We start from the raw sequence: 59,870 nt of genomic DNA on the forward strand, positions 1-59,870 counted from the left end.
GAGGAGAGGAGAGGAGAGGAGAGGAGAGGAGAGGAGAGGAGAGGAGAGGAGAGAGAGAAGAGAAGAGAAGAGACGAGAAGAGGAGGGGAGGGGAGGGGAGAGGAGGAGAAGGAAGGCAGGAAGGGAAGGTCTAGATAAAAGGGAAGAGGTGATAACAAGATCTTTTTTTTTTTTTAACATTTCATTAAAAACAGCAGAAGGAACTCTAGAGCCATGAATCTTAAAAAGTGATTCTACTCCAGTCAGGGCCCTGGCGTTGGCCCTTTGAGCCGCAGCTTTTTTTCTTATTAATTAATTAATTAATTAATTAAATATTTTATTGGGGAATTGGGGGTGGTGAACAGCATTGGGGAATCGAGGAAGGAGAACAGACAAGTTGCTGTCCTTTTGTTCTTCAGTCTAGTTGTGGAGGAAGTCGCTTCACTGGCCCATGTTGGTATTATTGTGCTCTTCCCGGGTGACGCAGTCGCTTGCTGGCCATTGGATGGCTGCTCATGGTGGCTCACGGCAGCTCACAAAAGCTCATGCCTGCTGCTGGCCAGACCCACTGCAGCCTACTCAGTTGCTGGCGACTCATGGCAGCCCAGCTCCAGGTTGAGCTGTTGTTCACCATCTTAGCTGTAGAGGGCGCAGCATCACTAGCCCTCATATGTGGGATCCGAACCTGGGCCCTGCTGCTCAGAGCTGGTGTCCCAAGCCAACTCTTAACCAACACTCCTGCCGCAGCCTTTTTGAGCCATGCTATTGTTTGGGCCTGCTCCTAACCCTTTGGACTGTACTTCCTCTTCTAATAATGGCCCTTGAGCCACTGCTTTCTGCTGGGGCCTGCTTCTACCTCTTAGAAGCGTACTTTTTCTTCTAATAAACTACTTTTTCACTACTTAAAAAAAAGTGATTCTGACCCACCTCTCCTCTTGAAAGTTCAGCAATTTCATTTTATACAAAAATGAGCATCAGAAAAAGAGTGTAGTTAAAATCTCATACAAAGTTATTATAAGAAAAAATGAGAATAATGAGCAATGTTCCTACAGGTAATGAAGGCACTCCAGAAATATATGCCTAAAGAATCATGCTCCAAAACATAAAAACTGTATCCTAATAATAAAAAATGAGTCAACAGAAATTAACACAGCAATAAAAGATACAAAAGAATAACAGATTAAAATGAGAGACCTAAGAAAAAGTGTGCTAGAACTGAGGAAAGAATCAGAAATAAAAGAAAAAAACTCATTAAAGAAGACTAAACTAGAAGGAACACAACAGCAAATAATCACAACAAATAATGCCTAAGAGAATCAGAAGATAAAACAGTGGGAGATTTTTAAACAAATAAAAAAATGAAAGCGATAAATAAGATTCAAGAGAAAGTGACTATGCAGAAAGCAGGCAAAAAGATCTAACATATGTATAATAGAAGTCACTGAAGAACGAATCCAAGCTAGAGAATCAGTCAGAAGCTAAGCACTATAATTAAACAAACAAACAAACAAAACCAAAAAACTTTCCTGAAATAAATAACTTGAAACAATATTGAGTTCAGACCCAGAACACCCATGAGACAGACATATTCTACGACATAGTCTATGGATGCTTTTGGGAATCCAGGCAAAAAACACAAAGGCACTTAATAGGAACATCAGGTTGGCATCAGACTTACCTGCATCAACACTTCTGGCCAGAAGCAACAGAAGCATATTTACATTGTGAGGGAGGACAGTATGAGCCAAGAACGGTGTATCTAGCTAAACTGACTTTCAAGTATAAAGGTCATAAACAAACTGTTGTACAACTCAGCTTCAAAGGCCTGACCATCACTTCTGCCACTTCTGCTTGTGACTGAAGCAGTCCTAAGTCCTCAGAGTCAAGGGGAGGGACATAGACCACACCTCTCAATGGGATGAATGTCCAAGAATTGTGGCTATGTTTTGCAACTGCCACCAAGAATAAACCATATTTTTCTGATGGTTACATGGAGGGAGGCCCTCAATAAGGGTAATGATCGCAATCAGTTGAAACACATAAAATATCTTTGAATCCATGAGTTCATAATTTTTTAAATTCTTACTTGATCGCCCCTGGAAGACCAATTTAATTTACAAAACTGTTAGAGCAACCAAGGCAAGCATCTATCCTGCCTTCCCTTTACAAACCGTACCACCAAGGAGCCAAATAGTAGGGGAGGGGAAGTTTCTCTCCATAGAAACATTTTAGCAAATAAATGAAGCAGGAATGATAGATTTAGGATATCACCAGTTTACAACTAATAAATTAGCATCAGCAGCTGCTAACACCAGAGAGATGGTAGGACTTGGTGCCTCCCGCTAAGCCAGGGGTCAGCAAACTGTGGCCCACAAGCATGTGGCTCTGAAGTAAAATTGAAAATGAGAATAAAACTATCACAGTTTCATTTATAAAAATTTTCAAGGATATTATTCACATAATGATGATTTTGTAAAAATATATTTATGGCTCTCGAATAATTTTTAAATTGTTGTGAGGGACAGGATTGGCCCTTCCAGGGGTCGGCAAACTTTTGAGATAGAATGTACCCAAAGCGCTGCATGTGGCTCACGAGCCGCAGTTTGTTGACCCCTGCACTAGGGGAACACAGGACTCTCTATCAAGTATTCTTGCCAAAGAAAAAAACAAAAAAACCTCTAACCACTAGATCAAGTGTCTAGACCCAGCTCACAATTTACAGGAAATACAGAAACTGTGGGAAATTCCCACAGGCCTAACAATGTGGAGGGGCAACCTTGAGATGAATGATATGTGGGAAGATAAATTAGCCAGTGTCATGTGGGGACCTTATTCAGATCCTGATGAAAACCATTTTTGTTCATTTTTACATTTCTGAGACTATTCTATATTTGAACAGAGACTGGATATTTGCTGATATTAATGAATTGTTGTTACATGTGAAATATTAAATAATAGTATTGTCATTGTTTTTTAACTCCTAATATTTCAGTAATACACACTGGGATATTTGTGGATGAAATTATATAATGTCTAGGATGAATGAGATGAATGTCTCGATAATTTGGGAGGGAAAGTAAGTGCGGGTAGAGATGACATAAGGCTGGATGCATTGATCACTGTTGAAACTGGGTGCTGGGTACCTGAAGGCTCATCACTTGCTCTAATTTTGTATATGTTTGAACCTTTCATAATAAAAATCTTATGTATAAAATATTTTGCCCCCAAAAAATTAATAAAGAGAAAAAAGGCTGAAAGGATATAAATCAAATTGCTAGCTGTACACCTTAAACTTAAACAATGTTACATGTCAAGCGTATCTCAATAGAAATAAATTTTTTAAAATGTTAGCCATAAATAATTCTGGTAGATGGGATTATAGGTAAGTTTTCTTTTTAAATTGCTCAATATCTCCTAAAATTTCTACAATGAACACACAGCACATTAAAAATCTAGGAAAGAGAGATTAAGCCAAAACAACCTTCCCTTCCCACGGGAGCTTGTTTCTCTCAGGTTCTACAGGTGGACAGGTAATGGCAAAACCAGGCCAGGAAGTTATTTGTCTGCAAAAACCATGGCCCTCACAAGCAAGTGTCATTTGCTTGTCCCAACTTCTCTTCTGGGAATCGTGCCCAAAGAAGTCATATAACACCTGACACGCCAACCAAGCTGCCTGCTCAAGGATGCCCACACCAGGGTTACTGGAGTGAACACGTGGAGTCAGAGACTATATCCAATAATAAGGAATTATCTCGGTGAAGAATGGCACATTATGACAATTGAATGCTAAGCAGCCATCAAAATAGTGATTATTGGACAGAACACCTCAGACTTAATATGTGTGAACCAAGGATGTACATCTGTGTGTCTGGCATGATTCCAGTTTTGCAAACATGTGGAAAGTGAATGGAACCCAGTTATCATCCTCATGGGACACCCATTAATATTTTGAATATTTTAAATTAATATTTTAAATTAATATTTTAAATTAATGTCATGACCCCTTATGGGGCAAATTTGACTTTCTCAAAGCCCCTCCGGATATCCTCAGGAGGCTGATGGTCCCTGAAACCCCACTTGCTCCAGTGCCCTGTGCCTCTCACATTCTCACTTTGGCTTTGTCTTTTGCAACCATTCCCACTGCCTACCTGGCAAGACTCCCGTGGACATGCAGCTCCTTTTCTTTGATCTGCAACCCTCTCCAGGCTGCTGTGTGTGTCACACTTTAACTGCAAAGTGGAGAAGGTCGGGTTTCATAGCAAGGGTCTCCTCATACAGGCTGCTCCTCCCTGGCCACTTTTTGTCTCTTCCGCCCCAACTCCTTTCTCCAGGATGCTCTGGAGTACCACATGTCTCCAGAAAACTTCACAGCATCCTATAGCTCCCCTGTGCCATTCCAGCCTCCCTGGCTGGAGGCTTCTTACACCCCCACAAAATCCTCAGCATATTTTCTTAAATAAAGACCGTTCTCTCTGAAAGAAGAGTTTTGTTCCACTTTTAAAGTAATATTTTGTCTTTATTTTGGGTGGGAATTGATAGATTTCCCCCATTTCCACCCCACCTCACCTACAATCATAGAGCTCCTCATGTTTAGGCAGGCACCTGACTGCCTGTGTAAACACTACATTTTCATCCTCCCTTGCAGCTATGGATGACCATGTGACTAAAGCATGTTCACAAAGGGATGTGAACCAGTGATGGATTGCTTCTGGGTTATGCCCTTCAAGAGAAGGGATGTGATGCCACTTCATCTTTTCCCCCATCCTGCCACCCAGAACATGGGCTTGGCACTCGGGAACCATCTTGGGTCTTATGGATAAAGGCATCAAACACCTTAGAAATGACAGTGCAACAAGATGAAGGAAACCCAGGCACTGGCACCATGCGGCCACCATTTTTACTATAGACCACTGAGCCTAAAACTGTTAAGAGAGAGAAAAACAATCATCTGTCTGGTTTAAACAGTCACCAATTTGTTTTTTTGTTGTTGTTTTTAATAAGCAGCCAAACCTAAGATCCTAACCAATAAACTTGCTCTATTAAAATGCACCCATGATGCCCAGTGCCAGCAAGTTGTCTTACATCAGGTTCTCCCAGAAGCATAGCCTGAGGCAAAGATTGAAGTATGAGTGCTTCATGAAGGAAGTTCCCCTGGCAGAAACCTGTAAGGAAGCAACAGAAACGGGAGAGAGCAAGAGAAGCCAAGTAAGCATACATTTTGGTCCTGGCTGAGGCCAGATCAAGGGAGCTCCAGTGTGTAGATTACACCTCTGAATCTGTGCTATCTTAAGGCATGGAGCCAGGCTTTCGTGCTGTAGTGGATTGGCTGGCGGTGCCCAGGGATATGGGTATCATCTCCCAAGCATTCCAACTCTGTTGTACGGGGTGAAGCAGGCCTGAGGGTGGTTCTCTAAAATAGGTTTAAGATGTGAACTGTCAGCTGAGAACACAGAAGAGAAGGATTAGGTATGAGGTTCCCATAAAGAGATCTTTGGACACTGAACCTGGGGGGTAGGGAGCGGGGGCTCCCAGGCCCTTTGTGATTCCCACCAGCCTCAGCTGCCCTCCGCACACTGTAGCCCCAGACAAGATAACGACAGCCCCAAGACATCCTCTTTGGACCCTAAGCCAGGAGTGCTGGCAGATGCTGTGATAACTGGGATTGGGTTGCTGAGTAAACCATGTTGGTATTTGCCCTGAGAAGGTAATAGGTACCAGCACATGTAGCTGAGAATGTGGGGAATCAGAGAGATGCAGTGACTTGCCCAAGGCCACACAGATAAAGTGGAAGGACTGAGGTGGGTGGACGAGGGGAGGAACAATGTTACAGAAAAGCTTAAAATTGTGAGAGAACCTGGGGGAAGTAGACCTTAGACTCTGTGGGGAGCCAGGAGAGTTTATGAGGGCGGGGTGGCCCTAATGGGTCAGGGAGGATCCCAGAACGATGTCAGGTGTCATTTACCAAGCACTTCTATGAACTATTGGGTTTTTGGAAAAGTCATGATGATTTTTGCAACAAAAAACATAGAAAAAATACGTCATGACTTTTCCGACAACCCAATAAAAGCCTGACCTCTGTTATCTCCTGCACTCTGCACCATAATTCTTAGAGGCACCATCTCCTTAGGTTCTTCCAGTAACAGACACGGAGAGAAAGATTTGAGTGCAAGGAAATCCTGGGAAATAACCTCAGAGAAATGAGATGGAGCTGGAATGAGCCAATAAGGGTGTATTCTCAACAGGGTTCCCCCTGGGGGTGCCTGGAGCTCTATCCAGCTGGTAAAGCCAGGAGACAGACCTGAGCTGGCCCAGAGAAAGCTTGTGGGCAGAGCTGCGGTGACTGGCAGGGGCAGGCATGGCAGACCAGCTACAGGTAGGTATGTACTTTCATTCTCCCGCACAGAGGCAAGGAACTGCCCGAGGCATGTGGCTGGGAGGCATGGCCACGCAGGCCTATTTGACCCTGGACACAAGATCTTTTCAACTGTTTCCAGCTCTTTCTCCCTTTTAGTTCTAAAAATAGCACTTGCCAATGTTTTGAGACCTGTGGGCTTGCTTTATTTCAACAACCTCAAGAGGTGAATGATGCAGGGCTTTTAATTCAGACATTGGCATTTTATTTACTCAGCTCGATTAATCCACCCTGGGGGAAGATGGTCACTGTCTTCAAACATCTGAGAGGGGAAGAGCAACCAAGTGGCCAGATCCCACCCTGGATGGAGAAAACCCTAGGGGCTGGACACTCCCTCACTCACCAGCCCTTAAAGCCAAGCTACCTGGGTTCAGATCCCAGGCCTGCCCTGCACAGCTGTGTAATTTGGACATATTGCCTAGCATCTCTGTGCCTGGTTTTCATCATCTGTAAAATGGGAAAGGCAACAGAATCTGCCTCCTAGGGCTGTTGTGAAAATTCAATGTAATAACCTGTACAAAGTGTGCAGAACTGTGCCTGGTGCTTAATAAGCGTTGGAGCAACCTCTGCTTCAAGGGGGCAGTCTGGTGCAAGAAGCAGACTGGACAGAGACATGGCTACGCAGGGTGACTGGGGCTGCAGAGAATGAAGGAAGGTTGTGGGAACCCTGAGAAAGGAGGGATTGATACAGGAAATGCACAAAGGTACAGCCAGCAGAAGTGAGTTTTGAGGGATGAGCTGGAGTTCACAGGCAGAACAGGAGAGGTATAGTGAGTATGTATGTTGGGGTGAGGTGGCTGTACAACATCCAAGTGCCTTCTTATTTGGGAGAGAGCCTCCTGTGTAGAATCCCTTGTGGACAGTGTCCCGTTTCCCACTACAGATGCTGAACAAACCAGACTTTTGTTTGGTCAATAGACCACTCCTGCCTGGGACTCTGAAGCCTAAGATCTGGGCCAAGGGCCACAGCGGAGTTCTGACCAGGTCAGCCTGGATGCCCAGGCCCCTCTAGCCTCCTTAGCCCCTGGGAGTTCTCCTGCCCACTATGTAAGCCTTGAGATTGAGCCAAGAAACCCCCCTTTTACTTAGGGTGGACAGTCACTTCTGTTGCTTGCAACCAAAAATTCTGGAGGGAATTTCTGGCAGAAAGACCAGGAAGCGCCAAAGATTGTAAATAATAATATAAAAGGAGCTACTTCAAAATGGAGGTGGAGCTGCCATGCCAGAGGAACTGCCTTGCATGTCTTATGCTTCAAACCTTGGAATGTTAAAAACAGGGCAAAATAACCTTTGGACTGGGCCTAAACAACCTTGTTTCACAAAAAACTGTTTGCAAAGATAACAAGACATTAGTTATTATGACTCCTGGACTGATGACTATCAGACCGAAAATTTAAAACATTGTTTAGAATTAACATCACTATGTTATGTTATGTGATTTGCCCCAATAGAAATGCTTTCCCTCTATTGATGTAATTGTTCCCCTTCCCTCTCTCATAAATACCCATTGCCTTTTCTCCTAATTGGAACACTGTTTGGGCTTCTGCCTGAATCAGTGCCTTCCGAATAGCATTCTTTGATTTCAAGTAAATGCGTGTTGCCTGTCACTTTGAAAGGCCCTTTTATTTTATTTTTTAGGTTAGCGATATCTTTTTTTATTAGTTTCAGGTGTACAAAACAATGTAATAGTAACAATGTAATGTAATAGTAACATTTACACCCCTCACAAAGTGATAACCCCTGCCTCCAATCTACTATCCTTCTGACATCGTGTATATCTGTTAGCAACTGGTCCAGTGGTCCTGGCCACAGTCTTCCCCCTTCCCCAAGCTTGTCTCATTGAGAGTCACTGAGATCAATCAAGGAGGCAGGCTGGGATGTAGGGTGGCTCTCCACACCATTTCACAACTAACCAAACTGAGCCCTGAAAGAACTAGTGACTTGCTTCACTCATAGACAGAGGGAACCAAGTGGGCTTCAACAGAGGGTCAGATACCCTGTTCTGCCCTTGCTCCAGTCAGGGGCCCTGGGACCCCCAGATGGGCAGGTGTGTCCCCGCCTGTTACAGAAGCCTGTGAAATTTCACAGTTCCAGGGCAGGCACTGAGACCAAGGTTTAAAAGTCAAGCCTATCTCTGCCCCAGATGTGCACCCTAGGGTGAACACGGGGAATGAGGTTTTGGTTTAAAGACAACTGTCTGTAAAGAAGGGGAATGACTTTGGAGCCTGAGAAACACAGTGCCTAATGCTCATCCATCACTCTCTGGTACTGGGCGGCCCAACGTGGGTGGGGGTGGGGGAGTAGTGGAGGACAGGAACCAGAGGGACATGTTTATTAACTGAGCACCTACTGTGTGCCAAACTTATGATAGGCCTTTGTGCCCTCCAGGGTTTTATTGAAACCACCTGTAGTCCTGCAAGTTCAGTTAGTACCCCTGATGTGCAGATGAGGAAACTGAGTCTCAGAGAGGTGGCGTGACATCCTCAAGGGGTAACAGAGTTAAATCAAGGCTGTCTGACTCAAGAGCTGGGGTGAGGGGTGAATAAGCCTTCATGTAGGTTGGGGGCATGAAGCGGGGCTTTGAAGCAGAAAGGCAATCTGGCAGAGCAAGAACATTCCAGAAAGGTGATCCTGTTATTGCTGTCCTTAATGTAAATCAGATCACAGCTACCCCCTGCTTAAAACCCTCCAGTGACGTCCCTTTGGCCCTGAAAATAAAGTCTACATACAGTCTTTGCCATGGCCTGCAGGGCCTCGAGTGGTTTGCCCCCCAACCCAATTCTCTTCAGTGGCACCAATTCCCCTCCTGCCTCAGGGCCTTTGCACAGACTGTTCCTGGCATGCTGTCCCCACTCCTCACCTACTTAATTTCTATTCTTCCAGCTGCTGCCCTCCCCCCTTACATGAAGTTTTCTGAAGCTATAGGCTGTCACCCATGACTAGCACCCAGTAAGGATCCCACTCTCATGTGACCCCTTTTCTTTCACAGCACTGAGTACAATTTATCATTTTCTTAGCCATCCATTTTCAAGAGGCAAAAGTTAGTTCTTGGGGGAGTGAAAAAAACTTAGATGGTACAATTATTTGCGGCATTACATGACAAAATCTTATTCCTTAGTATTATAACTGTCATTAAGAAGAAATTAAATGTAAATAATTGTAATTAAGTTTAATTAATTTAAATAATTTAATTAATTCAGTAATTTAATTCAATGGTTCTCCTTAGGGAGTGATAATGAAAAAAAGTAGATGCTTCTTAAAGCACCTGTGAATTTGCTTCTGCTGTGTCTGCTGCCCTCATATCTGCCAGGGCGGGCCCAGGTCTACCTTAGTACTGCTGAAGCGCCAGTTCTAAAATGCTGCCTGGCACACAGTAGGCGCTCCCATGTGCCAAGCCTTGTAGAGAAAAATCTAGACAAGGTTCTGCTGTACAGAATCCATGCTGGGTCTCCTTTCCCTGGATCCCTGGGCATCGGAGAACCATGGAAGGTTTGGGAGCTGGGGAGGGAAGCAATTCCTGGGTTGGGGCATCCCCAACCAGAGATCGCAGTTGCTGCTGCCTCCCAAGCCTCTTCCCACCTGAGACTCACCACAAGACCCGTCCAGGACAGGTATGAGCAATCTACAGCTTCTGCAAGGCTGGAGGGGGTGGATGCAGCTACAACCAGGCTTAGCAGGTGGCTCACTGGGGTGGGCAGAGTCTGGGCAGGGATATGGGGAGTGTGGCAGGACTCCTGGGTTTCTGGGCTCACCTGGCTCTGCCTCACTGGCTGGGGTGCCTTGGGCAGGGCCCTGGCTGAGCCTTTGCGACTTTCAGGAGAACCCGACTTCCCTGGGCATGAGGATAGACAAGCTACAATAAATGTAACACAGCTGATGTTTATGTAAACCCTCCCACCTGTTTCCAAAAGGATTCACAACGGCTTTCACAAGAGGCAAAGAAATGAACATTTAGAACATTCCAGGAGTGCAGGTGGGGGCTGCAGTTATGTTTACTCAGCAACAGTCCTGGGAGGGCTCTCCAGGAGCAAGGCAAACCCCTCAATGTACTCACTAGGGACTGTGAGCTCAGTGCACTCAGGGAAGGGAAGGGAAGTGACCAGCTCAAGGCCACACAGCTAGCATCACCAAAGCTAGGAGCTGAATTACTACGTGCTCAGTGTCTCCCAGATGTGGGGTAGCTTTGCTCTGTGTCTGAGGGCAAGGCTGCCTGTGTGGCTGCAGATTTCAGCACAGCAGTCCCAGGAACTGAAATTAAGGTTTACTCCCTGGCTCTCTTTTTTAAGCCTGTCCAGTAATTCTGGCCCAGGGAAGGGGGAAGGGGCCAGCAAGTGGCTCCACCAGCTTTATCTCCGGCTGTGTGAGTAGGGGCAGTGACTGAATAAGCAGGGCTGGTGTCATCTCCCCTCCCAGCAGAGACTTAACAGCATCTGGCTAAGCCTCCATCTAATGCACAGATCCCTTCCCAGACACACCCCCACTAGGGGCTGCAGCCTCTGCTTGCACACCTCCCCTGATGGGGAGCTCATTTCCATTGAGAAGTGATTCCTAGAGGAATCAGAGATTCTTTTTGTCCTGGTTCTACTCCCCGAGGCCTGTGACGTGAGGGCTTCATGTGTAAACTCTGCAGCCCCTGGGGGCAGGGTATGTCTGGGAAGGGATCTGTGCATTAGATGGAGGCTTAGCCAGATGCTAAGTCTCTGCTGGAGATGACACCAGCCCTGCTTGTTCAGTCACTGCCCCTACTCACACAGCCGGAGATAAAGTTGGTGGAGCCACTTGCTGGCCCCTTCCCCCTGCCCTGGGCCAAATTACTGGACTGGCTTAAAAAAGGGAGCCAGGGAGTAAACCTTAATCTGGCCCAAACCTTGGCACAGTTGGCAGGCCCAGCTCCCTGGGCCCCACTGCCCTGGTTCTGGACTTGGTCTTGGGCTGGAGGGCACCTTCCCTTGTGCTTGCCATTTCCTCTGTATGGCACCCTCTGTGTCAGGCTCTGAGCAAAACAGACTTCTCCCGGCCCTAGAAGAGCTCCCAGCGTAGTGGGGGAGGTGGACAGTGGGCAAGAATGTAAATAAATTGCTAACCTAAAAATAAAAGGGCCTCTCAAAGTGAGAGGCAACAAGCATTTACTGAAATCAATAAGAATAGCTATTCGGGAAGCACTGATTCAGGCAGAAACCCAACTAACGTTCTGATTAGGAGAAAAGGCAGTGGGTATATATGAGAAAGGGAAGGGGAACAATTACATCACTAGGAATAAGGCATTTCTATTGAAGCAGATAACATAACATAGTGATGCTAATTCTAAAGCGTTTTTAATTTTCATTCCGGTAGTCATCAGTTCTGTAGTTATATCTGCTTTCTTGTTATCTTTGCAAACAGTTTTTTGAGAAACAAGGCTGCTTAGGTCCAGTCCAGAGGTTATTTTGCCCTGTTTTTAACCTTCCAAGGTCCGAGGCATAACACTTGCAAGGCAGTTCCTCTGGTATGGCAGCTCCGCCTCCATTTTGAAGTGGCTCCATTTATTTTATTGTTTACAAAATAAATATGAAGAAAATACAGCACAGTGAGCGGATAAAGTGATGGGGTGGTCAGGCAGGCCTCTGTGAGGAGGTGGCATCTGAGCACAGACGTCTAAGCCAACCAGCAGAGCACCCCAGGGGAGACATTCTGGGCAGAGAGGACAGCAAGTGTAAAGGCCCTGAGGCAGGCCTGGGCTTGATGTGTTTAAGCAGGAGAGGCTGAAGCTCAGGGAGCAACTCGCAGAGGGCTGGGAGGGGCAGTCCAGTTGGGCCAGCTGGTGTGGGTGCTGTGGGCCATTGGGAGGCTTGGACTGGGGAAGGTAGGAACAACAGCACAATTCTGAGGAGCGGAGAGGCTGAGTTGATGTTTAACAAGGAGGCTGCCTTAACCTGGCCTCCAGAAGGGAATTCACCAAATTCTCCCTCAGGGGCTGCCTCTCCACTCAAGACCAGGCCTGAATGTTGCATTTTTTATGTTGCCGATGAGGAGGTTCTCACAACTGTAATTGAAACAGAAAGTCCACGTGCCTCTGCTCCTCTGTTTGTTAGTCCAGGAAACACTCCTTAGCCCTGGTCTGGGACATGTGGCTGCCCAACTCCTGCTGCCGGGAGGGCAATGGAGACATCTGGCCTTGGCAAAGGGCTGGGTCCAGACCCTGTGCCTATGATCTCTACCTCACAGCCTGGGGGCAGGGAAGAGGGCCCTGCTACTTGGATAAGGCATGTGGTGGGGAGCCTTCACTGAGGTCAGGGGTTGTATAAACTGTCAAGGGCCTGAGGACTGGACAGGTACTGTGTAAATGTCAAAGCAATCTGCACACTGCTTCCCCCACTTGGATGACTGGACAACCTTTGTAAAAGCTGTAAGGGTCTATTAAATAGTAACTAAACCTGTAAATGCTAGTGTTTGACCTAATGTGGAGAAGAATCTACAAACTCTAAGGTGCTTTCTAATCTGGCCATTGCTTGGCAAACATATACTATTTGGTAAACTATAACATGCTTTGTAATTCTGTAGAGGGCTTTGCAAACTGCAGTCCTTTGTAAACTGTAGAGTATTTGACAGCTATAGAGGGCTGTGCAGCCATGAGAATCTGTGCATGAGAATTCCCGCCCTGTCATCGTACATAAGCCCAGAGCTCCCAACCGGGCCTATGTATGGATGTGTGGTGGGTAGGGGGGGGGGCGCGAGGGGAACCCGCAAACAGGCGGGCCAGTGGGCTTATAGTGCAAGGGCAGAGAACTGAGCTGAGCGGGTCAGAGCCCCAGGGCAGGCCCCTGGTTCACCCGGAGACCCTGCCTCCTCTTGGACCGAAGGGGCAGAGTTGGCAGAGGGAGCACTCGAAGGCCACGGCCTGGGGACAGAGGGTCAAAATCGGGGTTCTGCCGCCTCCTGAGGCACGCCTGGGGCCGCGCCCCTGGGACTCAGGTTCAGCCTGTCCTGAGCGCGCGAGCCCGTGGACGGCCGAGCGCGCGCGCGCACCCCCCCCCCCCCCCCACACACACACACGGCTTCGGGATCCATTTATTCGTGTTTTCATTCACCAAATGTTGACTGAGCGCTCGCTAGGTGTCGGCACTGGGGACACAATAGTGGCAGGTCAAATCTGCCCAGATAAAGCAGATAGACTAGCTAGAGTAGCTGAACCAGAGGTGGGGGGTGGGGAGGGTGGCCTCCCTAAGAAAGTGCCACCCGTGGGAGACCAGGGAATAGTGGCGAAGGGAGCTCCACGCAGAGGGTACAGTTGGTGCAAAGGTCCGGAGGTGAGAACAAGCCTTCATCATGGAGGGAGGAAGGGACCGGCACAAAAGCTCCTTGAAATTGTTAAAGGCTGTGTTTGGGAAGGGTTAATAGGCAGAGGCCTGTCCCAGACTGAGGGCTATTTGGAGACCGGCTGAGCTAAGGATGGGAGGAGTGGTGGACTGAGGTAGAGAGATGGACCCCAAGGAGATCGGTTCCTTCTCCTGGGAACATGCCCCAATTTCCCCTGGAATGCCCTGCTCTCTCAGACCTTGAGATGTGGGTGGGCTGACTCCCCTCCCTACCCCGTGTTTGAACCTCTGGCTTGTGATTGGCTTGGGGATGGGCATGTGACCCCTTCCCACCAAGTAAGCAGCCCTGGGACTTCATCTGAACCCCTGGACCCCTTTGCTGAGCTGGTGGGAGCCACTGGGTCCTGACTTGTCCCCATGAGGAGAGTATGAAACTGAGACAGAGAAAACAGAGCTAAGGTGGACACAAGTTCTACACGTATTAATCACACTCCTGGATCCAACTGTGCCTGAAGCATATAGTTTCGCTCAAATGAGCACATAAATTCCCTTCTGCTGAAGTAGGATGGAGGACCGTTTCTGCCCCAGCCCAACCTTCAAAGATCACAGACCCAGACTGGACCCTGCCAAGGAGACCTTGCTTGAGCTGCCCCCACTCTTCTGAGAGCCCTCTCCAGGGGACCACTACCAGCCCCCAAGCCATGATTTCTCCATCTTACAAGATATGGGGATTTGGGCAAGTTATTTCAAGTCTCTGGGCCTGTAGTTCCATCTGGAAAAAGGATAACATAATAACCTGAGATAGTAACAGAACACCCTCGATGAGGTGATAATATCCAGGCCCAGCACTGCTCGTCACTCTGTGCCTCTGACAAAGCACTCTTCAAGAGGGGAAAAAGGCACCCCACCAGTGATTGGACCTGTGTCCAGCACAGGGCCTGGTGCCTCATCACAGTCCTCTGGGAGGCTCGGTGTCCTCATATGTGAAAGTGCAGGGCTCTGGCACGTCAGCAAGACCCTGCTCCCCGATCACACCGCCCTAGCCCTGTCCCAGGGGGAATGGGTCCTTCCAGGGCCACAGATCTTCACCGAAGAGTGGGGCTCGCCGCTGTGACACACAGTCTCACACAACCTTTTGACCCACTTTAGCTTTTAAAATCAAAACAGCAATCAGGTAACTGCCCCTAAGTCATCAGGGATAGGATCCAGGACAGGCAGTCCTTTCTTCAAAAAAATATATTTTCTTTTTTTAAACAACACCAAAAGCAAATCCATAGCCCCTATCAAGCTGGTGCCCAAGGAGAGCACCTCTCTGAGGAGAGACCTTGGGCCCATCCTCCTAGACCCCAGCCTGAGCAGAGAGGGTAGGTCTCAGGTGGCTGGTCCCCTAGGGCGTGGCAGAAAAGTTACCAGCTCCAAACCATGCAAGAAAAACCAGCCAAACCCACAAAGCAAAAGAAAAAAAATAAAGAGGATAATTTTTTTTTTTTAAAGTGAGACACCACCCCTAGAGGTGGCAGGCAGAGGCTAGGGGTCTTTGGTGCCCCTTAGAGGTCGTTTGCCTGGGTGAAGGTCTGGAGTGGCTCTGGCATCTCCCTCGTAGTAGGCTCAGGGGGATTCGTGTGGCTCATCCCTGTGTCCTCCCTATTGATGTCAGGACAGAGGTGTAGCCACTTTGGATCAAAATGTGCAAAGTCCATTCAGTCGAGAGATAAAAAAATATACAACTTTGGTGGCATCCACGGCTGGGCCAAGGCAGTGGTCTGTGCACAGGCACCAGCTGCCTTCTCTGCGAGGGGCAGCAGCATCTGGCAGGGGCATCCAGGTCCCTCCAAGTCCTGGGCCTCTGGGACTGGAGACTTAGGGTCCTTGGAGTAGCATGACAGAGGCACTGGTGGGCCCCAAGTGGGCCTGGCAGGGGACCCCGACAGTCTGGTTCTTTGGCAGTTGGGAGCAGCCCCCTCAATTCCTCCTGGAATGCCCAAGGCCAGGGTGGCAGTAGCTTATGGGTGTGGGCAAGCACTGCCCTAGCAGAGGGGTGCTAGAGGGCCAGAGTGGGATCCAAGGCCCTGCCCCCTATGAGTCCTCTCCCAGGATCTCCTTCACAAAAGCAGTGATATCTGTCTTCTTCGTTTTGTGCAAGGTGAAGAAAGGGTGCTCCTGGTGGGGAACAGGAGAAGGAGTAAGGTGGCGGTGCCTCCACCTCCCCAAACCAGCCCCACCCAGCCCCTGTGTGCTCCTTCTGCCTGGCAAACTCTTAGTCATCCCTCTAGGACTTCTGCCCCCTTGTTAGAGACAGTGTTGATGGCTTCCTCCTTGGACCTCCTGTATCTATCCTCCAGCCACACTAAACTCACTTTTCGCCACACATTGCAGGCCTCTGCCCACGATGGGCATTCCACTTGAAACACCCTTTCCATCAGTGGGTAAATCTTTAGTCATCCTTCCAAGCCCAGTTCAAATGTCACCTCCTCTGTGAAGTCTTCCCTGATGATTTTGAATAAAATGGTCCACCAGCCTACCCCACCCCAATCCCTCTGCGCTGTCATAGCACTGCCTGTAGGCCCCTCCATAGGGCCTGGCATGGAGGAGGGTGGGGGCCAGCGTAGGCATGAGCAAATGAATGACCGAGTACCTGAATGAATTAATGCAGGAGCAAGCCAGAGGAGCTGCCCACCTCTGTGTTCGCGAATGCAGCCCTCTCCCCAGAGAGCTGCCCAGTGCTGCCCCCACCCACACTCACCATCAGCTCCAGGTAGCTCATGCGCTCCGCAGGGTTCTTCCTCAGGCTAGGAGTGAACAGAGCACGCTGGGGTCAGGCTGGTATGGAGGAGGCAAGTCCAGCCCCTCCAGGCCGACCAAGCCAGCTGGGCTTAACCCTAACAGGCCAGTAAGGAGAAATGTGTGCTCCAGGGGATCAAAGAAAGAAGGGGCGGGACTGTTTTCGGGAGTTCCCAAGGGCGGAGTGGGATCTGCGGGTGTGAACTATAGACTTGGACCAAGTTCTTTGCCTCTTGGGGTGATAGTCTTCTTGTCTCTACAGCAATCTAGGAAATTTCCAATAACCCTAATACTAAAATGACACAGAAATGCTATCATTAACAATTGTATGCTTGGTGTCCTCAATCAGGAGGGAAAATTCCTATCACAAGTCCTGGGATAGGGAAGGCCCCAATTAAAAGGGGTCAAGGTGACCGATGACTTTGCAAGGCTCATTTGTTTTCAGTCTCTTTTATTTTCTAGTAAAAGAAAGGCTACAAATTTTCCTCTGAGTATCTCTTTACCCACAACCCATAGATGTTGACATGTTATGTTCTGTCTTTCCCTTCTGAATAACTTATAATTTTATCAAATCTCTTTCATAATCCAAGAGTGAGTCAGTAGAATTTACTTTGAATTTCCATGTAGCTTTTTCCTCTTTAGTTATGCACTTCTTGTTTTACTTAATTATGGCAGGGAATGTGGCCTGTATGACTTTGCCTTTTTCCTTTTCCTTTGTAATCTCAAACACAATTTTTATAAGGCTCCCACAAGCATTCTTTAATTCGGTACAAAGGTCTAAACATCAATAAAAGCAACTTTCTTTATGCTATTCAAATCCTATAAGCTTTTTGTTTTCTTTTTCGGTCTACCTGGTCTGTCCATGTCTAGGACTGTATTAAAATCTCCTTGAGGAACGCAATTTGTCCTATTTTCCTTGTACTCTATTTCTGCCTTATATATTTTGATGCTATGTTGTTTGCGGGGAGTGTTATTTGCTAAAGGAGAAAGGGACTGAGCCCAGGGAGGAGCTGCGATCTGGCCAGGGCAGGGCTGGAGACTCACCACTGTGCAGTGAAGTCCACAAACTCGGGAGAGAAACGGTCAGCTGGGAGCTGGGGGGATGGCTCCTCTACCACCTGCTTCAGCTGCTGGAATGGGGTCCCCCAGGACTCATAAGGAAACCGTAGAATGGCCATCTCAATCTGCAGTGGGGAAAGTGGCACTGGGTCAGATACACCCAAAAGCACAGCATTTTCAGAAGCCACCTGTCCTGGCCCAGCACTTGGAGCTGGGCCGAGAGGCAGGTCGAGGGGTTGACATGTGACATCAGACCAAAGATGAAAGCTAGGGGGACACAATAGTTGGCTGTTCTGACCCAGCCAACAGACTGCAACTGATACAGCAGATCCTATCCTGGGTTGAGACTGGTTTTACCATCCTTGGGTTTTCAAACAATCTGAATTCCGAAAATTTTATATAAAAACCTAGATTCCAGCTGATTTGGAAAAAATCGGAGGAGCTGGCAGCCCTGGGCCACCTTCCCACAGGCACCAGTCAGAGTCAGCAAAGGAACTCAGCCAGGTAACAGCTTCACTGTTCACTCGCTACAGGACACTCTGCTCCCTAACGTCACCATGATATCTTAGCCTCTGCTGCCATTGATTTGGGTGGCTGTTATTACAGAGAAGGCAAACAGGAAATAAAATGATGTCTTCCCCAAGGCTGTAGAAGGAATGTCAGACCACGATGCTCACATGTAATGGGCTCCTTCACTCTGCAACAGCATGCTCCAGGCCCCATCAGGAATTGAAGTTTGCAGTCCTTCCTCCTCCACAGCGTCACTGCCCACCCACCAGCATACAGTAAGGCCCATCTCCAACACCTCCTCTCCAAGAAGCCTTCCCCTCTCCGCCCCCATCACTGTCTCTCCCTGACCCTCTGGACATGTGGCCACCATGGTCTCATCGATCCTGCTGGACCTGGACCTCCCTGCAGGCAACATTGGAGCCAGCCAGCCTCTGCATCCATGCCAGGCACCTAGCCCTGTGCCTTGACTGCAATAAGCTGAAAGTCATTTATGGAAAAAAATGGCTAGCTTATGACCAACTCAGAGTTCCGATTTTGACTGCCGAATTGAAAAAAATCAGGACAGCCCAGGCCCGTCTGAAACAGCACAGAAGCTTCTGACAGGGCATAATGAACAGAAGACACCTCAGCTAAAACAAATGCTTCATGTTGGCAACTGGCACCCCAACAGATCACTAATTATTGTGCTAAAAAAAGCCTTTGCATTAGGGTAATGGCCCCTTTCAGCCAAGACATAAACACACTACACAGATGGAGGACACGCACTGGGTGTGGGTGTGATCCTGTGTGTGTCTTTTCACAGGACAAATTCAGTCTGCTCTTTCCTAGAATTTTCACTGATTCTAACAAGCACAAGTGAGGACCCTGTATGGGGCTGCCAGAGAAGGACCCAGAGGCCTACTAGAGTTTATAATTAGGAAACTGGAAACATGGCCAAACCCTCGACGTGGCAATCCCTTTCCTAGTAATTTTTTCTAAAGAGCTCAAAAAATGGAAAACAAAACAAAAACAGCCTCGCGGCACAGAGTTGCACGAGGTGGTGTTATTTGCAATAGTAAATATTGAGAACTAGTCTCAACACCCAGCACCAGGGACCAGCCTGCTCCAGGGCAGCTGAGTCTCCATGGGGACTGTGAGGTATGTCCTCTGACACCCCATACAAGAGTTCACATGATCAGCACTCAGTCGACAGTCATTATGGCCAACAGCCTTCTCAAATATTATTCTGTGTCTATTCTGGTAAATGTCCTTTATGTTCTGTGGCTGTGCTCAAGTGACTGCAGAGAGCTACCCAGTGTGGGTTCAGCAAGGATGGGAGGGAGACTACCCACAGGGGTGAGCCTGGCACACAATGCTTCATGAGTTGCTCCCCCAGGATAACCAGGGATTTTAAATGCAAAGGAAAAAAAGAAACACGTGAAATGTCCCGAATTAGGAGACTGGCTGTGCAGATAGTGGCAGATAGTTGTAAAGTCTTTGGAAGAGAGGCCTATCAAGGTTTATAACAATCCAGAGAAATATGAATGATGTGAGGCTAAGTGATAACAGCTAAATAAAAATTGTATATATACATATACATACATACATACATACATTTATTTATTTATTTATTTATTTATTTATTTATTTATTTATTTATTTATTTATTTTACAGAGGCGAAACACCTAGAAGGAGATGCACAGTGGTGGCAAATGACATGTGGAGAAGGGGCTGTGTATCTGGAGTGGAACAACCATGGTGATTTTTGTCCCTTTTACTTCTCCTCTGTATTTTTATATTATGTTTCTATTACTTTGTAACTTGGGCAGGGGAGGGAACCAAGCCTGTTGTACTATGGCAGCTGGTCTCCTACATGGCCACCACAGCTTCTCCTCCTTATGTGCACGTGCCAGTGCCCCTCCAGAGGGGGAGTCTATTTCCCCCTGAACTTGCTTTGACCTGTACAGAGGCAGAGTGACGCTGTGCCAGTCCCAGGCCTAGCACTTAATGGCATTTCCCTTGTGGTGGAAGCCAGTCACCATGAAAGACTTCACAACCCTTACCGCCTGCTATGAGGGTGCCCAGTGAGCAGCCAGCTTTAAGGAAGCCGGGTGCAAGCCCCAGTTTGTAAAGCCTTCTTGAACCTTCCAGCCCAGCCCAGCCCCGACTTCAGCTGTGACCCAAGACCTGACCCTGGCCAGAGCCAGGTGGAGTAGAAGACCCACCCAGCTGAGTCCAGCCCAGACTGCAGAAACAGGAGATATAAAATTGTTGGTTTAAGTCACTAGGTTCTGAAGTGGTTTGTTCTGCACCATTTGCTATCTGAAATATACACCTAGCACACACTTTTCCAAATTGCACCAGAGACATCAGGTCACTGGGATGTGGTGGGTCCCCAGTAATGATGTATGGACAGGTGGAAGGGAGGGAGGGTCAGAAGAGGGAGGAGAGCAGAGATGAGTTATATGTGAAGTGCTCATGAGTAGGGTCTCTAACATCCAGCCAGCTGTCTGTTGCCTGTAAATATACCAAGAGTTTGGTCTTCTTATTTCTTAACTGAGGAGTTGGAAAACTTCTATCTGCAGGTATAGCATCCACCTTTACACTGTGAATATTCCTTTATGCTTCAAAAAGAAAAAAGTTGAATTGGAAAATGATGTGTCAGTAGTATTAAGGAAAATTGAAGGTATCACCCAGTTCCATGTCGCTGACAAAATGATTTTGATCCTTTCTCAGTCACTGTGAACAGACACAGCTAAAGTTAGTCACATACAGTGACAACAAGGATTACGATGATAATGACTGCAACATCAGTAAAATCCAAAACGCCTCTGTTGACCCTGCACTCTCACCCTGACACTTCTCTAACCTCCCCTTGGGGTCTGGCCCCCAGGTTCACACTAGGCGTGCCCCCACCTTGGGCCTCTGCCTCAGACCCCTGCGGGTCTCTCTCCTCCCACACCCAGAGGACTGTGCTGCTCTGCTCCTGCCACCCCACAGTCATTCCCCACCCCACTTTACTTTTCTCCATACCCTTTTGCTCCATATATTTTACTGATTGATTTTGATTATTGACTGCACCCCGTCCCCAACACTGGGAAGCCAGAGGACTAGGGCAGGGAGGGTACTGACACCACAGAAACGTCAGGGACAAATCCACACCCCGTTAGTTCCAATGGTTGGGCTGGGGGCGGTAGAGGCAACAACCACTCAGGCCAGTGAGTCAACTGGACTCATGTATGCTGGGGCCCCCATGACGGTAACCTTTTCTCATGCACCCAGGTCTCATATCCAACTAAGTACTCCCTTGTGGGGGAATTAGCATCCTAGTCCTCCTCCTGTCCCTCCAGCCCATGTTCCACATCATGCCAAAGTGGGTTTCCTAAAAATAACTAACTAAACCTCTACCCACACCTGAGCAGGGGCCAGGGTGCTACTGGGCAATTCTTGAAAAACAAGAGTCATATGGGTCCAGCCCTACCCCTGAACCTCAGATGCAGCCACTCCAGCTCAGTGGAAGGCTGGACGCCTGCCCCCACAGGCCCAGGACTGAGACCCACCCACCCTATCCTACCATGCCCATGGAAATGCACCAGGACCCCACGGGCAACATACTTCTTGCTGTGAGGAAGGTGTTTTAAGATTTTTACCATTTTGCTTTTAAAGTTATTTTTGTACCACTTAATTTGGGATTGGCTGGGAAGTGGGAGTTGAGTCCTGGCCGTGAGGTCCCTTAAGCACCATGAGCTCAGGGGAAAGTCCAACAGACAGGTAATCACAACTGTCGAGAACTTTCATGAAGGGCACCCCTCACCACTAGAGAAGGGCTTACTGTTACCTGCAGACAGTTCCTTCAATATACCGTAATTGTGGATGGCACATTTTCTTCTCAGATTGTGAAACCAACACTTTCTTCCAGGGCCTAAACTATTTGATGGGCCCCCCAAAAGCTCACTGACTGGATACCCCACCCGACTAGCCAGGTGGCACCATGCCCCAGGCAGTACCATGGTGATGCCAAGGCTCCAGACGTCGGACTTAACATTGTAGCCCTTCTGGTTCAGCTCCGGGTTGATTCTCTCAGGCTGTAAGAGACCAGGGAGGCATGAACACCCACCCTATGGGGAGGGGCCAGAACAGGGGGCACCCAAGCCCCCTCAGCTAGGTCTTACCTCCCCGACCTGAAACTGCGGGGTCAGTGCTCATTCTATCCCACATTCCCATGGGACAGATGAGGAAACTGAGACAGTGAGGGCCAGGGTCTCAGGGTAAAGGCCTAAACCTTGCCTTGAAGGTACCCCCAGGGGGCTGGGAGGAGCACCTATAGGACACTAGAGGAGGGGCAGGACCTGCACAGAATCCATGAGTCATCTCCGTGTGGGTGTCCATGAAATTGACCCAAATGAGCACTTCAGGATACAGTTAATAACAGGGGTAAGAGGGGCTACTTGGGCAGGCCGGGCGGAAGGGTAGCCACTCAGTGACAGGAAATGCAGGGTTGGGGGAGACCCCATCCCTGATGGACAGAGGACATGGCCTGATAGTATCTCCCAGGCACGTCCTCTCCTGACCCTCAGCCATGGCCCAGGAATTGGGGTGGCAGGGACCACTCACGGCCATGTAGGGCTTGCAGCCGGCGTCCATTGTCTTGGCAACAGAATCCACCAAGTAGCCACTGATCCCAAAGTCACACATCTTCACATGGCCCTCCTTGTTGATGAGGACATTTGATGGCTTCACATCTGCCAGGGACAGAACACACCTTTTCAGCTCTGGGAGCCCTGGCTGGAGGGCAGTAGGTTCCTTCTATACCCCAAGTGCCCAGGGAGCAGATGAGGAACTGAGGCTCCAAGAGGTGGCCGTGCAGTGAGGACATGCCCTAGACACAGGTAGGGGAGGAAATGGGGGTTCCACTGCTTCACTAGGATGGGGTCTTGGCGCCCATCATCAGCACTTTGGACACGAGCCCTGAGGGACCTCACGGACAGGACTCGACTCACACTTCCCAGTACAACCTCTAGCTCTGGGGTCCTCCCTGGCTGGGGAGGGGGGTCATCACTGAAAGGGTGAGGCCCGAAAACCACCCAAGTGTACACGCCGAGAAGTCAGCAGGTTCAGCCAGGAAGCACAGGGCAGCAGCTTAAACACAGGAGGTGGGTCTGCATGAGAACATGGAGCCCGCCCCACGACTCAAGGTCCATACAGAGCAGGCTGCAGGGTACGTAGTAGGGAATCTTCCAGTAAATCACACACAACACAATGCCATGTGCTTTCCAGGGGGACGTACATAAGGACAAAAATGCACAGAAAAAGGGATGACACGTTTGGTTCCATGCTGAAATGCCAACAGTGGAGAGCTGGGGGCTGGGATGGCCACTGAGTGGCCAACAGGGGGCTTAATCTAATTAACTTTGAGAAAAGGCAATACGTTGGGGTAGGAGAGCTACTAATAATGAAAAAGGAGAAACTAGGACATACACAGCATGGGTGGATCAGAAACACTAGGCCAAGTGAAAGAGGCTAGAGAGAAGGAACATGCATGTGAGTCTATTTATATGAAGTTCAAGAACAAGAAAAACCAATCTACCGTGGGAAAAATCATATGAGGAGTGTGACGGGATGTGGGGGGCAGGGACCAGCCAGGAAGGGCCAAGAGAACTTCCTGGGGTCGGGTTGGGGGGTGGAAATGTACTTGCCAGGGGTGGGAGCTATGTGGGTGCAAACTCTGAACAGATTCACCGAATAGTAACTACAGATCTGTGCGTTTCACAATATGTAAATGATACATCCAAACAAAATGAGTCAGCCTTCCCAGGGCAAAGGTCCATCCAGTCCATACTCCAAGTACCAGCAAACCTAGGGGGAGGTGGCTGTGGTGTAGGACTGGTTCTGGGGTGCAGGCCAAGGAAGGTGGCTTGGCAAAGTGAAGAGTGGCCTAAACTGGGAAGCAGGCTCAACTCCTGACCCTAGCAGGCAAATCCCTACCTATCACCTCTCTGAGCCTCAGCTGGCTCATCTTGAAAAAGGGGAGAGGTCCATCTGCCTCACAGGACAGAGTGAGACTATGAGTGTGAGTAGCCCGCGGGCCTCTCCCTGATGGTCGGATCGGGCACTGACCTCTGTGGATCACGGACAGCTTGCTGTGCAGGTGCTCCAGCGCCCTCACGATCTGGCATGCAGGATGGGGAGGAGCGGAGAAAACAGGATTGATGTCACTTCCAGTTGCATCGACAATGACAGAGCAATAAGACCCCCTTCCCCACAAACCCCCCCCCTTGCCGGCCATGTCCATCTGTCTCCCTCTTCCACTTACACACCCAGCCCCACATTAACCCAGGCTCCTGCCCAAATCCCAACATTTGCCCCGGTGGCCTGGCAACCTTGGTGGTGACACACCTGGCTTCCTGCTTTTCTCCCGCCCACCCGAGTGAGCCAGGGTCTTGGGCCCAAGCCTTCACCATGGAAATGATGTGCCGGAGACCCCCGCAGAGTCCCAGGCCTGTGACCCCCAAGGTGCCATCACCATCCCCCACCAGGCTCTTGGGTAAAACCCAGCCCATCTGCAGACTCCTGGCTCCTCTCCCCTTGTCAGCATAGCCCATGGACTACATGCTTGAGCTATTCCCCTCAGGAAAACATGGTGGGGGAGCCTGGGCAATTACCCCAAAGATTCTGACTCAATACCCATGCATGGGTACGTTTTAAATGGTCCCAGATGCAGTCAGGATTGAGGACCACTTTGGCTGCTGGGATGCTTGACCCAGGGCTGCTGCCCTCCTCTAACAATGTTCAACCTCAAAAGGCAAACATTTTGGATGCTAACCTTTCCCCCAATTTAGCTTGTACCTATTTAAGCTGCCTCAGGGACCTTTCAGCATAAGGAAGTTGTAAATATTTCCTTTTTAAAAATGGTCTAGGAAGCTTGGGAGTTGCACGCAAAAGCCTAGAGACCCAGGAGCTGCCAAATCAGTGTGGCTCCAGAAACCCCAGGCTCCGAGGTCTCCTTAGCAAGAAGGCTCTGGTACAGGATGGGGAAGTTGGGCCCCTGGGGGGCAGTAGCCTAGGTTCAGGCCCATACTGGGCCCGGCTCTACCCAAGATACCACCATCAGACGGCTTTGTGCCTGCTGGGGCAGGGCTGTGCTGCTGGCTGTGTCCCCGGAACTCCCGAGCCCACACAGGCCACTTACAGACACAGCAATCTCCCCAAGAATGTCCTCTGGAATCGTCATGTTTTTATCAAGCACCTTCCGGTAGAACTTGTCCAGGGATGTGTCCATAAGCTCCATGCAGATCCACACATCTCCCTGTGGGTAGATGCCTGGAGGTCAGCCCAGACCCGCCTGGGGCAGCACCTGTGCCTGGGCAGCCTGCCCTGGTGCCAGCGCCAGCCAGGCCTCCAGCAAACACATCTGCTCATTCTTCAACCCACAGACATTTACTGAGCTCCCAGCTCCTCCCATCCTGCCTCCCCAAATCTCTCAATCTGCTCACTTCTCCACCTTCCCGGCTTGCCTACATTGCTAAGGCTGTACACTAGCCTCCCCTGGCTCTGCTGTCTCTGGTCGCTACTATCTGATCCCTAATTCTATGGCAATTTCCAGGGAAAAGTGATTACAACACCTGGTTGTGTTCCTCCCATGGGGACTTTCAGGATCTGGCTGCAGCTCAGCTCCACGACCCAGCTCTGCAGACCCCTCCTGCTTCAGCTCTGATGGTCCCCAACACACATGGCTCATCGCTGCTCTGACCTTAGTGGATGGTTCCTTCCTCTACCTGCAATGCCCTGCCTCCTCTGTCTAAGCCCCCAGCAAATTCCTGGGTATCCTTCAGGACAGCTTTCTGGGAAGGCTCAGTGCAGCATCTCCTTGGGGTATCCACAGGCCCCTGGGCCTCCCTGCTAGCTCTGACCCAGCATGTGGCAAGCCTTGGGTGTGTGTCTGTCCCCCCAGTGGCAAGGGGACAGACGGCCTGAACCTGACATGCAGTGGGTGCTTAGCCAATCAGACGAGTGGATGATGAGGCACTGACCCACTGGTGGGTCGGCCACACCAGCAAGCTCAGGGACCCAGCAGGTGCTCAGAGAGTGAGGCCAGGCAGGGGCAGCCCTGACCTTGCCCCTGAACTCTAGGTAGCAAATCATCATTGCAAACCCAGCACATCTAACCCAGGCTCCTGGTCTCCATTCACACACACACTAGCCCTTTACGCCACCCAGCAGGAGCCCATCCTTCCAGCTCCACAGGCCACACTCCCTTGGCATCACCGATTCCTCTCCCACCCCACCATCCAGTCCTCCCATAGACCCAGAATGAACCCTCACACACTTCCATGGCCGCCCCTGCTTAGAGCCCCACCCTGCTGGCCAGGTCGCTAGTAAGGCAGGTGATCACCCAACCTTGGACCTCAGTGGCATACTCACTGAGTGCCATGCCCTAGGCTACATCATTTCATCTTCATGACAACCTTGTGAGGTGGGTACAATTATAGGCCTCATTTCATAGATAAGGAAACTGAGGCAGGAAGCAAAGGAGCCGGGCAGCTTGGCTTCTGGGCCTGAGCATTCAAGAGCCCTGCTCTGTAATCTCACAAGTGGACAGGGCCTGTTTCCTTCCTGTGCCCAGCATCTGGCACTCAGGGGCACTTAGCAAATGTCTGCTGGTGACCCAGAAGGAGCAAGAGTAGGCGGCAGGCTAGATGGAGGAGGGCGGGTGTGTAGATAGAAGGTGGGGTCAGGGCAACTTGAGCTCCCAGCCCTTAGCCCAGTACCCACCTCTCACCCTCCCACTAAAGCCGTACCTCTCTGAAGAGGGCTCCATAGAAGGTGACAGTGTAGAAGCAGTCGACTGTGCGCATGTTGACATCCAAGTCCATGAGCAGACGCTTCTGCTCCTGAGAGTTCACGGTGGCCCGGATCCGCTGCAGGTGAGAGGCTGTAGTTAAGGAGCCATGTGGCACAGGGCGAGCAAACCACTGTCCCTTATATGAGGGCCAGGAACTCTGAGGGGCACCCACAGACCCCACATCTCCTCCAGGCTGCCTCCCGGGTATCACCTGGCCCAGGGCTCCCTGGCAGTGTGGGACCCTGCTTACCTTAACAGCCATGATGGTGCCGCTCTGGGCATGCCGCACCTTCTCCACCACCCCATAGGCTCCACGCCCCAGCTCCGAGATGGTCACTAGGTCATCAGCCTCTACCTCAAAATTCTTGAGGGACAGAAAAGAGAGAGGGTTGATGCCAAAAATCAGGAGCTGTCCCTAACACCTCATTCAATGGAGATAGCTGGGGCAGCAGAAAGAGAAGATGGCCAGTTAGTCAGATATGGGCTCAAATCCTGCACCACCTCAAATCCTGCTGTGTGACCTGGAACAAGTCACTTAACCTCTCTGAGCCTCACCTCACCCTCTATAAAACAGGTACCAATATCCAAGGGCTGTTGTGAGGTATAACTAAGATGCCCCAGCAGGCACAGGTAGCTCAAGAGATGGATGCACTTTCCCTCTTGCTCCACCCCCTCTACTTTCTGAGCACCTACTTTGTGCAAGTCCTTGTTTTAGGCACTAGGGACACAGAGAGAACAAGACAATGGCCTTACCCTCACAGTGAGCAGTGTGGCCCAGGGCCACCTACTCTCTCTCTTGCCCTCTATTAAACGAGGCAAGCAAAAAGGAATAAGCGAACAGATGAACTGGACATCAAACAGTGATAAGTGTCAGGTAGGAAAAATTAGCCTAAGAGGGGCTGTCAGCCGAGGAGAGGCCTCCAGAATGAGATCTCTGCCTGAAGCCCCTCAGCATGTCTGCCCCTCAGCAAACGCTGAGCCAGGATTCTCAGTCCCTCCTGCCCAAGCCATTGGAGGTGCATATGGAATGCAGGTTCCCATGTCCTAAGGGTAGGGCCAAGAGTCTGCATGTTCCACACACTGTTCCCACAGGTGATACGGGCACAGGTGGTCAAACTCTGAGGTCAGGACACTCACCAGGGCCCCATGAGGCAGACCACTGTCCCCATTCTAGATGGAAGGCCCAGGGTCACACAACCAGCATCCAGGGAACGAGGCTCCTCTCCAAAGCCCAGTTCTGTCCGACACCCACAGCTACCTCCCAATGGCCCTACAGGGTCAGCTTGGCCCAATGTCAGATGAAGACACCAAGGCTCAGAAACATGAAGGCCATGCCCCAAGCTGCAGCCAGCACCTACCCTGTCTCCAATGGTGATGAAGGTCCGGGAGTCCAGGTTCCGCGGAGGGCTGCAGGGAGAAAGCAACCCTGTAAGCCTCAGAGAGAACCACACCCTGCCCCTGAGAGGAGCAAACCAGGCTGGCACAGGGACCAGAGGCAAGTCCCGTCCCTGAGAGGTGGCACTCCTCAAGGCACCTCATCTCACTCACTAAGCATCTGCTGTGCCAGGCACAAGGTGTCTCTCTTTCCCATCTCTGAGACGGGGCAAGAAGGGGCACAGAGCAAATGCACAATGCCTAGAAGCCCCCATGGCCACCCGGCTCTGCTCACAGGAGACACTGCCTGGGGCACACTTCCCGCTGCTTACTCTGTTCCAGGAAGCCTCTCCAGGCTGAGTTAGGGGAGAAACTGAGGCAGACTCACGTGGGGTTGGGCATGGCCGGCTTGGACATGCAGGATATCCGTAAATCCTTCTTCCTCTTGGATTTTCCTAAAAGGGAGAGACAGTGAGGTGTCTGTGAGACAGTAAGTTTCTGTGAAGCTCCCCCAGTCTCTGGTGCTTTATTCTGGCAGCCCCAGCAAACTGATACAGACAACCTCCTCCACTGTGGCGCTAACCTTGGTGGGGGCATCTGAGGCAGACAGATCTCCTTTTGGGTCCCAGCTCTGCTGCCCACACCTTCTCTGAGCCTCAATTTCCCCAGCTCTCACCTTAGAATACAAATGCCCACCTCAGAGGTGGCTGGGAAGCGTGGAGGGAATGCAGGCTGGGAGACCTGACTGAAACCCCTGGGGTGCCCATTTCTCTTCCACCTCCATAGTTCTTGCCTTTGCTAATCCTTCCAAGGACACCTCAGGAAGCCAGCTTCCCTTTCAGGGCACAGGGCTGGCCTGAGTTCCAAGGTAGCGCCTCCCTCACCCTCACCCTGAGGATGGGTGAGGGGCTTGGTCTCTCAGAGCCCCAGTGTGGCTGAGCTCCATCTCTCTCAATCTAGCTGAGCGTGGCCAGGTGCCGGCACGCGGCTGGTGCTAAAGAAGACTCAGCATTATAGAGCGCTGGACATAGCTCGGGCTGGCATGGCAAAGGGGGCTTTCACTAGAGCCACCCTTTAAAGGCGCAGCGTCACCTCACAGGTGGGAAAGCAAGGTTCAGAGTTATCAGGGAGCCCATCGGTGAGAAGAGAGGTGGGCTTGAGTCTGCAGCTCCTGCTCCCAAGCACCCAGATGAGGGGCTCCATTTTCCAGAGAAGGGAAGTGACTTGCCCAGGTCACTGAGTATGTGAGTGGCAGTGCTGGGACTCAACCATGACTCCCTAAACCACCCACAGCAGGAATGGTGCCTCCCAACTGTCTGCTCCTGCAGGAAAGTCTTTCCTGCCACCTGCTCCACCCTCCCAGCCCACTGCCACTGATAAGGCACTCTGGCTACCAGGGAACTAAGAACCGCCTGAGGCTCTGCTGCCACCTGCCATGGGTGGGCAGGAAGCACTGGGAGACCCCAGTCCCAAACCCACCTCTGAACCAGGTTCAAATCCAGCCTCTTCCATGCCCCACTGTGCAGTCTCAGTACCTCATCTGTGAACCTGGCATAGGAGGCCCACACTCTCAGGCCCAGTAGCCAGGCTGCCTGGCAGCACTGTCAAGTGATGGGATGGGGCTGGAACTGTCACTGGGAAGATGAAGCCCAGGCCCAGCTGTCCCTGGAGCAGATGAACCTCCAGGAAACAGAACAGTCCGGTGGGGATGGGTCCCAGTGTCTGTAATAAGGTGAGTGGGCAGAGCTCAGCAGACACCTGCAGCCTCTCCACAGAAGCTACCCCAGGAATCCCCAGATGTCAGGCCAAAAGCATGGGCTTTCTGTCCCAAGTTGAAATCCCACCTTTGCCCCTTACAGGCTGGGTGACATCAGGCAACTACCCATGCCTCTCTGAGCCTCAGTATTCTCATCCATGTGATGGGGATAAAAACAGCACCTGTTTTATAGAGTTACTGAATAAAGCAACTTATAACAGCACTCGGCCTGCACCTGCCCAGGGCCTGACCTGGAGGCTGCAGGAAACAAGTTTCCACAAATAGTACTAATAACAGCAGCAGCAGCTGTGCTTGCTGGGCACCCACCATTGGCTCCCCTGGCACTGGGGTGTACCAGTCATCTAATCACAGCCTTGCATGTGAGGTGTTCTCAACCCATTCTACAGAAGAGGCAAAGTGGCTAGTTGTCAGGGGCTGGGTGGGTCTCACTCCCAAGCCCTCATCCATCAAAGCAGCAGCCTGTCGGTCACACGCATGGCCCTTTCCAACTATTTCAGATGCTCCACAACCTAAGGGAGGAGACCTTAGCTTCACTTTACTTGGGGAAACTGAGGCTCAGAGGTGAAGCAACTGCACAATGAGTCAGTGTTCTGGCCCGGGAGGGACCCCTGGAATTGCTGACTTGGAGACCCCAATGGGCCAGGCCAGCGGCTCATAGGACCCCCTCCTTCAGGGAGCTCCTCCTTATGGCCGGAGGGACAGTCCTTCTCCAGGACCTAGCACATTTCTACACAGTAAGAAGAAAACGGAAAAGCTGAGGCATGAAGGGCCGTCAATTCCCGAGGCCAGTTCTGTGCTGCCCCTGGGTCAGACTAGGTTAACACTGACCTCTGGGGTAGGGACACAGGCCCTGGGGTGGAGGCTGCTGGCCAGGTCAGTGCTGCCAACACTGCATTAGGCATGTGGCAGCCTAGGAAAGTCCAACTTTGTACCCCGCTGAGACCTTGCATAGTACCCTCCTCTCTGCACCTTAGGTTCCAAATCTGCAAAAGAGTTGCTTGGAGAAATGTGCACCTGCCCAACAAGGCAAGGTCTCACCTTCGAGGCATTCAGCGTAGAGCCTGGCACACAGTAGGTGGTTCTATAATGGACCAGAAATGGTCACCATAGTTACTATTGACCTCGCCACAGAGGGGAGAAATTTCATCCTAAGTAGTGAGAATTATAACTACATTTTATTCTTGACTTGATGCTTTTTATAACTAGAAGGTAAAATATTTTATGTTAAAATTTAACGGCCCAATTGGGGTTCTGCTGGAGCTCACAGCCACGCCCCTCCCGCAGTACTCTGCTCTTGGCCCCATCGAACCTTCCCCTAGCTCTAGCCTGCACACACATCTCCGGCCCTGGGATTTGAGAATGTCGTCAGATAGGCTCCCCCTCACTAAGCTTCTGTTTCCCCATATATCAAGGGAGCTTCCAATCCTGTGGCCAGGTCAGGTGGGTGAGGACGATGTGAGAAGGCATGAGGCACTCAGTGAAAGTGGAGTTCCATCTGCCTATGGAGGGACAAAGGCTGCTGAGAGCATGGGCTGCGCAGGTGGGACTGTGGTCCTGGCCTTCTTGCTCATCTGCTTGTCAAGGTCACCAGGCCTACGTCCGAAGTGACATGGGCTCCATGCAGTAGCCGTGCCAGCTGTGGGAGACAGTGGGTGAGGCCACCATAGAGACAGCCCAGAAACAGGTCGCAGGCTGCCAGCTGCTACCGCTGTCTGCCACAGACGTCAGCACTGGGCCCAGATGGCCAGGCAGCCCAGGGCTGCCCAGGTGCAGGCCCATTGTGGCAACCGTCACCACAACAAACAGAGGTTCATAGGCCACCACTGGCAAATCACAACAAGCCCGCCAGCCTCGGCTTGCAGGGCCTCCAGCGCAGGCGGGCACAGCGCCAGGCATCTGTGTGTCCTTGGCCCGCACCAGCCTCCCAGGAGTACCACAGGCCGGGAACAAGGAATTTAGCCACTGACCTGAGATACAGACAGTAAAGAGAAGTGCCCTAGACTTGGACACAACTCCCACCATGGTGTCAGCCCTGCCTTAATCCCCTCCCACTCACCATTCCTTGAATAAGCCACCTTCTTTCCCACCTCAGGGCTTTTGCATGTTCTGTTCTCTCTGCCTAGAATGCTCTTCCCTGTAACTTTGTCCTAGTTGATATATAATTCTCACCTTTCACCTACTCAGAGAGGCTCTCCTGATTGCTCCAGCTAAGCCCCCTTCTTACTGGCTCTTCCTCGTGTCCAGCTGGCTTCTTTTATGTCACTTCTCACAAGTCACCATTCTGTAGTTACTGTCTGAGAGGCAGCTAGCAAATGCTTATGAGGATTGAGTGGAGCCAGGCAACCTGAATTCAAATTGCATCTCAGCCACTGCTTAGCTGTGTGGCCTCAGGCAAGTAACTTAACCTCTCTGGACATTATAGACTCAACTGTGAAATGGGGATAACGAACCAACCTCCCAGGGTTATCAGGAACGTACAATGAGGTTATCAGTGTCATGCCTGAGCAGTGCCTGACACGTGGAAGATTAGACTGAGCCACTTGGGTACTGGAAAACCAAAGTACCCAAGATAATGCCAGGCACTCAGCCCCAGGCAGCCATTCTGTTAATACTCTCAGCAGCCCCGTGAGGGAAGTGTTTTCTCATGTCTGTTGTTCCAAGTGGTTCAGAGAGGAGAGGACTTGATGGAGGTCACACAGTGAGTGTCTGGTAGGAAGCAGACAGGAAGATAGGTCTGTCTGGCTCCAATGACCAAACATCAACAGAAAGCCTGAGAGAGGACCTCCCTAACCCCTGCTTCCACCCCTGCCCCAGGGCCTCGGGGAGATTCTAAACAGACTGGTCTGTGCCACTCTCTCTCAGGTCCATCATGGGGACAAGAGAGGGGGGTGGGAATGTGACAACCCCTCTCCGTGGACCCTGCCAGGCCCTACACTCACAAAGAGAGCCCCCCACACCACGTCGCAATGTCGCATTCAATCCTATCCCACAGTTTCCGATAACAAGAGCAATACTCCCAATTTATTATTCTCACTCCCTACTTTTGAGTATTTGGAGTGCTTTTCCTGATATCTGATTCCACTAGGAGGTCCTGGGTCCTGAGTGTCTGGGCCCATCAGATAAAGAACTATGCGCTGCCATGGAGATGTGGAAGGCCAGATGTCCAGAGGCTCCTCATGTCCCTTCACAGTCTCTGCCCCACTCATCTGGTCACCTCTGTCCTGTGGGAGTCCCTTAGAGAAACCAACTACCCATTCCCATTGCACAGTAAAAACTGAGGCCCCAAGAGGGGAGGGACAGGCTTTTAGGTAGGCAGTGGGCTCACCTGGACAGCTAACGTTTGTTGGCTTTGACAAGCCAAAGCCGGTGCCCAGCACTTGACATTTATTATCTGCTTACTATAGTCATCACACTAGCCCCACCAGGGTGAGGCACTCAGAGCACCCAGATCACAGAGAGCACCACTGAGACTCAGAGCCGTTAAGCAGGAGCAGCAAGGACATGCAATCAGGCCCACATCTGTCTGAGGCTGGAGTCCCTGCCCCATGGTATCTCCTCTCAGAGTCCCCTAGGGAGCTTTCAGGGGCCACTGCAGTCAAGCATTGGCGGGGAGCAAGGACAGATCTATCTTCCCCAGGTAGGCGCACCCTTTCCCGGAGGTCCTGGAAGAGGCGAAGGGTACTCTTGTTTACTGAGCGCCTATATGTGCCACACTTGGCACCTGCCACAAGCATCTGTACCGTAGCACACAGTGAACAACAGGCTGGACTGGGGGCAGCGCTCAACTCTTGGGCCCTGCCCTCTCTCCTCCCAGCTGTGTGGTGGCCAAGCCCTAGCCTCCGAGGCCCTTGGCACTCTGCTCCTTGTCCCTCTACCTCTGAAGACTTTCTCATCTGCAGGGGAGGATCCTGTGCCTGCCCACCTTGTGGCACTCACCCCTTCTGCAATGAGCAGACAGGGCCCTGGACTATGCTCCAACCATGGACATGTGGTAATGTCTGAGGACATTCTGACGGCCACACTTGGGAGCTGTTGCTGGTATCCAGTGGGTAGAGGCCAGCGATGCTACTCCATAACCCACAATGCACACCCAGCCCCCACAACAGAGAATAAATCCAGCCCTGCAAAAATGGCTGACCACAAAACAATGAACTAACAAAGTCAGTGTGTATAATGTTTACACAGAATGCTAAGTGCTCTGAAGAGAAAGGAGGCAGGACACGGGGACCTCTCCGAGGTGAGATCTGAGCAGAGAATAACTTGGGCATGAGGAGGCGGCCATGGAAAGCTCTAGAGAAAAGATAGTTTAAGCACAGGGGATAAATGCACAGGCGCCTGGGCCAGGAGGAAGGGAGGGAAGGGGAGAGGCTGCGGTCAACCAGGGGACACAGAGGACAGCTTGAGGCTGCCTCCTTGGTGCTGGTGGCTGTGTGGGCTCACAGGGCCACCCCTCTGGAGGGTGACTCAGTACTATTCAAATGCCCCATTGACTCAAAAATCCTACCTCAAGGAACTCACCCCTAAGATACATCTCCCATAAGGTAAAAAGAATAAAAAGCCACTGACATTTTGTGAGCACCCACTGTGTGCCAGGCCTGTGCTAAGCGTTGAATCACATCCCATTTGATACCTTCAGCAACCCCAAGAGGCAGGGATGACAGGGATCTCCCCCTTTTATAGATGAGAACACTGAAGCCGAGGGTTTATAAAATCAAGAGCCTGGTACCTGGAGTGGTGAGGGTCCGGTGGGCCCCCGTCAGGACAGCAGGACAAGCACTCTTTGTGGTGACACGGAGTTGAGTCCCAGGCACAGTGGGAGGAAGCAAGAGGAGGAGAGTATTTGTGACAGAAAAAAAAATGCTGATCTTTTCACAGAAGAGTCCAGGCGCTGCAAGAAACTATCTTCTTGTATCACTTTGAGATTCCTAACCACATGTAGTACCAGCTACTGGACTGTAAGTAATTTAAATAAAATAATAAGAAAAGCCCTATTTAAACTACATGTCCTGGGCTGCTGTGGGTTTGGGACACAGCATCCCCCTCCATCTAAAGGGGGCAGCCAGGGTCACTGGCATCCTTCCTAGGGGCTCCCAGCAGCAGAGCCTGCTCAGAACTGGATGGTGTCTCAGAGACAGAGACTGTCGAGTGAAGATCCTGGGCCAGAGGCCTGGAGACTCGCCTAGGGTTACACACCAGGGCAGCAGCACAGCCAGGACTCAAACTCAGGCCCCAAACTCCTGTGCCAGTGCTTCTCCCAGGGCCACCAGATCCTGGCTCCTCATGCCTCAGCTGTGGCCATGACAGCATCTCCAAAGCCACTCTGGCAGAAGCCAACAGAAAGTGAAGAAGGACAGGCTTTGGCATCAGGATACTGGAGCTGCTGTGTGACCGTGGGCAAGCCACACCCTCTCTCTGAACCTGTTTCCTCCCCTGACATTCTACGGGAGTACAGTGGCCTTGACCTCCAGGAGAGAATGAGCACTGGTCAAAGGTTGTTAAGACAAAGTCACACTCCCAGGACAGATCTGTGTGAGCTCAGGTAGTCACGCCCCCACTCTAGGCCTGTGTACTCATAAAACTCTGATGGATACACACGCACGTTGCTGGGTAACCATGAGGGGTGCTGAATGAGATCCTGTGTATAAAATGTCTGCCACAAAGCGGGTTGGCTCAGTAGCCACCCTGGCACAAATGCCCCTATTACTGAGGTGGATCCACAGAGGGGAAGGAGGGACTTCAGAGGGCAGGGTGGGCCCCCAGACAGCAGGGTGAGCCCCCAAAGGGCCGGGTGGGTCCCCAGACTGTGGAACCCAAGTTCCAGGCTTCAAGAAGTTAATGACGAGAGGGATGCTCCCTGAGTGACACCAACCTTCTAAGAGCCTCAGGAAAACGGGGCCCTCCTGGTGCTTGGGCTCAGGGGATGAGTTCCCATAGGTCTCCATGTGAGGCCAGTGTGAGGTCACCCAGGCCACCTTGGACACTGATGACACCATGCTCCTGCTTGGGAAAAATGTTCATAGAAGCACCTTTCTTTAACAAATGGCATTCTTGCTTTTATTATCATTAGTATCCAAACCGAATCTTATAATCCATGGGGTCGATGGAGCAAAATACCTAAAAAGGTATTCTTGGTGATAAAAACAGTAATACGTAGCTCAGGTGCAAATGCAGCACTGACTGGGCCCCTGTGGTATCCATAGACTTGACAGATCTCATTGTTTCTCACCCTCAACAGTGGCCTGAGATGTGGGTGTTTTTATTCCCATGGGTCACATGAGAACTTGGGTCACGTGAGACTCAGGAGGTCACAAAGGGAGCTGGGGCAGAGCTGGGAGTACAATCAGCTCCTCCCACCTGGAAGCCCTCCAGGCCCACCCATCCAGGCCCAGCCCAGACATAGCAGGAGGGGTTGGTACAGAGCCATCAGGGGCAGGGCAACAGCTGGGAGAGGGGCAGATGAGAACTTAGGGCAGCCCCTGGAATGCCTGCTCAATCATGACACCCCAGAGAGAGACACTCAGGGCAGGAGGAGGGTGACAGCGGCCTGTGCCAGGACCAGGGGAAGGGGAGGAAAGCCGCTTCAGGATGAGTCTGGTGACCCTGTCCGGAGTTGGATTTGGCCCCAAACTTGGTGTCTGGGAGCTGCAGAGGGGCCTACCAGGCTGCCACTGCAACTGCTGGTGGAGGCATCGACAAAAGTAGCTGGGCAAGCAGGCCTGACTTACGTGGGCAATGCTAAGAGGCTGCGACCCTCACCTCCTGGAGCTCAGCAGGCCAATCTTATCACCCTACCTGGCTGGGATGGGGCTCAGTGTGGCATCCACCATGCTGCTCCCCAGTGTTCTTTCTCTGGGACCAAATAATGACAAGGCATCCCTCAGGTCTACCCCACCGTCCACTGGCACCCCTGGCCTTGGGTCTCGACTCTCAGAACCACTATTCCCAAGGCCTCCTGTTTTCCAGGTGGAGCTGAGAGTCAGGGCACTCCTCGCTCAGCCCTGTATCGCTGCAGCCAGCACATCCCTGACACTAACGAAGTTCTACCAATTGAGGGCCTGGCCTAGGAGGCTCCCATACTCCTGATTCCCCATTCCACACCTCCCCATGCTTTGGGAACTGAAGCACCCAGTTCTCTGTTCCCCATGGGTCCTCCCCAGGAAGGTCCAAGAGGCAATGGGAGCCCTCAGCTCTTGTGGACCAGTAGGGAAAGAGACTGGTACATTCTGGCTGGCATTACAGGACCCTGCAACCAGAGAATCCTCGTGTCACGGAGCTTACAAGTCCATCATCAGAGGTCCTGGTTCAGTTTATTCATCTACCAATAAACAACTGGCATAACCATAACATTAAGAAAATAATAACAGATGCCATTCGTTTGACAAACACTATCTCCAATCTTTACCACCACCCTGCAAGAGAGGGGTGTTTACTCCCACTTTACAGATAGGAGACTGAGGGTCAGAGAGGGCATATGAGGAAGTTAGTAAGCAGTAGAGCGAGTCAGAATTCAAATGCTGGCCCATCCACCCCCCAAGCTCAGGATCTGTCCCCACTTCTTGTCCTGTCAGGCTCTTTGTGAGCAGAGGACAGTCTTGCTGAGCCCAGTACCTGACCCTTAGCAAGAGTGGAATGAGTTTGTCTGCATCCATCCTTATGGCTGCCAGCAAGACTGGCAGCTGGGGTCCCCACTCCCATTCTGCAGGTAAGGAAACCAAGGCCGCTCATCCAAAAGGTGGGCCACGCCTAGGGGATTGAAATCATTGACAGAGTGTAGTGAATGTACCATGCATAACTTGTCCCACATCACACAGCAAAAGGGGCTGAGCTGGGATTTGGCTACAGTCTTCACCTCTCCCTACCCCTGTCTTCCCAAGCTCAGGCGAACCCTGCACCACCTCTGGTCCTCAGCCTCCAGAGCCCCCAGCATTGCATCTGAGCCTGAGGAGCCCCTGGGCCAAGAGCAGTGAAAAGCCGTCACCAACTGTTCCTGCTCTGTGAGCAAGAGGAAGCAGGGCAATTGCCTAACAGAGGAAGTTCCTGGGTGGGGCGGGCACAGGGCCAAGAGGGCCTGCCCGGGGGTCCCAGCCTAGTCTGAGGTCCAAGAAGGCGGTCGCCTCCAGTGCCCAGCTCAGAGCCAGATGCCAACCTGTGAGGCTGGGGCTCCCAGTTCCTTCTCACCCACCAGCTGGCAGGCTATCACCCCTTTAAGCAGACAGCCGGTTGGCATGCCCAGCGGGTGACTCAGCGCCCAGTGCTGGCTGACTCATCTACCGGAAGCCTCCTGCTGCCCTGGCTTTCTCCCCACACAGAAAACTGAGAACTTTGATCCCTTCAGGCCCCGAGCCACAGGCTGGCTGATAGTTTCCTGTGCGTCACGCCAGGGGTGGGGGAAGTCCCCAAGGTGCCACCCTCCAGTCTTTCCAACAGCTGGGAAGGGACAGGACTTGTGGGAGGGGGAGGTAGAGGCAGGGCATAGGCCATGGCCAGCAAGGCCAACACACAGGTAGTGCTTCTTGTAGCCTCAGTGTTCCATCAGGCAGCTGGGAGCAGCCTGAAGATCAACCGTAAGTGCCTGCATGGTTAGCACTCAGGTATAGTAGGGGCAGTGATAGGACATGTGTGGCGCCCCCAAGGACAAAATGTGGTTTGAGGCAGCAGACCCAGACCATGCTGACCAAATGTGCTCCTGCTCGCTGGCCTCAGTGTCAGCTGCCCTTGGCCTCTGACCCCAGCCAAAGATGGCAAGTGGGCAAGGAGGCCAGGAAAAGCCAGCAAGACTGTGGGGCCTGGGGCCTCGAGCACTCATGGAAAACTCCCTTGGCCATTGGGATGGAGGATGAGGCAGGGCACCCACTGCAAGGCAGGAGGCCCAAAGGTAAAGTTTCCTTAAGGTCAAGTGCCAAACATACCCTGCTTTGTTCAAATTCCTCTGAGGAGCCAGAGAGGAGCATAACACTGGGACCCTGTGCCAGGATGGGGAGGGTGCAGGTGAGCATCCAGCTCTGTGGACTCAGTCCAGCCACCCCCAGGTCTGACTTGGGTTTTGCCATCTGTCAAATGGGTGGGACTGCAGTGATTATGAAATGTGCCAACTGTAAAGGGCTGTGCACGCAAGAGGTATCACCTCTGGCTTAGTCTGTCCTCCAGGTTGGGCATGGACTGGAGGAGACACCTACTGGACACAGGGGTAATGGGGCGAGGGGAGTGTCCCACCAGCTGAGCCCAAGCATCCAGCACAGGAATGGAGGAGCACTAGGAAGGCCTTTGGAGACACACAGTCCTGGGTGGAACCCTAGCTCCATCTGTCGTCACAGCTGTGTGACCTCAGGCAAGGCACTGACCGCCGTTGAGTCTCAGTTTCCTTGTCTGTAAATGGGGCTGTGATAAATAAGAGGTCATGGCACATGGAAAAAGCTTGAGAAGTGGGAACTCTTGGGATGTTTGGTGAGGGGGCATTGTGGATCCCTCACCACATCCTTTCACAGACCCTAAAGAAGATGAGAGGGTCCCTGGGCCTTGGGGAGACCACTGGCCCTCTGTCCAACCCACCCAACATCAACTGTTACCTGAACTCACAAACTGGAAATTCAACCTGGTCCTTTCTCTGCAGAGAGGCTCAGCGAGGGCAATTCAAGTCACAAAGGGGGATCAAGTAGTGTCTCCCCAAAGTGCTTTTTCCCTTTACACCCATGCCCGCTCACCTTTCTCAACCTTGCAACTTTAACTTTTGTATTGATGAGGCCTTCCCTGCTTGGAAGAACTGATGAAAAGGCCTTCAACAACAAACACTGATTTCAACCTCTTCCTTCTGCCCATGAAAACACAGTGGCCCAGAGAGATTGAGGGATCTGCCCTAAGTCCCACTACACTGACCAAGCCAAGCCTAGACCCTGGGCTGGAGAAAAGAAGTGTCTGGTTTCCCAGTTCTCTAGAGTAGAGCTTATGATTTCTTGGTTCTCAAACTCCATAAGGCCTGTGCAGTGCAAGTCCCTCCACAGTCACCTCCCCACCTCAAGTGCCTCCTGAGTTACCCACAGTGGTTGGGCAATGGTCAGGGATCCGACCTCCCACTTACCTAAGCCCACCCAGCGGCTGGGCTCTGGCTCACAGCCACCACAGCCCCTCCCCAGGACCCCACATACCCTCCTATTGCCCGGGACTCTCCAGAGAAAAAGAGGTAGGGACAACTTCTAATTAGGGGCCCACTAAGTGCAAGCTATTACCTTTCTCCCCTCACCCCAACTCTGCAGCTGCAACCCAAGCAGATGCAAGGCCTTGACCCCACATGGCTGAGCCCTGTCCAGCAAAAAAAAAAAAAAAAAAAAGGGTAACAATAACAGGACTGCACTGCTTAGTCCTTCCTAAGCACCTACTATGCACGAGGCACCGTACTGAGGTCTTCATCTCATCACCCACACTTGCTGAAAACTCTTTAGTAGTCACTATTTCACATCACATTCCAGAGTCCACAGAAGGTAGGTGCAATTACTCCCATTTTACAGATAAGGAAACTGAGGCCCAGTGACACTCTTGCTGCTGCTGGGGTGAGGCAGCCTACTCATTACAGCTATGTCCGGTTTGGAAATCTCTCACACAACCCAGCCTGCTGAGACACCAACATGCCAAAAACATCCTTTCCTCTTCCTGAAAAAAAATCCCCCTTCCACCCTCCAAGTCTCATCCTCCCCCACTCCACATGACAAATTCTGCTGCCACCGCAGCTGCCACCTCATAAAAATTTCCAGGAAGGCCGGCTACTTGGAGAAGACAAGAGTAAGCCCATTGCACAGCTAGCACCCTGAGCTGGCAGCTGGCCCAGGACCCACAGACAGCAGAGACAGGCCTGGTAGCAATCAACTCTGGAGACACTGGGGCGCAAGGGAGGGTGAGCTACCTAAGTGCAGAGAGAAGCATGCAAGTCATGACAAGGAGGAGCCCGTGGAGAGAGGGCTGTGCGTTAGGGTGGGGTGGGAGGCCGAGAACGGTTCCCAGGGGACAGGGCTGCAGGCCGGGATGCAGGATGGCCAGGGATGGGCCAGTGTGAGGCCCACAAGGATGGCAAGAGTTGGGGGAGAGGATAGGGAGTTCTGAGCTGGACTGTAGCCAGGGCAACCCACGGAGGGGGGCTGGGAGGTTACAGTGAGATTCCCCAGCAGGGAAGCACCGCTGGGGCCCAAATGGGGAGTCAGTCAAATCCCTGGATACAGCCCTGGGACCCAGGAGTGGAAGGGTGCAGGATCAGAGTGAATCCCACCTGGGTTCAGCTCAGAAACTCAGACTGGGAGAATTCCTATCCAGGGTGCAATTCAGGTCTAAATGACAAGGTCAGAGTGAGGTTCCTGACCTAAAGCGGGATGATCAGAACGAGATTCTAGTCTGAGTTCAGGCCTGGGTGCAGTCCTAAATCGGAGGTCCAGGTGAGGTCCCAGGCTGGGATCCAGATCCGAATAGAGAGGGGTTGTGGGCCGGGATGTTGCGTGGGTCCGGGACGGGTTGGGATGGGATCACGCAGAGGTCGCAGTGCGCAGCCTGGGCCCGGATTGGGCGCGGGGGTCAAGCCGCGGTCCCGGCCGGCCGCTCCTACCTTTAGACTGGGGTATGCCACCAGGCTGGCTCGAGGCGGGCGACTCCATGGTGCAGGCGGGTCCGGGGGCGACGGAGGAGACTAATCTAGAGGGCTGCGGGCTCGACCTGGGCGGAGCGCGCTCATGGCTGCGGGCAGGGGGCCCGGGTGCGATGGAGGAGTAAAAGCGGGTGGAGCAGTGGCAGCAGCGACAAGGACGCGTCCGCGACGGGCAGCGCCGGAGCCAGACTAGGGCAGCGCCGCCGGGGCCCCGGACGGATGGCGCCGGCGCAAGCCCCGCCCCCACGCGTCGATTGGTCTTCCAGTCTCCAGGGCCCGTCCCCTGCCTATCAAACGCTGGTCTGACACTGCCTGTCAAACACAAGCCTCGCCCTCTGCTGGCCTGGAATCCGGCTCCTCCCACTGTCTGTTAAGCCAGTCCAGCACCCGGGAAACCAAAGCCCAATGAGGCTCCGCCTCCTCCTAGGTTTGTGCTCTGGCCTACACAGTGCCTATCCAGACGCGATGCTGGCTCACTGCCGCCCATCCGCCAAGCCCACCTCACACCTGTCGGGCTTTAGTCCCGCGCGGCACCCCCGCACCCCGAGCCCGCAGCGCCCCGCAAGTGCGCCTTGTGGGCCCGCCCCAGGTGCGTAATCTGGAGAAGAAAACCTAGATCCCCTAGAGTGGCCTAGCTGGGGCCCCAGGAAGCCGGAAGGAAGGTAGAGTGCTGCGGAGGGGTTAAAAGTGCGCCTGGGTTCTGATACCGACTTGGCTATTTTCTAGCGGTGACCTTGGGCAACTCAGGTAACCTCTGAGCTTTAGTTTTCGCCTTTATAGAAGAGCGACGGTAACAGCCCTGCCTCCTGGCTCAGCTGATGAGAAACGGACCGGGCTTTCACGGTCACTGCGTTTATTGACTGAATGTTCGAAAGGGCTTAGCATAATGCCTGGCATGTGCGCCTTCATTCCGTTTCAGCAGCTATCCACTGAGCGCCCGCTGTGCATCAGGCGCCGTGACCTGTGGGGATACAGTGGTGAGCTTGATGGTACCTAGTGAGAAGCCAATTAAGGAGCTTTAATGGTTGTATCGCTGCTGTCCCCTATTCTACACATGGGGAAACTGAGTCTCAATGAGAGTAAAATATCATTTCAATGAATTTTACTCCAGTCGGTAAGCCTTGATAAAGGTCTCATCCTGGCTGTCTCCTGGGCCTTTGGTTCTCTCCTCTCCTCTTGGGGCCTCAGTCTCATCTGTATAATGGCCAGATGGGCCAATACTCCCTTCTGCTCCCACATAGAGGCTTGGTGCATTTCAGGAGCCACTGACCAATCTGGTGCTGGGATCAAGAGACTATTGAAAGCCATGGGCCAGTGAGGGCAGGAAGTACCTGGCAAAGGTCAAGGGGTCAGCTCCTTGCCTCCAGGCAGGCATGAGTGTGTGGCCTGCCAGGGACTTCACGTGATGGAAGCAGATTCCACCATGTGCTAGAAACTCTTGGTGCACGGGGCTGACCTCTGCTTGCCCATTAGTAAAAACAGGGGTGATCCCTGCAGAGCCCCACCCACACAACGATGGGGAGAGACAGACGAGATAAGGGGGGAGCCCTTATAATTATCATTATTCTCTTTCTGCATCTCTTGCTCACCCTTTCCAGGCAGCGGGTAGAAAGTCATGAGCTTTGGACTCAGAAAGGTACAGATTCTACTGTCAACTCGGCCACTTACTAGAAGTCACTGAACAGCTCTGTGCCTGTCACATGGGGACAATGAGACCTCTCTAGAATCATTTCATGAGCTCAGGCTTGAGAGTGCCTGGCTCAAGGCTTGGCACTTATTAAATACCCAGGAAATGTCTGTAAACACACCGTGGGCCACCTCCTACAGGAAGCCATGCTGGCCTTACCACTCCTAGGTGTCTGGAGTAGCCCAGAGCATTGTATCCCAGATGGGTCATGTGACCTTGGGCCAGTCATTTCCTCTCAGGACCTGCTGCTTATCCATCTCTAAAATGGGCGCCCAGCAGCAGCTACCTCCCTACCAGTACGGTAAGCCTGGCCCAGTGGGTTTTTTGGGTTCAGGCCCCTGCCGACCGCTTGGACTTCCATTCCTCCCATGCTTTTCTGCTCTTTGCTATGTTCAAGGGTCTTAATCCTGCCTCAGGGCCTTTGACTTTGCTATTTCCTCTGCCTGGAACATCTTTCCCCCCTACCTTCCCACTATGATTCCTGGGGCTGGTTCCCTTTCATCCTACAGGCCTCCTCTTAAATGAACTCCCCTAAGAGGCCTTCCCAGTCATACTCCAGATTGGTCTTAATTCTCTGCACAGCATTCGTGCCACCAATGCCTTTCTTATTTACTGTTTTTAATCTGGCTCTTCTTCTAGACTGTCGGCCCCTCCTGGCCAGGAATCTTGCCAACTCACTCTCTGCTGCATTCTGATGCACAGCCCACAGCCTACCACATAGTAGGTGCCTAATAAATATTTGAGGAATGAACAAAGGAAGGATGGAAAGCATGCCTCAGACATCGATGAAACGACTCTAGTCCCATGCCAGCCTCCCAGGCGCCCATATGACTCAGACAAGGCCCTCCAGTTGGAGGAGTTGACAAGGTTAGTTAGGAAGCCTGACAGACAACTCAAGAATCACAAAACTCCATTGTGGGCTGCTATAAATAGATACATGAGCAAGAGTCCCAGACTCCACCTGGGTGAGGTCAGGGAAGGCTCCTCAGAGGAAGTGACTTTGAGACTGGATCTTTAAGGATCAGTAGGAGCTTGTCAGGCAGAGAAGCAAGAAAGAGTCTCCCTGCAAAGGGTTGGAGGTATGAAGGGGGCCACACATGAGGCCAGGCTCGGATGCAGAGCTGCATTGCTGCTGGTTTAGGGTATACCACCAGAGAGCTGCTTTTTCTCTTCCCTGCTGGTTGCAGCAACATCTGTTGGCTTCCCTCTGCCTCTAAGTAGCACAGTAAGGCTGGGGAATTCCACAATCACTCAGAAACTAGGAGGGACATTTGACAGGGTCACAACAGGCTGCCCCTTACCCTGACTCCTGGAAGAAAAGTCCCAAACATTCCTCTCTGTAGACTCAGGGAAACTGAGGCACAAGTGAAAAGGGATATGACCAAAGTCGTGATGTGGGTGTGAATGGAGGTGGGCAGGAACTAGGGTAACAGAGGGTTGGAGGTAGAATGGTGTGAACCCAGGATTGGGAAAGGCCGTTCATTCATTCAACATCTATTTATTGAGCACTTACTGTGTACCTACTACAGAGGGCACAGTACTGAATAAGACAGACATAACTCCCTGCCCTCAGGAGGTGGTGGTCCGGAGGGTAAGCCAGACAAGCCAAATGCCTAAGTGAAATGATAGTTTGCCAGAGGATAAGTGCTATGGGGAAAAGGAGGGTAAGGGATATGGAGTGTGTCTCGGGGTGGGGGCTGTAATTTTAAAGAGGGAGGTCAGAAAGAGCCTCACTGGAAGATAACATGTAAGCACAGACCTAAGGGAGGAATCATGAAGATGTCTGGGGATAGACATGCTAGGCAGAGGGAACACCATGTGCAAAGTGCCTGAGGTGGATGGCTTGTAGGGAAATAACAATACAGCTGGAGTAGTGGGATATGATGGAGCCTGGTTCTCACCTATGTGCGTCCTTGCACATGCTCATTCACAGGCCTTTGCACAGTCCCAGCCTCACATGCCCCCTTTCATACCTGTGTAAGTCCACACACCCTAAATACACATGCACACACTCATGAATACAGCGTGGTGCACAAGCGTGTACATACACGGGGAGGGGCCACACAGACTCAGGTACATTCGCAGACAAAATCCACATGCACACTCGTGTCCACACACCGTCCTGGCACCAGCAGGGGATTCCACCGCTTGCTGACCCATGGCGCCCTCTGGTGGCCAGTGCTAGTATGGCGCTGGACATGAGCTGGTCACTCGATGGAGCCCTGGGCAGTGTCAGCGACCCTCTCTGACCCTCCTCCTCTTCTGTGCTTTCTGCCCCCAGTTCCTCCAAAATTCAGCCAGAGAAAGCCTTTCAAATAACAGGGCTCCAAGCCCTGCCAAGGCTCCCTAAGTGGGGGAACTGCCCCAGACGTCTCCCCAGTCCAGCCACTCGCAACCCAAGCTCTCCTCCGGGGACCTTTCTTTGCAAAGGCTGTTTCTGCAGCTGGGAATGACCTTCCCTGCCTTCCCCACCTGACTCATTCCTATCCCCTTTCAAGAAGGACCAGCCAGTTCTGAAACCAGGAGACTCTCCCTGACGCCGCCATTCTCAGTGCCCCCACTATGGCCCCTCTCAGGGACCCCAGCTCTGCCAGTGGCCACATCCCCATCTGCCTCTCTGTCAGACTTGTGCTGCTCCAAAGCAGGGGTTGGGGCTGGTTCCTTCTGGCCCCGCTTCAAGCTGGCTAGAGGTAGTGCTTTGTGGCAGGAAGAAGCTACCCTTGAGGAGTTTGGAGGGAGGTGGGAGCCTCTTACTCAGGGTCAGGCTATGAAGTTGCAGGAAAGGAGAAAGCTGTAAGGCAGGGCAGCGCTCAATGGCTCTATTTAAATTGTCACCACTTCCAAGTATCAAAGGGTAAATTCATACACGTTAGATGGTTCCACTAGCAAAACAGCAAGTATGTTTTTTAGAGCACCTACTATGTGCTAATCCTTTGAAGCACATTATCTCACAGACTCACTCCAATGCAAGATGCATAGAGACAGTGACTGCTTTGGTCACTGAGGTCCTCGACACACAGCAGGTGCTCAATGAACAACTGTGGAATGGAGGAAGACTCACCTCACCTTAGCAAGGTAAGAAACAGATGGGAAAACTGAGGCTCAGAGAAGTGCTGGAGGCCTCTGGTAATGGTGGAGCTTTTCTTGGAACTGTCAGATGGAGAGTTTTCCCTGCCTTTTCCTGCACATACTTCCATTAAAATGGTTTGCAAAACAAGTCACCCCTGAGCTCCTTGTGCTGCTTTTTGGAAAGATTCCAAGCTCTTTTGCTTCTGATGGAGCCCTCTGGTCTGTTCTGCCTCATACCCTGCAAGGTAGCATAGAAACCGGAAGACTGCCCCAGGAACCTGTCCAGGTACCCCGGGGCTCTGGGAACCCCAGGAGCCCCTGCCCAGAGTCTGTTTGTCCCCTGTCCGGTACTCACATGTGACACTTCCTGCCTGGGAGGTGGGGATAGGCATTGATTGACACCTGTTGCTCCAAGCCTGAGACATGACATGACCTGATGAGGCCAGTGTGGCTAGACCTTCATCTCACAGGCAAGGAAACTGAGGCCCAGGCTTCAAGCAGTTTGCCCAGGTCCCACTAACAGGAATGATGAAACCAGGCTTTTAATCCAGATCATCAGAACAGCATACTATGTATTGGGCATTTTACTAGAAGGCTTATGCTTGTTATCTAGAATCCAGGACCTCGGGGTTGTTCTTATCACCATGGCATGGGGGAGAAGTACTGCAAACACAGAGACAAGCAACTTGCCCAAGATCACACGACCAGGGAGAAGAGAGGCTGAATTGCACGTGGATCAGGCTGGTGCCACCCAGACCTGGGTGCATCCCAATGTCTGCCTGCCAAGTGCTGTTTTTTAATCTGAGGGGTGGCCTGGCTCCCTCAGGAAGTAGCTAAGTGATCTTGAGCCAATCACTTGTTTCAGCCAGGCCTTGGAGATCATCACATCCATTCTTGTCAATGTTTCTGTCCCCTTTCAGCCATCTCCAAGCCTGGGTTTACAGCCCTCCCATGATGAGGGTCTCACCCTCTCATTAGCAGTGTTTCCATTCCCAGGAAATCCTGACCATTACCAGCTTCTTCCTTAAGTTATGCTGAAATTTGTCTCTTGGAGATCCCAAGCTCAAATCCATCCATCTATTCAACATAAATTCCTGAGCATCTATTTTTGCCTGATGCTGTGTTAAGTGCTGAGGGGACTGCAAACAACAAGGTATACAAGTCCCTGCCTTCATGGAGCAAACCTGGAGGAGGCTGAAAAAGAAAGCAAATACATCAGTGAAAATAAATATATAAAATAATTTCAAATAGTGATAAGGGCTACCACTATTGGTGATGTGGCAGAGAGGCACTGGGGTGGTTCCATTAAGGAGGGTGGGTAAGGAGGCCTTCCTGGAAGAAGTGTCCTCTGAGCTCAGACTTGGGTGGCAAAAAGAGCCATGTGAAACTGGGAGTAGAAACTGACTTAAAATAGTCCATGGCACACAGAAGATGCTCTGAGAGAAGGCAAGGGGGACTTCTGGTTAACCGTGAACGAAATAGGAATATTTTTCTCCCTTCCCTCCCAAAACCCACTAAAATGACAGTAAAATTAGAAAAACAGACAAAAAAGCCTTAAGGCATAAACTAACAAGGGCAAAGAAAACAAAGTCAATGATAGGGACAAGGGGAATCTACAAATTTTTCAAAGCTGGAAGATAAATAAAAACATGGTAACTATATAACAGAGTGGAGGAAGGTGAAATGGAAGTGCGCAAGGGGACAGAGCCAATCTGAGGCCCCCTAGAAACACTTAGCCTGGGAGGCACCAGGTTCCTCTGGAGGTAGAAGAGCAGGCGAGTATGTAAACAAAATTGAGTTAAGAGTTTGTAAAAGGAATTAATTAAGCCTTACAACTTCCCAGAACCAAAGGCCATGAGTCTCCAGGTTGAAAGGATCCTGAGTGCCCAGGTCGAGCCAAGGAGAAAACAAGGCAATTATTAACTGCTGGAAAAACAACACAAAATAGAAAATGTAGTCATAAAGGACTGCACAGTTCAGCTGGGAACAATATTTACATGATCATAATATTGTAAACACCAAACTCTGATGTATCCAAAAGTTGTGATGAAATGAGAGTGGGCTCTCAGGGGAGAAGTGCAGGGATCCATGTATTGGGTCTTCGGAAAAGTCATGATGCATTTTTGCAACAGGTGGCACTAGTACATTTTTGGAAGTACTAGAGTCATTCGCATCTATGTTATTGCTATGTCATTTGACAGCTGACAGTTCTAGCTTCATTCTGAAAAACAATTCAGTGATTTGGTTGAGTTTTGAAGATTTTACAAGTTGAAGATGGAACACCAAACTGTGCATTTTTGCCATATTTTACTGTTTTACTTCCATAAAGGGAAGAGTGTGCATCAAGCTTGTGAAAAGTTGCATAAAGTTTATGGTGACATGCTCTACAAGAACGTCAGTGCCAACAGTGGTTCACGAAATTCCGTGCTGGTGATTTTGATCTCAACGACGCTCCTCGGTCAAGGAGGCCCACCGAGGTTGATGATGACAAAATAAAGGCATTGATCGAGTCAAACCCACGTTACACGATACGAGAGATTTCAGAAACATTGAACATCCATCATTCAAGCGTTCACGACCACCTGAAGAAGCTGGGATGCATAGTAAACAAGGTTGATATTTGGGTTCCGCATGAATTCAAAGAATTTTATTTGATGGCATGTATAAACATCTGCAATATGCTCATTAAACTTGAGGAAAACGATCCTTTTTTGAAGCGACTGATAACTGGTGATGAGAAGTGAATTGTTTACAACAATGTGGTGCGCAAACAGTCTTGGTCCCGATGTGATGATTTGCCTCACACGACATCGAAAGCAGACATTCATCAAAAGAAGGTTATGCTCCCAATGTGATGGCATTTTAAAGGTGTCGTGTTTTCGAGCTTCTATCAAGGAACCAAACAATCAATTTGAATGCGTACTGTTGGCAAATGGACAGTTTGAAGGAATCCGTCATCCAGAAATGTCCAGAGCTTGTTAATTGTAAAGGAGTTCTGTTCCATCGCGACAACACGGGACCACACACAAGTCTGATCCCCGTCAAAAATTCTTGGAGCTTGGATGGGATGTGTTGCCACACCCACCATACTCGCTTGACCTTGCACTATCAGACTTCCACTTGTTCGCTCTCTTCAAAGCTCTTTGTGTGGTATAACGTTCAATTCAGATGAGGCTGTACATCAGCACCTTGTTCAGTTTTTCAAATAAATAAGCACAAACAAATAAAAACAGGTCCTTCTATGAACGAGGAATTATGAAGCTCACTGAAAGATGGCAAAAGGTTATCGAACAAAATAGGCAATATATCATTGATTGATCTTTGTTCTTTATATAAATAAATGACCTTTGAAAAACATAGACACAATACATCATGACTTTTCCGAAGACCCAATATAAGAGAATTAAATCCTCAAATCTGTAGTAGGAAACCATCAGATACTGTCTAAAATTGAAAAGAAATTTAAAAAGAAATAGCAATATAAACATGTGATTGAGAAACAAGGAAGCGCTAAAAGGATTGGAAGCACTATAATATCAGCTGTGGGAGGGTAGGGATTTGGTCGGTTTGGGCCACCGCTGTTCCCAGGGCCTAGTACAGAGCCTGGTACACAGTAAATGCTCAATTCCTGTTTGCCCATTGGTGCGTGCAGGCAGCTGCTATTTTTTTTTGTTGTTCTTATAAGCCTTGTGGTGCTTTTTGACTTTTAACACTATGTGCATGCATTGTTGTATAAAAATAAAAAGTAAACTTTTGGGAACAATTAAAAGGCCAGTGTGTCTAGAGTACAGCTCAAGCATGAGGGAGAGGAGACGAGGACTAGAAAGACATGTGGTATAGTGCTGGAAGGCCAAAAATGGAGTATTTTTAGAGTATCTTGAGTGATTCAGGGATTCTCCAGCCTGCAAGCCACATGCTCAGGAATAAAGGAAAAAGTCACTTCCCAGAGCCATGTGGAAAAAGACACCATGGGGGCCGGCTGAGTGGCTCAGTTGGTTAAGAGCTCGGTCAAGAGTTTGAGCTCTGAGCAATAGCGGGTTCGAGTCCCGGCCGGAGCTGAGCAGCCGCTGAGCTGCCAACAGGTGGCAAGATGGCTCAGCTAAAAAAAAAAAGACACCATGGCTGCCACTACCAGGCCTGGCACTGCGGCCACGCCCCCGCTGAAGGGCCCGGCACAACCCTTCCCCTGCCCCACCCCAGTGTGGTTTCCACGCGAAGCCCAGGACGGTCCTATTGGCTGTGCCCGGTTATGTGGTGCACAGCACGCTGGGACAGGAGGGTTAGGCGTGTCCCATGTCTCTAGTGGAGGTGGTCCAGCCGGGGAGGGAGGGGAGATAGAGGGGCCCCCAGGACAGGGTCTGCTGCGGGTCAGGAGAAGGAGGGCCACACGCCCATCCGCGGGGGCCCTGGTGGGTGTCCAGCTGCTGGCGCAAGCCTTGGCTGGGGCACTACCTCGGAGCCAATGGGCCTGCTGGGGAAATAGTTGGGGTCGAGCAGCAATGTGGACCTGAAGTCAAGCCCCAGATCGGTCCTGAACGGTACCTCGCAGAGCGCGGGAACAAGCGCTTTCCGGCAGAAACATACCGATTTTTTACATACCGATTTTTTTTTTTTTCCCACAAGCGTTTCCCACCTCCCTGCGCAGAGAAGAGGCTGTCTTAGGAGAAAACACCGGACCAGCTGGGAGAGGGCGCTGCTAGCAGACCTGTGCTGGAGAAGCTCCTCCTCATGAAATGCCCTTGGCTGCCACCTCCAGCTTGCTCTGCAAAGGCTCAGCCATCCCAGCCTCCCAAATGTTTCCAGACCCTTTCCAGCAACCAACAGGTCTTCCTCATATCAGGGGAGAAGGGGTGTTCAAGAGGTTGATCTTGGGAAACTGCAAGCATTCTTGGCTGGAAAGAAGAATTTGTCCCCTGGGGGAAGGTGGGGTGCTGGGGAGCCCTTGAGACCACCAGTGAAGGAATTGATTTCCTCCCCTGGTGCCCAGCATTCAGACTGATTCAGACATCTGATGGGCGGGTGGTCAGGGTGTCCCAAGTTCACTTAGACAAGTGACTTTCTTTGCCCTCCTAAGTGTAGATTTCTAGTGCCCTGGGTCTGAAGGTATAAATAATGTAAATGGAGCCACTTCAAAATGGAGGCAGAGCTGCCATGCCCAGGAACTACCTTGCATGATGTGGGCCTCAAACCATTGGAATGTTAAAAGAGGACAAAATAACCTTTGGACTCTGCCTAGGGCAACATTGTGTCCCAAAGAACTGTTTGCAAAGATAACAAGAAACTACTTATTATGACTACTGGACTGATGACTACCAGACTGAAAATTTAAAACATTGTTTAGAATTAACATCACTATGTTATGTTATGTTATCTGCCCCAATAGAAATGCCTTCCCTTTATTGATATAATTGTTCCCCTTCCCTCTCTCATAAATACTCATTGCCTTTTCTCCTAATCGGAACACTGTTTGAGCTTCTGCCTGAATCAGTGCCTCCCGAATAACATTCTTTGATTTCAAATAAATGCGTGTTGCCTGTCACTTTGAAAGGCCCTTTTATATTTAGGTTAGCAGAGGTTATTGTTTGTGCTTGGGAGTGGCAGGAAGGATGTTCGGTCTTGCACACTTGGAGGTGTCCTCCCATGGGGTTGTTCTGTGAAGGACTTAGAGCTTGGGTCACTGCAGAGGGAGCTTCTGTGATGACTTTGTCCTTGGTGGCTGTGCAGCAGGCTACAACGAGGGGGCTAGAACGAGGGCACCAAACCAGCATCCTCCTGGGGTGCCACATGCCCCAAACATGACCTCTTCTACTACTGGTAGAAACTCTTCCTTCTGCCATCGGTCTCTGCCTGGATTGAACCTTAAGGGGAAATTGGCTAAAAGTTGCAGCCTGGTCCAAGTTGCAGAGTAAGAATGTAAGAAATACTCAGCCATGTGATTTCTGAGCATTGAGATTACAAGGAATGTATTTGTCTTCTTTATGCTTTTTCTGTCAAACATTTCTGCAAGACTCGTGTTATTTTTAATATATAGTAAATATATAGTAGTTTAATATATTAATAAAGTTCATTAATATAATTAATGTTAATTTAATATTTTAATGTGAACAAATGCCTTAATTATTTTTAACTGCCTGTTCTTTACAACTCAAATCCTGCCTCTTCTATGCAGTCTTCCTGGATTACCCAAGCTGAGATCCTCGTGGGACTTGACACGATCTCGTGACCCAAGGCTCCAGACTCCAGTGGTGTCAGTGGCTGGGTGTGTGTAGTGGTTTGGATGCGGCAGAGGGTCACAGCCAATAATCCCTGATTCTAATCCAGCCTCATTGTTTCATAGGGGAGGGGTGAACAGTGGCTCAAGATTTTTTACCCTGGGCCGAGTTCTAAGCCAGCACTGCCTCTGCATCCCCAAACCTCTCACAGGTCCCAGCAGATACGTGTTGAGAAAAGAACAATGATCAGAGATAGAAGAAAATCACAAATTCTCCCATCTTCTTATCTTCTGCTGCGTTACAACCCCCACTGAACTCAGTGATGTCAGACGACTATTTTATGATGCTCGGTAACAGCAGGGGTGGCCTGCCTCTCCCACAGACATCTGGGGTCTCAGCTGGATTCATCTGGAGGCCCCTCCACTTCCATGTCAGGGTCCTGGGCTGGGAGGACTCCAGGGCTGGGCCCAGCTCGGGCTGTGGCCGGGACACCTGCATGGAACCTTTGTGTCTAGCCAGGGCTTGCTCACAGCATGGCAGATGGGCACTGAGTAGGAGTGGCCTAAGAGAACCAGGTGGAAGCTTCCTGGCCCTGTCTGACAGAGTGTCAGCAGTCACACTGTGTCACTTCTGCCTTACTCTGTTGGTTGAAGCAGCCCACCCAGTTTTAAGGGGAGGACACATAGACCCTGCCTTGAAATGGGAGGAATGACAGAGAGCTTGCAGCCATTTTTTTCAACCTCCACATCCCCCTCTGCAACTGATCGTGGACAGTGACCATTCACAGAGTCACCTACCACAATTTCCAGTGTGTCAGCATGTTTCCTAGGGTAGGGACCCTGATGGGGACTTCCTCCTCCAGTGAGGAGGCTGGAGCAAGTCCAGGTGTGGGGATGGAAGGTGGGGACAGGATCTGAGAAAGATTCAGAGGCCTTAGTGGCTGGTTGGAAGGGGGTGGAGGCCGAGGGAGGAGGCCAGGGTCATGGGAAGGCTTGAAACCTCCTCTGGGCTCAGGAGGAGGGTGCCAGTCACAAAGATAACTGTGGGGCAATAAGTGTGGAAACAGAAGATAGTAAGCAGGGTGAGTTGAGTTGAAAAGTTTGATGCCTGAAAGCCTGCACCACCTCCCCCAGGAAGCCTTTTCTGCCGCTCTAGGTGGAATTCCTCTTCCCTTCTATGGGCCCCCCAAAACCCTGTGCTGCCCTGATCACACTTGTTAGGAGCCCAAAAGCCCAGGCCTGATGCATCTTTGGGTCCCCAGCCTCATCCAGGACAAGAGAAAGGTACCTCCAGGATGAGGGACCTCCCAGTAGCCCTCAACAGGCTACCGAATGACTCCCACAATGCACTTAGTCAGGGTTGAATTCTGGCTCCTCCGTTTACTTGTGTGCGACCCCAGGTGAGTTCCGGGATTTCCTAACTGCTCTGAGCCTCAGTTTCCTCCTCTGTAAAGTGGGGGTTTTGAATGATACTCACTTTAAAGAGTTAGGATGAGGATTAGAATGTGCCTGGCACATAGTTAGAACTCAGTGAGGCTTGGCTGTGATCAGCCCACTCCCGAGGCCTGGGGGCAGGAGGAAGCCTCAGGATCTGGGCCAACTCAGGGGCCTGCTAGGGTCTTGAACTGGATGTGTGGGCTCTCTTGAAGGACAAGCTTCAGTCTGGCCCTTCCCTCAGGTGTGTTCAGTCTGACCCAGAGAAGGACTGTTGGGAGGCGCCTCCCTAAAACTCCTGGGGCAGCCAGATTTAGAGAAGGGCCGGACCTCTAAATTACTCAAAACAACACCGTGGGTGGGACACCTCAGATGGTGGAATCAGAGGTGGCTTCCCAGAGGAGGGGGAAATTTCAGTTCAAAATTCAAAAGGCAACAAGTGTAGAGTGAAAAGTGTCTCTACCTTTGTCCCCCAGCCACCTGGGACCTTCCCAGGACTCAGCCCCTTGCATCTCCCCTCATGTACGAGGTAATAATATCTGTTCTTTTCTCACTGTGCTGCACATCTCTCTGTGACCGCACATCCACCTTAGATCCTGTGTGTCTTTCCATTTCAGCATAAAGACAACAGCCTCATCCTTTTCGCAGCTGCAGAGTATCCACCAAACGACTCCCACAATGCACTTAGCTGGTACCCTGTTGGGCGACATTTGGGTGCCTTCCAGTCTTTTGCATTTATAATGACTATCCTCGTGCAAACACCGTTTCCCACACATGAGAGTATATCCTGAGGAAGACAGCCCCAGAAGGGGGATGGCTGGGGCACAGGGCATATTTATATAGCCAGATCTTGCCACATCACCCTCCACATAGGGTCCCTAGCAGACAGGGTCAGCCTGTTTCCACTGGGACGATTTTAAAGAACAGGGTGATACTTGGGTGGGGAGGGTAGTCCAAGAAGCAGTACTGCATCACAGATAAGGGTGTAGAGATGGGGAGTCATAATGAGTTTGAAAGGAGAAGGGAAAGGGGTGAAACAAGGACAGTATGACCCACTTCCGAGGGCTGTCATGATGGTTGGTGAGGATGCACACGTGCCGTGCCTGGGCTCCCCCAGAACTGTGGGCCCCACAGGATGGGGCAGGCCTCCCAGAAGGGACAGGGGCCATGAGTTTGGCCCTGCAGTCAAGCATTCAGGTTGAGGGAACAGCATGCCTGGATTTAAATCTTGCTCTACCACTAATTTATTGAGCAAGTCTCTTCGTCCATCCAAGCATCAGCTTCCTCATCTGTAAAACTGGACAATAACAGCTACCTCCTTGAGTGAGATAATTCATGCAGAGCCCAGTGCTCGGCACCTACGAGGTGCTCGATAAATAGTCACTGTTTGCCTCCAGTTCTCTGCTCAGCCTGGCAGTAGTGTATGAGCTGGGTGAATGTTTACTGAATGAGGGTGTGAGCAAATGACAACATCAGTGCAAGAGAACCTCTGCCACCCCTTCTGGGCTGTGGGACTTTAGCTGGCCACAGCACCTTTTCACTCCTCAATCGTCTCATCTGACAAATTGGAACCAGATCCTGGGTGCTGTGGTGAGGCTCGAATGAGGGGACATGTCTGTGCACGCCCGGCATGCAGGTGCCATGACGTGGGCTGGGAGACAGGGAGGGATATCGCTTTGTCACATGGGTGGGGCAGGGAGGGCGAGGCCATTTCCAAGACCTCCTCTGGGCCCAGCCAAGCAGCTGAAGCCAGCTGGTTGGTTTTGATAAATGGCACTTATAAACAACAAATGACACAGAGATGTCCTGGGCTCCAGCAGAGTCTGAGTCTCCCTCAGGGAATTCCAGCAAAGGGGACCTGAGTGTGGGTTTTTGGCACCGAGGAGCTTCCATTGGCAGGTGCCACTGGGAGTTCTGGGTTGAGAGGCATGAGATCTTCTTCTAGCCACCTGATAAAACACAGTCATAAAATAGCAATAGTAGTAAAAATAATAAGAGCACCCACTTACTGAGCGTTTATATAATTTAATCCTCAAAACAAACCAGAAAGAAAATATTTGCAAAACACATCTCTGATAAAGGACTTGTATCCGGAATACAAAGAATTCTTATAACTCAATCATAAGAAAACAAACAACTCAATAAAAAAAATGTGCAAAGGACCTAACACCTCATTAAAGAAGATATCCAGATGGCAAATACGCACATGAAAAGATGCTTAGCATCATTAGTCATTAGGAGAACGCAAACTAAAACCACAATGAGAGTCTACTACACACCTATTAAAATGGCCAAAAAATGTGAAAGACTGATAATTCCAAATGTTGGCCAGGATGTGCAAAAACTGGAACTCTCACACATTGCTGGAAGAAATGCAAAATGGCACAGCCACTCCGGTAAACAGGTTGGCAGTCTCTTACAAAATTAAATATACACCTACCTACAACCCAGGCCTTCTACTCCCAAGAGAAATGAAAATCTACATTTACACACACCAAAAAACAAAAAAACAAAAAACAAAATACCCCACAACCCCTATAATCTGACTATAGCAGATTTATTCGTTATAACTAAAACAAACAACCCAAATGTCCACGAACTTGAAAATGGAAAAACAAATTATAGTATATTGATCAATGGAATACTTCTGGGCAATGAAAAAGGAATGAATGACAGATACAGGCAACAAAGTGGGTGAGTCTCAAGTGCATTATGCCAAGTCCAAGAAACCAGACTAAAAAGGCAACATTCGGTATGATTCCATTTGAATGTCATTCTGGAAAAGGCAAAACTATAGTGACACAAAACAGATCAGTAGTTGCCAGAGACTGGGGCGGGGTGGGGGTGGAGGGTGTGGGGGCCCAAAAGGAAATTAGCCACAAAGGGGCATAAGGGAAATTTGGGAGTAAAAGGCAATGTTCTATGTGATGCTTGTGGTACTGTATACATCTATCCGAAATCATTGCACACACTTAAATGGGTGAATTTTATTGTATGTAAATTATACCCTATTAAAGCTGGAGGAGGAGGGAAGCCTGTTTAATTAAGGAAAACAGCCCAAAGCAGTTGGGGCCATTACTGTTGTATTACAGATGAGGGAGCTAAGTCTCAGAAGGACGACATGGTGGCAAACCCTGACAGGAGGGGACACACAGAGATCTGCGGTGAGGCTTGGAGGGAAAGGCAGCTTGGTGGGTCTGGGCTGGGGAAAAAGAAGGGTTGGAGGCAGGGGCTATGGCCCTGTGAGGCAGACTGTGTGGGCACAAGACCTGGATATGCTGAGATTTTAGGAACTGCAGGGGCAGAGGGACATGTGACAGTACTGAATGCACAGGACAGGGGGTCAGGAGCCTTCTTACTTATCACCCAAATCTGTGCCTCAGAGAAGTTAGTCTCCTGGGTCACACAGCAAAGCCAGTACATAGCCAGTCTGTTGACTCCAAAGCCAGTGTTCTTGCTCTGGGGACAGAAGGAAAGATGGGAGACCCTGAGGACCAGCTTCACTCTCCAATTTGATCAGTCAATCCATTTCTCTCCCTGGGCCTCAGTTTCCACCTCCGTAAAGTGGAGCTATAACAGAATCACCCTCATAGAGCTCTAGGATTGGAGAGGGAAAACAAAGGGTTGGGAAGTGCTGACTGTGGCCTTATCCCCACCGGCCCAAATATCTGGCTCTCACACTGAGTGAGGAAAATGAATTAGGAAGGTTAATCAGTGGGGAAATAAAAGACACTCCCTCCTTCTCTTTGGGCCTCAGTTTCCCTGTGTTGCAGTGAGAGTGATTTGGGCTAAATGACAGCTGGCAGACTGGGGTCCATTTCTAGCACCCACAAACATTTTGTTTTACCCTTTTGGTTGCTGTTTTCCCCTTTTTCCCAAAATGTTTTTTATGAGAAACTTCAAGCACACGGGAAATTTAAGCTTGGGATGGCCGTTGCTCATACTTGGCCCCTGTGTGCTCTTTCTCTCTTTGTCTCTCTTTCTCCCATGTAGATAGATATTATTTTTTGAATTGTTTGAGGGTAAGTTACTGACATAACCTTCTGCTCCTAACCCTTCAACATGTATCCTCTGAAAACAAAGACATTCTCCTTATAAGCACGGTATGATTATCCCACCTAAGAAAAAAGCTGTAATTCCACAGGCGTCTAATATATGGTCCATATTCAATGACCACATTAGCCCCAAAATGCCTTACATGGCTGAATTTTTTGAACCAGGATCTAACCAAGATTTGCATATTTTATTTGGTTTTATCTCTTTTTTCCCCCAACTTTGTATTTTGAAAAAAATTTACATCTCCAGAAAAATAGCCAGAATCCTGTCATGAATATGCACAAAGTACTTCATCTGGATCCATCAATTGTTAACAGTTTGCCAGACTCTCTCTCTCTCTCTCTCTCTCTCTCTCTCTCTCTCTCTCCTAACTATTGAAGAGTTAGTGGCAGACACACATAATTGTGTTTTTAATCAGTTGTCATCACTTACACATCAGGAGAGCTCACCTTATTCTTTAATTTCCAGTGTCTATTGAAAAACTGGAGGATCCAGGACAGGTCTGGCATATAAAAGAGTCAGCCAGAGTGAGCAGTAGCTGCCCCTTTGGTCAGGCAGGGAGTTCCCACTTTGCAGCACCCCACACTGTTCCCTTTTGTCTGACACCCTGCCTATATCCCTCAGTCACGTAACCTGCCTGGGCCCAGCAGCCACTGTGTTTTCAACCCCCAACCTCTCCAGATGATCTCCGAAGGCCTCCAGGTCTTCTCGAGAGGATGCCATCCCGTCCCTTCAGGAGGCTCCTATTGGTCAGGCCCATCCTGGGGGCTTGTCCACCACCTGGTTGTCAGACTCTGAACTTAGCCTCACCCAGGTCTGAATCCTGGCTCCACTATCTACCACCAAGGAGAACCGTGGAAAGGCCTCAGCCTCTCCAGGGCCCCGTCTCCTCATTTGTATGATCCCTGCTTCCCAGGGCGGTTGTAAGGATTAATGAGGTCGTGCACACAAAGCATTCTGCATGTTGCCTGGCATATAAGGAGCACTCAGTAAATGTTGCTGCCAGTATAAGTTTTCTCAGCAAACAACCATGCAGGTGGGCAAAAACATCTGTATGAACGTATTCATCTCAATGCAATGACAAATTGGAAATTGACCTAAATGTCCAACAACAGGGAACTGGTTAGATAATTATTGTATCCTTAAGGAGGAAGAATCAAAGCTGAGACAAAGATGCTATATTTAGAAAAGACCCAAATAGCCATCAATAAAGGACTGTGTTAAAGAGAATGGTGCAAGTCTTGTCATCTGTTATGACATCATGATATTTATTCAGTGGAAGATTAGCAGCTGGAGAGAAGAGTGAGGACACTGGCAGTGTGCCGACACAGGGCTCCGGAATGTACTGGTAAGTGATAGCATTAACTTTCAGGTTAGATGCTAACTTTTGGGTTAAAAAATGCAAAAAAATGGATTATGTATTTGTATTTACTTGGGTTTATGTATAGAAAAATGGGAAAAATTCATAAGAAACAAGTAAAAATGCTTCCCTCTGTGTGGTGGGGAGCAGGGGCAAGAGGGAGGATAGGAGTATGAGGCAGATTGATCCCAGTTGCCTGTATATATTTTGCTTTAGTTTTTGAAACATGTAACTATATTACCTAATCAAAAAATAAATTTAGGGCCGGCCAAGTGGCACGATGGGTAAGAACTTGTTTGGGATGCCAGAGGGTCCCGGTTTGGATCCCACAGATGAGGGCCAGTGACACTGCCCTCCACAGCTAAGATGCTGAACAACAGCTCAACCTGGAGCTGGGCTGCTGTGAGTCGCTGGTGACCGC

The 59,870-nt window shown here is 50.4% G+C and overlaps 1 protein-coding gene and 1 long non-coding RNA gene across 6 annotated transcripts; one reads left to right on the forward strand and one right to left on the reverse strand.

Annotated features, from left to right (window-relative positions):
• Positions 1 to 13,426: 13,426 nt before the first annotated feature.
• On the reverse strand, positions 13,427 to 41,842 carry MAP2K3 (mitogen-activated protein kinase kinase 3). 3 transcript variants are annotated; one of them, XM_019656725.1, is made up of 13 exons: positions 41,594 to 41,652; positions 34,736 to 34,787; positions 28,621 to 28,687; positions 28,217 to 28,265; positions 27,109 to 27,222; positions 26,815 to 26,934; positions 25,206 to 25,322; positions 24,134 to 24,185; positions 22,631 to 22,758; positions 22,024 to 22,101; positions 17,512 to 17,651; positions 16,430 to 16,475; positions 15,631 to 15,846 (listed from the first exon to the last, which is right to left on the reverse strand). In XM_019656725.1, exons 3-13 carry the CDS (start codon positions 28,647 to 28,649, stop codon positions 15,763 to 15,765), a joined length of 957 nt encoding a protein of 318 aa, XP_019512270.1. In that variant the 5' UTR covers positions 28,650 to 28,687; positions 34,736 to 34,787; positions 41,594 to 41,652; the 3' UTR covers positions 15,631 to 15,762. The 3 variants fall into 3 exon arrangements, with proteins under 3 accessions (XP_019512269.1, XP_019512270.1, XP_019512267.1); XM_019656724.1 differs by lacking the exon at positions 41,594 to 41,652 and having other exon boundaries at positions 13,427 to 15,846; positions 34,736 to 34,767; XM_019656722.1 differs by lacking the exon at positions 34,736 to 34,787 and having other exon boundaries at positions 41,594 to 41,842.
• Positions 41,843 to 42,003: 161 nt separating this feature from the next.
• LOC109390315 (uncharacterized) lies at positions 42,004 to 51,673 on the forward strand. Of its 3 annotated transcripts, XR_002125550.1 has the most exons (4): positions 42,004 to 42,221; positions 43,959 to 44,186; positions 46,274 to 46,394; positions 51,012 to 51,673. It is a non-coding gene; the product is annotated as an uncharacterized LOC109390315 (long non-coding RNA). The 3 variants fall into 3 exon arrangements; XR_002125549.1 differs by lacking the exon at positions 43,959 to 44,186 and having other exon boundaries at positions 42,009 to 42,221; XR_002125551.1 differs by lacking the exon at positions 43,959 to 44,186 and having other exon boundaries at positions 42,211 to 42,294.
• Positions 51,674 to 59,870: the final 8,197 nt, after the last annotated feature.

This window comes from Hipposideros armiger, unplaced genomic scaffold (genome assembly GCF_001890085.2).
Source record: "Hipposideros armiger isolate ML-2016 unplaced genomic scaffold, ASM189008v1 scaffold_264, whole genome shotgun sequence".
NCBI lineage: Eukaryota > Metazoa > Chordata > Mammalia > Chiroptera > Hipposideridae > Hipposideros > Hipposideros armiger.

Bases quoted from the DNA above. Each gene is read 5' to 3' on its own strand.
- MAP2K3 (XM_019656722.1), bottom strand. From the start codon at position 41,642: ATGGAGTCGCCCGCCTCGAGCCAGCCTGGTGGCATACCCCAGTCTAAA. The intron at 26,935-27,108 runs GTAAGCAGGGTC...TCTCACCTGCAG, and splicing joins GCACCATCATGGCTGTTAAG to CGGATCCGGGCCACCGTGAA. The intron at 22,759-24,133 runs GTCAGTGCCCGA...TGTCCCTGGCAG, and splicing joins GCTGTCCGTGATCCACAGAG to ATGTGAAGCCATCAAATGTC.